General features: G+C 33.7%; 6 protein-coding genes and 2 long non-coding RNA genes across 21 annotated transcripts; 5 read left to right on the top strand and 3 right to left on the bottom strand.

The window, feature by feature from the left end:
• Positions 1-32,504: 32,504 nt before the first annotated feature.
• Positions 32,505-34,157, bottom strand: LOC122538161. 2 transcript variants are annotated; one of them, XR_006308797.1, is made up of 4 exons: positions 34,021-34,157; positions 33,446-33,533; positions 32,985-33,041; positions 32,505-32,590 (listed from the first exon to the last, which is right to left on the bottom strand). It is a non-coding gene; the product is annotated as an uncharacterized LOC122538161 (long non-coding RNA). The 2 variants fall into 2 exon arrangements; XR_006308796.1 differs by lacking the exon at positions 32,505-32,590 and having other exon boundaries at positions 32,840-33,041; positions 34,021-34,142.
• Positions 34,158-34,400: 243 nt separating this feature from the next.
• On the top strand, positions 34,401-37,400 carry LOC122538160 (nibrin). 3 transcript variants are annotated; one of them, XM_043671987.1, is made up of 9 exons: positions 34,401-34,679; positions 34,747-34,880; positions 34,965-35,119; positions 35,203-35,368; positions 35,460-35,715; positions 35,804-35,947; positions 36,030-37,024; positions 37,125-37,226; positions 37,307-37,400. In XM_043671987.1, exons 1-9 carry the CDS (start codon positions 34,655-34,657, stop codon positions 37,385-37,387), a joined length of 2,058 nt encoding a protein of 685 aa, XP_043527922.1. In that variant the 5' UTR covers positions 34,401-34,654; the 3' UTR covers positions 37,388-37,400. The 3 variants fall into 3 exon arrangements, with proteins under 3 accessions (XP_043527922.1, XP_043527923.1, XP_043527924.1); XM_043671988.1 differs by lacking the exons at positions 34,401-34,679; positions 34,747-34,880 and having other exon boundaries at positions 34,985-35,124; XM_043671989.1 differs by lacking the exons at positions 34,401-34,679; positions 34,747-34,880 and having other exon boundaries at positions 34,986-35,119; positions 35,253-35,368.
• A 1,053-nt stretch (positions 37,401-38,453) lies between these two features.
• LOC122538166 lies at positions 38,454-41,684 on the top strand. Of its 2 annotated transcripts, XR_006308798.1 has the most exons (5): positions 38,454-38,976; positions 39,043-39,172; positions 39,280-39,611; positions 39,730-39,999; positions 40,360-41,684. XR_006308798.1 is itself a non-coding variant. In XM_043672005.1 (4 exons), the coding sequence occupies exons 1-4, from the start codon at positions 38,779-38,781 to the stop codon at positions 39,829-39,831; spliced, it is 762 nt and encodes a 253-aa protein (XP_043527940.1). In that variant the 5' UTR covers positions 38,454-38,778; the 3' UTR covers positions 39,832-41,684. The 2 variants fall into 2 exon arrangements, 1 of the variants encoding a protein (XP_043527940.1); XM_043672005.1 differs by having other exon boundaries at positions 39,730-41,684.
• LOC122538164 (fatty acyl-CoA reductase wat) lies at positions 41,342-47,420 on the bottom strand. Of its 4 annotated transcripts, none has more exons than XM_043671997.1 (9): positions 47,279-47,420; positions 44,816-45,162; positions 44,141-44,389; positions 43,816-43,961; positions 43,605-43,714; positions 43,178-43,373; positions 42,740-42,997; positions 42,291-42,548; positions 41,342-42,215 (listed from the first exon to the last, which is right to left on the bottom strand). In XM_043671997.1, exons 2-9 carry the CDS (start codon positions 45,134-45,136, stop codon positions 42,104-42,106), a joined length of 1,650 nt encoding a protein of 549 aa, XP_043527932.1. In that variant the 5' UTR covers positions 45,137-45,162; positions 47,279-47,420; the 3' UTR covers positions 41,342-42,103. The 4 variants fall into 4 exon arrangements, with proteins under 4 accessions (XP_043527932.1, XP_043527933.1, XP_043527935.1 ...); XM_043671998.1 differs by lacking the exon at positions 47,279-47,420 and adding an exon at positions 47,027-47,127; XM_043672000.1 differs by lacking the exon at positions 47,279-47,420 and adding an exon at positions 46,660-46,679.
• A 1,703-nt stretch (positions 47,421-49,123) lies between these two features.
• Positions 49,124-53,149, bottom strand: LOC122538162 (5'-3' exonuclease PLD3-like). Of its 2 annotated transcripts, XM_043671990.1 has the most exons (11): positions 53,026-53,149; positions 52,386-52,628; positions 52,058-52,290; positions 51,599-51,947; positions 51,409-51,543; positions 51,096-51,287; positions 50,890-51,018; positions 50,585-50,724; positions 50,290-50,455; positions 50,044-50,185; positions 49,124-49,961 (listed from the first exon to the last, which is right to left on the bottom strand). In XM_043671990.1, the coding sequence occupies exons 1-11, from the start codon at positions 53,140-53,142 to the stop codon at positions 49,765-49,767; spliced, it is 2,043 nt and encodes a 680-aa protein (XP_043527925.1). In that variant the 5' UTR covers positions 53,143-53,149; the 3' UTR covers positions 49,124-49,764. The 2 variants fall into 2 exon arrangements, with proteins under 2 accessions (XP_043527925.1, XP_043527926.1); XM_043671991.1 differs by lacking the exon at positions 53,026-53,149 and having other exon boundaries at positions 52,372-52,489.
• LOC122538167 lies at positions 49,577-54,980 on the top strand. The gene is made up of 3 exons (XR_006308799.1): positions 49,577-49,714; positions 52,048-53,988; positions 54,763-54,980. It is a non-coding gene; the product is annotated as an uncharacterized LOC122538167 (long non-coding RNA).
• A 772-nt stretch (positions 54,981-55,752) lies between these two features.
• Positions 55,753-63,534, top strand: LOC122538163. 4 transcript variants are annotated; one of them, XM_043671992.1, is made up of 13 exons: positions 55,753-56,652; positions 57,525-57,628; positions 57,885-58,017; positions 58,116-58,183; positions 58,263-58,520; positions 58,630-58,732; positions 58,808-58,938; positions 59,029-59,278; positions 59,354-59,421; positions 59,507-59,581; positions 59,670-60,035; positions 60,113-60,373; positions 60,546-63,534. In XM_043671992.1, exons 1-13 carry the CDS (start codon positions 56,585-56,587, stop codon positions 60,659-60,661), a joined length of 2,001 nt encoding a protein of 666 aa, XP_043527927.1. In that variant the 5' UTR covers positions 55,753-56,584; the 3' UTR covers positions 60,662-63,534. The 4 variants fall into 4 exon arrangements, with proteins under 4 accessions (XP_043527927.1, XP_043527930.1, XP_043527929.1 ...); XM_043671995.1 differs by lacking the exon at positions 55,753-56,652 and adding an exon at positions 56,703-56,779; XM_043671994.1 differs by lacking the exon at positions 55,753-56,652 and adding an exon at positions 56,850-57,166.
• A 3,557-nt stretch (positions 63,535-67,091) lies between these two features.
• LOC122538165 lies at positions 67,092-70,980 on the top strand. 3 transcript variants are annotated; one of them, XM_043672001.1, is made up of 5 exons: positions 67,092-67,361; positions 67,645-68,025; positions 68,115-68,548; positions 68,674-68,975; positions 69,283-70,980. In XM_043672001.1, exons 2-5 carry the CDS (start codon positions 67,954-67,956, stop codon positions 69,396-69,398), a joined length of 924 nt encoding a protein of 307 aa, XP_043527936.1. In that variant the 5' UTR covers positions 67,092-67,361; positions 67,645-67,953; the 3' UTR covers positions 69,399-70,980. The 3 variants fall into 3 exon arrangements, with proteins under 3 accessions (XP_043527936.1, XP_043527937.1, XP_043527939.1); XM_043672002.1 differs by lacking the exon at positions 69,283-70,980 and having other exon boundaries at positions 68,674-69,152; XM_043672004.1 differs by lacking the exon at positions 67,092-67,361 and having other exon boundaries at positions 67,640-68,025.
• Positions 70,981-71,403: the final 423 nt, after the last annotated feature.

Below are 71,403 nucleotides of genomic sequence, written 5' to 3'. Positions count from 1 at the left end.
CGATTGGCAAGCCAGTAGAACGGCGGATACTACGTAATTCGTAGAAATTCGCAGAAATTCGTAGAAATGAGTCGCCACCATACGAGTCGTCGAAATCGTCGTCGAAATTGTGTTTCAATCAACAGGAGCACACAGTTTGGGAGAGAAAGTTTGAAAGTAAAGAAAGAAGGTACTCACCAAAGAGGACCGCGTGTAGTCGCGTCACGTTGGAAAAAAGAAAGTAATCGCGACAACAGGGGAAATTTGTGTAAGCGTGAGACGCGCGTGAGACAGCCACTCGAAGGACTCTCGAGTCACAAGCGAGAGTGTAAAGAGAGAAAAAAAGGGAAACAGAAAGTTGGGATTCTCAACGACGACGAAAAGTGTGCGCGTGATTGCGTGTCGGGGCGCGGACTGAACGACTGGGAGAGCACGGTCGCCTCTGGTTGTCCCACCCCATGCTCTCCTCAAACCATCCCCACTCTACATCCCGCCATGAAGCTCCAAAGCTCCCCACGATCCCACACCCTCGACACTTCCAGTACCGTTCGTCGTCAGCGCCAACGCCCTTGCGCACTGGCCACATCTACTCTAAGCGTAGTCGCCCCGAGTCGCGTCGAGTCGCGTCGAGTCGAGTCGAGTCGAGTCGAGTCGAGTCGAGTCGACTCGCTTCGCGTCGTGTCGTGTCGTGTCGTGTCGTGTCGTGTCGTTCCTTTGCCGCTCGACACTTTCTATTCTCCTCTACTCTCCTCTTTCACTTTCCCCTTTTTAATTACTACACCCCTCTACCGCCCTCCCCCCTCCCCCCTCCCCCACCACTGTCGATACGAAAAATGCATTACTTCGAGACCGATAATTGACCGTTAAACAACGTGATGCAGTCCGAACCGATGCAGTCGTCCGCCTAAAACTCCAGACAGACAGCTTTTCTTGTATTAGTTTCTCTTTCACTTCTCGTTTTATCGTGCCGCTGCACCTAAGAACTTGCGAGGGATCTTGAGCGAAAAACTCAAAGTTTTTCACTTTTAACCAAAGTATTTCCAAAATATTTCGCTAAAAACGTTACTATTCTGATCGAAATAATAAAAATTTTTTTTTTTTTTTTTTTTATTAATTCAGGAAACGAATTTTGTATTTGTATACTTGACGTATCAATGCGTTGAAACTAGATTAATTTAAATAACGAATTCATCATTTGTTAAGCAAATGAAATTACATTGATACGCGATTTGTAGAAATTTTTTCTATCAAACAATATAATAACAATATAAGATATAACGATATAATAAGATCCGCGCTTACAGCAACGTTTAATTTGACACTAGCTAGACAAACTTGCAGATATATACAGCAGCTTGCTTGCTTTTTTCCTCGCGCATCTCGTCCTTTACCTCGGATTACCTCGGAACCTCCGTCATACCCTGTCACTTTCGTTCTTCGGTTTACCTCTCGCGAATTTGACAAATTCACGAGCCGTCGTGAAATTTTATACGTTCAAGCTGCATGCAGACTTTTTGGTCTTTCTTTTCCCTCCGCTTTTCCTCCAAAAGTAAAAACAAAATTCTCTTTTGTAGAAATTGCACAGACGAATTCACGAATGGATCGAACCATTTACGAAAAATAATCTCCATCGCCAACATTCTGTCTACATTGTCTACATTTTTAAACTTTTGCGACTATAATTCTATGCACTTTCACAAAAATCATTACAATTCAACCGCGATTCTACAACTTTGCCGAATCAAGCTAGTTGGACGTGTAAGAATGTTCTCCCAAGAATGGAATCTGATCGAGCCTCGAGATTACTTGAAAGGTCCTGTTGGACCAATGCATCTTGGAGGGTAAGCCGAGATTCTCGTTCTCTCACGCTGGAATTGCCCGCGGTTAAAGTGTTATCAGCTACCGGTGATTCAAAGTTAGCCAAGTGTCGAAGATGAACGGAGAAAATAATGGCGTGCAACGGAGGTAGGATAGGCTGAAATCCTTTCGAGGTTGTTTGAGATTGAGCAACTACAGCAAGAACAGCGGAACAACCGATAAAGTCGCGATGAAAGCAAAATCATTTTGATAATCGTGATTCCGAGAAATGATGAACCCAATGTCAAGATAATATCGTACATATATCGAACGATTAAGCCATCAATAATTTGTAAAACACGTAAGAATTTGTTGTTCAGAATTTTTTAGAATTCTTTAAAATTTAAATTTCATGTAAATCTCTATCGTGACTGTTAGACTATTACATGGAATTTTGAATGTTATGTCAAGCGAGGAAGAAGCGGACGTTCCAAATATTGGGTAAATACGATTGAACGTTTTTTTGGATTAGGATTTCACAATTTGCTTAAAATGTGAATACGAACGGTTGACGATAATAAATAAATGGATGATGCGCGCATGATTGTATCGTAATATCAAAAACGTATTTATTTATACATTGAAATATAAATATAAATGCACATGTTAATGATTGCAACCGTATTTTCTCCATTGTATCGTATCCATTATTTATTGTACGTCATAATGATAAAATCCCACGTTGTACGTTACAAAATCTCCTTCAGATACACAACGTTTAAATATCGAAATCAAAGAAAAGAATAAGAATAACCTGTGTGAATAATGTTTACATCGAATCTGAGATTTTTATCGCCGTGTTTATTAGCAGCGAAATAGGTAGAGGATTGCAGTTGGCTGCAATGCATTCTCCTATCCACTCCGAAACTAACATTAAGCCAGCTTATAGATACAATTGAAGGATTTACAATGGCAATGGGAGTACTAGAAATTCATTCATAGCACTCTCAATATTCGCGAGATGATTATTAGTCGGAATTATTAGATGCTAATCGACGTTAATCGCCTTTGCCATTTAAACTAACAATCGGAAGAAACATGTTCTTTTTATAATCGTTATTATTCAAATAGATTCACATACTCATCAGCACTATTTTTCTTAACGAAAATGATAGACACCTAATATTTGTCTAAACGTTCCTTTCAAAGTGAAATTAAACGATCGAATATTTTAACAAGGTACACGTGTACACACACGTATCAGCACAAGCGTGACGGTGAAATTTTCAGGAGCACATATTTTCTATCTAATCAGGAAATTAGGAGTTACATGTACGCTATATTCTTTCGAAATGTTCAAAGTATCGAAAATGTATAGATATCTCAAACAATGATACATGTATTTGTAGCATGTATGGAAGGTACTAACGTGGATTTTGTGATATTGGAAATTCAAAGAAAAAAACGCCACATATCATGCAAGTATCTATATATATATATATATATATAAATGATGTTGTCATAAGTTTTCACATAAAGAGATCCAAATGTACGATGTAAAAGTGCATCTTAATCATTTTTCTCTGGCAAGCAGATTTGTGTATACCTTATTTTGTTGCTTTCAAATTTCGAATAAAAATAATGAGTATCATCTAGTAATTGAAATCTATCTAGCATAATTGGAAAGTTTGATATTTCTGTATCGTTTTACACTCAAATTGAAAATAACATACTTTCAGCAAGGTTGATCCTACAGTACTAGAAAGAATACGAGACATTGTTAGAAATATATACACTGTCACAAGCTATGTTTAACATCTCCTACATTTCAAACACTTTTAAACAAATTTAAACAAACAAGAAATTCCTTATTATTGGGAATTGGGAATACTTCTACATTTATCATTAAGGATTTTATCATTAAGGACATTACATATGTACATATGGTAGATATGGGAAGCGCAATTTTCGAAAGTCCCAACTAATCGCCCAACTCTTCTACGAATATGCAAATACCCTCTGATCTGGTCCCTATTGCCGCACTTATGGCACTTGGACCTATTGGTCCAAAGCCTTATTAATGAGACTATCAATTAATCGCAAATCTTGGACCAAATGTAATTACCCTCCCCTCCTTTTTGCTTGAATTATCTTACCTTTCCTCGGCCTGTCCTTCAAATACAACGTCACACGTCAACGTGATTGAACAAATTACGCTAAAAATCAAGATATACGTAATCGTATGTATACAAATCAAATTAGTTTGGCAAATACGAAATCATTCTTCAATATCAATTTACTTCGCTTTATTTCACGAATCATTTCCATCCACTAAATCGACGTGAATGGATATCCATCAATCGCTTCGTTCTCACTTTTCGACGCGCAAGAAAAGGACTGAAACTGATACTAATGGTCATACGTTGAAAGAAAAATGATAAGGTACACATGTGTACTATAAATATGATGATAATAAGATGAACAATAGGTCGGCCACCTCGCGAAAATGTATTTGAAAAACAAAGGCTGATGACTGGCTAGACGTATTGATTTGCTATTCTCAGACTGCGTGACCATGCAAGTATTTATCTTTAGCACTAAAGTGCCTGTTCTTCGAGGTGCCGTTACCTCTATCTGCTCCATCTGCTCTATATCCTCTGGCTTGGCTGATACGCACAGGTCGGCAAAGTGCACTCGTCAAACTGGCACGCGTGTCACTTCGACGTAACGTCGCGTTCCGCGTTCCGTCGTTTCATTTTATATCGTACAATATTCACGCGACGCGAATAGGCACCGACGCGACGTGTGATCATCGTACCGTTTTAATTTACAAACAAAACGAAATGAACCTTTCATCGTCCATAGTTTGCCGATGTTCATCGATACCATCGATAGTTCATCGTTCGAATTTTATTTGTGAAATCAAGTGACCATTTCTAGCTGATTCGCAAATGTTGTAATCCGTTGTACGATCTAATTTGTCGATGAAATCAGCACTTGATGAAAATTCGGTACGTACGCGGTACGTATTAAGAGGTACTCGCAACAATGTGTCTGACAAGAAAGATTTATCCCAAAACCTATAAATCCTCAACTTATAAACGGTAGCTTTACAAAAGCATTCAAATTTCATGTTAAAAGCGCAAAAGTGCTGCACGTGCTTGCCCTCTATCTATATTCTCGTAGAATTATAACGCGAATCCATGTACAGTGGCTTTACATCTTTAATGCGCAGAAATGTTTGCATGCAAGCAAAAATGCGACATGTTCGCGCGAACTCGATAAATCTTTTCGCAAAATAGTGTTGCACGTGTTGCGTACCTTGACAACAAAGAAAAAAACATCGAAATTTATTATACCTACTTCTTATCCATCTTTCTCATTGTAAAATGTACAATTTTCTGACAAAGCATACAATGTACAATTACATACGTAGCAATTACAATTGCTACGTGTTCAAATTTGTAAACTCAATACAATCGATTTAGCACAGAGTATAATTATTGCAACGAAACGAAAAGCTTAATCAATCCCCAAATAATGGAAATAATCTAGAGATTCGAATTATCCTTGAATTATTACCGCTGCAAATGCGATAATAATTCGAGCACGGTACAAATAATAAATATAACATTATTTAACCCGTCACAACTATAATTTGGTGTAATAATAAACAAAGTAATTACGCCAATTGTTGATGTTTTCGTCAACTGATTTCAAATTTTAATTAACTAGTTGAATTTATCGATTAATTTCATTTTTATCGATATACGTATCATGCTAACGCGTAACAACGTGATTGGCATAAAGATATATTTAATTTTTAATATCACGTTGTTTTAAATTACTCGTTAGTTCGATTACTTGTTGATTCACTCATTGATAACTCACGCGCGCTTAATATTCAATACCATTCACGATGATAAAATCGAATAATCTTTATAAAATCTTTTTATAATCGAATGCCCAAATATTGTACATAGATGATAGCAAGATGATCGAAAGAAGACTTTTAAAGTCCAATGAAACTACAATTTATGATTCCCAAATTGATACCTTCGCCCGATTATAACGCCCGTAACGAACCATCACCGTCCTTTGATTAGTCAAAGAGAGTTTCTCATCGTAAGTTCGATACTTCATATAACCACGTGGCCAGAAAATTCAATTATCATATCACGACCAATTGTAAGTTTGATACGGGCTTCCCAAAGCTACGGGCTTCGAATAATGATACACTCCTCAAAAACTCAATCGCAATAGCATTAGATACTTTCACATGTACATAGTTATTTGCTTACAATTCGCTATTGATATTTATCTTTCATTAGCGAATAATCGATTGATGAATTATCGATCGATCGTCTTTCACAATAGATGAAAATGATAACAAGGATTAAACGTCGTTTCTAGCACAAATTAACCGATTAACAGATTAATAAGAATTTTTTTTCCTAACGGAATATCTTCGGTATTATATTCAGAAGTTAAATCTTCGACCGAAGACTGTCTGTAAGAATAGCGCTTTTTCGAACGAAGCAAGAGTTAGATGCTCTTAGATAACCAACCAAGTGTTCCAATGAAACTTTCACGAGGAATCGAATAAGAACATTTTAACAGCAAATTCTTTCAATCGTATCTGGGTCAAACAACGAAGAATTTCTGACGTGATGCTCCCTCCTCAGCATAGAATCCGTCAGAATTGTATTTATCCTGTATTTCGAACAAAATGAAAGTATTTTAATTAAATCGTTCGTGTCCAAGCACACTTGACAATTATACGTACGTATAAAGTACGTATAATTTTTTATATAATTTGATCGATCTCTAGTCCCTAATTTGTTATTGTTAAGTGTTATTGTTAAAATTAAAAAAATATTTTCTACATAGACAAAATGTTTTTTCGTTTAACCTTACTTGTTAGCATTTTATCTACATATGAACTGACCGAATCACACACGTATAATAACATATAATATAATAATGCAAATTTCCATACATCCTGCAATTATTTTTATTAAAATTATACTTGCGCATGAAAAACCAACAAAATTAAAATTTTACAAATCTAACGTGATGCATTTATATCAAAAACTATTTCACAAAATAACAGAATACATTTAATTATATATATATATCAACAAGTTTTCTCTTCTATTCGTACTTTGCATTAGAATAGCTTTACAATTTGATCTAATTCAATCAATGGTATCATGTTGAATTCGCGATTAATACAGGAAGCTAAAACGCAGCGTAACAAAAAAGTAAATGAGCAAAGAGAGATCTAATGAGAGTTTTAAGGGATGTAGCACTTACTTTCAAAGCAAAGTAACATCAAACGGACCGAACAGAGTGATTTATCAAGTTGAACAGAACATAAACCCGAGGGAATAAAGTAAGTACTACATACATATTTGTGATTTTCGGATTTATTGCCGCCCTGCCCCTTTCATAAGCGATAATAAGACAAGGAGAAATATATTGCAAGGCAATAGAAATACATTACTATAAACTGCATAAATTATCTAACTGAATATTAATTATCTGAAACCACTGATTCAACGACCATTTTTAATTGCAATTATGCAAATGGATTATGTAAATCCCTTATCCTCTTATAAAGTTATCAATTATATAAACTTTTGTTTATTGCCTTTTTTCAAGGAATAATAAATATTAATCAAATTACGGTTCAGCAGCAACAGCGTTTCATGCTATGATCGATATAGTGTTTACTTGCGTGCTAACGAATATTATTCATAAATAATAAACTCACAAATTGACAATTTATAAAATTGACAAAATGACAAATAACAAATTCAAATTTTAAATAGGAAAACGGTCAAACAGATCTCTGTTGTTGCATTTATTTCCCTTGCGGTTCTTGGACTTTGGACGCCGTAGCATTCTGCATATAAAAAAACGTTTAAGATCATTAATTTTCGAGCGAGACGTGGCCATAATCTATCGTCGTTAGGTTCGCTTCAATGATAAAGACATTCGATATACTACTATTAAATGACATTTTACTAACGATAAGAACTTTCATTTGTTGTTAAAGCATTCGTCCAAGCATTGAGAACGTAAATACGTACATAATGTACGTAAGAGTATGCAAAATCCTCGAGTATTCAGAGTTAGATTAAAGACAATAACGATTCCATTCGTAGAGTCAAAGATATCGCTACATTTCGTTTACGTCATTTACGTCGTTACTCTATGAATCTAGAATTAAATATTTCCATTTATTATTTTCAATCGCAGCCGTGTCTGACATATTGAACGTTATGCTACTGTATGCTATTACCCAAATGGTAGGAGAAGCTCCAAATCGATACGATTTTCATATTTTAATTCAACATTTCCGTTGGTACAGCACAATCGATGCAGCCTTAAATATTAGCAGATCTGTCACAGCGATAACTCAACACTCACACACAACGTCGTGCGATTGGAGTACGATCAGCGTATACGATAAATAATGGTTTTCATTTCTCCATTATTACATCTTAATCCATTTTCGCCGAATTCTGCGACGACACGTGATCAACTCCCGACCGATCGAACTCCGTTTGGCCCAGATTGTGGACAATTAATCTCGTTTTCACGTTGCTCGATAATAACTACGTTTTTGTCATCAGGATACGTATTTATATACGTATAATCTACGTACCTGCACATACGCGTATTTACGGTGAAAAAGTCATTTACCGACAGATTTACTGAAATATAAATTCAGAATTTTTTTTTACATGATTGGCTAAAATGAATATATACGTGTATGTATCTACATTTCAGTACATTATATCGGTACATTAAATTTTTCCATTTATATTTTGTTACGATTCAATTTTTATATCAAATTTTGAAATATTTACAGAGAGAGAGAGAGAGAGAGAGAGAGATTGATTTCTTTAAACGATTAATTTAATTTTACGATCAACAATAATATTGAAATGATGTGCAATAGTAGATTTTTATTACTATTATACCAATTGTAAAAGATATTTGAGGTTGCTGTCCCATGCGATTTCGACGTCAATTTTAACCGTAGAACAAAACTTTTCGATTCTTTTTACAACATACGTATGTACATACATTTGTTGAAACTTGAAACACGATTCTGTCATTCACTTACTTTTGAAAGATGACAATGAATATAGTAGAAAATGGTCAATTCTGAATTTGACTGGCAGCAAAATTTGACTTTCTAGCAAGACATGATTCTCCGTATTTTAAGAAATCAGAAATGCATAATTATAGATATAATCCTGAAGATGGTGGGAAAGTTTCATTAAATTATTGTATATATCATAAAATTTCATCGTTGTATTATTGCAAGACCTCTAGTATTTTCTAGCTGTTTCTTTCCAGCGCGGCGCGGCAGTTCGATTTGCTCATTAGAGCAAACTCCTTACTCCTTCAGGTCATACAAGATAAAACGAACAAGTCGTGCCTCTCTCTGCCGAGAAAGAAGAATATCTGAAAGATGAGCCTAACCTAACCAAGTGGTTACGGAGCTTTAATGAAATGACGCGAATACCAAACGAACGAACGGCATTCAGAAAAAGTCTTGGAATTAAATTCCAACCTCTTATCCCGAGTCGAGATTATCATCGAAGAAAGGTAAACAAAAATACGTGCAACTCGAACCATATTATCACCCTTCATTTGATTTCAATGCATCACAAGCACAGATAAAGATATTCTTGCGATTTCTTATATAAATATGTACATATGTACATATGTATTGTGGGAGTGAGAAAGTCTCATTTTTCTTGAAACTTCTCCCTGTACAGGCAATTGGCGCCTTGAGACTGTTTGTTGTATCAAGTATGTTCCAGCAAGTCTCAAGACATAAAATATAAGAATATGATTTTGTGTGTGTGTGTGTGTGTGAGTAGGCGAGGACAAAGTTTCGATAAGATTTCGGGTAGAGAGAATCGAGTCGTGATAGAGTGCAGATTTAGAGAGTAACGAATTCTAGAAAGAGTGGTGAGTCGCGAAAGCGTACAGAGTACTTGAGAGTACTTGTAACGAGAACTCAACATCTCTCTGTTACCAGCGTATTCGAATTTACTTGAAGTATTCCTTAATTCCTAAATTCGTAAACTTTATATTTATTTGAAACCACTTGGTTTGAATTTTGGCGTGTCTTTTCCTAGATACTACTCACGTACGTACCTACGTAATAGTAATACGTGGGAGAAAGAAAAATCCTATGGAAAAGGATTTCTTTTAAAAGAAAGTAATAAAAACGAGTGTTAAGGGTTAAGTAAAAGTGCACGAACAGAAAGAAAAACTAATGCTTTGTACACATATAAATATAAAGCACCATGACGATGACGATGACGATGACGATGACGATGACGATGACGTTGAATATTTTGCGAAAGCGTAGCCTTTTTCTCAAAGATGACGGTTCTAACGCGGTGCGCTAAAAAGCTCTCGACTGGTGTACCTCACCGACTAACGCGCTCGTTGAAGTGTGCTCCGGGCCGCGTGCCTTTGATGCAAAAGACGTTGGAAACTGGTTTCCGGACTGGTGACGGATTTCCAGCTCTTTTTTACCGTTTACCGTATTATTCGCCGAAATACGTACATTTCTCCGACAGAAAAGGATCCTTTTCTCTGGTGTATCCTCTTCATGCTCGACTGGACGTATGTACTAGTCCAACCCCGTTCAGACTCCAATCCCGTTGTTGTCCGTCGCGATTCGTATGCTATCCAGATTTTCCAAAACATCGGTAGCGAATCACTCATGAAAAATAGGGGACAGCTCTCTTCCTAAAAGAGGATCATTCCCATTTGGATTCAGCCCATTATCATACGGACCTGTACTTGTAGATAGTACAACCTACACAGCTATGCACAGCATATATGTTGAAGCATTATCTCAAGCGCCGAAACCTGCTCAAATCTCTTCTCCAACCTTCTCTTTATTTCGACACGATCGTGGCACACGATTCTTTCTTTCTTTCTTTCTTCCTTCCTTTCTTTTTTTCTTTCTTTCTTTAACGTAAGAACACGATACGACTGTAGGTACAATTACCTACCGATACAGCGATATATTTCTTATCGTCTTATCAAACGGTTCGATTTTTGATAAATCTTTAAAAGAATTACGCTTTATTTTCGTTTTATTATTATTATTATCATTATCCAGCGTGTAATACATAGATGTATATGCGTATACATGTACATGTGACTTGTAGCCTGAGAAGAGAAAATGATCAATACGTACATTTTGGGCGATATAATTGCGAGGTTGCAAATTTCCTTTGGGTTTTGACGCACGTATTCCATATTGCTTGCCAGATATTATAATTTGACCCTATTTCGCTACATACCCTATGTAGGTATGTACTAGATTATACAGCATGTGATTAAATGATTATTTTCTTGGCAATTTCGAGGTTCCCGAAGACGAGTAATATCACATCAAATTGAATATACATACCTACATACGTATACACGGTCGTAGTAACAGCGAGACCATCATATTGCATATTCGTTTACTTATTTACAATTAGCGTCTCTACAAAGAAACGTTTAATTATTAATATTTAATAGTAAGCTTCTCTCTCTCTCTCTCTCTCTCTCTCTCTCTCTCTCTCTCTCTCTCTCTCTCTAGAAACAATAAGTGCATAAATATGCACAGTTTGTTACAATTATTATAAAACGTCACATGACTGTATTGTCATATTCGCAAAAATATTTATACAAAGAGAAGATTTTTAAAAAACGTTTAGTAGTCTCGTAAATATAAATCAAATTAACAAACAAAAACTATTGCACGTCTCTACGAGTAAAATTACGAATAAAAATTCATAAAACTAAAGTACGGTATTTTATTCATAAAATAAAGTATTAGGCAAACGACGAAGTTGTGATCGATACAAATTTATTCGACTTTGTTTGACAGTGATTCACGAAGACGACGATTAATAGCAGTTTAGCCAAAAGCGAAGAAAGTTATTTCATTTCCACTATGAGAACGACGCTCGCTGATCAAAGATGAACAAAGATCTTAATAAAAAAGCAATGTGTCCCGACACTCTGCCGTCATGTCCAGTTGAATATTTTGACATATCGTCATCGTTAAGGTAAAATCTATAAACAGCGTAGTTAACCAACTAATGGATGACCTACTTCTCAATAACGCGAGAGCGAGCAAGTAATTGGAAACGGTAAAAAAAACCTTTTATCGACTTCACGAACGGTGGAAGATGCGAAAAACTACAACGATAAAAATGCTTCTTCTTATCCGAGCATGTATAGTGTCGATCTATGCACACGTACCTAGATACACGTGCATGTACATATGTAGATACATCATTCGCGTGTAAACCGCGTCTTTCTTACCGTGACGCGTAATTTCCAAGTGTCTGCAGCATTAGTGGAAATAGTAGCAATTCACTTTTTTAACCTTCAAATAACGATATCATGTAAAGAATGTTTCCATTACTTTTTGTATAATTACTTTTTGACAATCTCATGACTTTGCCATACAGGTATTCTGTCTAATTGAACAAATTATTAAGACTGACAGATTATTAAATTTTCTTCCTTAAACGCGGATTCTTGATTCGTTTCTCTTTTCTTTTACTCTCTTTCTCTTTCTCTCTCTCTCTCTCTCTCTCTCTCTTCTCTTCTCTTCTCTTCTCTTCACTTTCTTTTCTTTCCTTTTTTTTTTCTTTTTAGGTAACCAAAATTCACAAGAGGATTTCTTTGAAATTGACTACATTAAAGTTTTACATCGTAATCGGTTTTTGGTAGAAATTCAAAGCGAGGCACGATCAATGAAGATTCTGACAATGAGTGGCATAAACGTGCCAAAGAATCGGGATACAGAGAACATCAGATATCTGCTTTGGACAGGCAGCAGAATCCTTCGTCTCCTTAACTACTATCCGTACTAATTGACTACTTGTTTTCTCGAATCTTGGCTTGTACTGTCTGCCTGAAATGACGGCTTGAAATACGCACCGCTGAAAATATATCTAAGAATTTAATATACAGGGTGTTTCGTAACTTGTGGGACCCACTTCGGGAGCTTATTGTTCGCCTAAAAATAATGAAAAAAAGTCATATAAATATATGTCCTATCTGTCTTCGTTTATGAGATATAATGAATTTTCTGTTTTTAATTACTTTTACAAAAGATGCTCAAAATGACCACTTTGCATTTGAAGACAAGCCTGCACGCGTCTTGTCATTCATCTGGTTACTCTCTCTATCGTTCCTGGTGTTTCTCGAATTTTTCGGAAGCCTTGCTCTATTCTATTTCGTAGTATTTCAGCATTTTCAATCGATGTTGCATATACAATAGATTTTAAATGTCCCCACAAGTGAAAATCTAATGGATTCAAATCCGGTGCAGGCCATGCAAATAGGACCTCCACGACCAATGCATTTATTTGCAAAGTGTTGATTTAAAAATTGCCTAGCCACCCGGCTAAAACGCGGCCGGAGCTCCATCATGCATAAACCCATATACGAAGTCTAATGTCGACTGGAACTTCCTCTGATATTTCGTGTAAACGCGTGCTCAAAAAATCAACGTACTTTCTGCCTGTTAGTTTCCCATTAAGAAAAAAAAGGTCCAATTAAAAATTTATCAATTATTCCTGCCCATACGTTTAAACTAAACTGGTGTTGAATGCACAGCAACATGTGGGCTTTCTTCATCCCAATTGTGATTATCATGAAAATTGAATATACCATCCCTGATAAAACTAGCTTACTAGAGTTTGCTCTGTTTATAAAATTCATTATATCTCATAAACGAGGACAGAGAGGACATATATTTATATGACTTTATTTCATTATTTTTAGGCGTACAATCAGCTGCCGAAGTGGGTCCCACAAGTTACGAAACACCCTGTATAGTATGTATATAAGTAAAAGTGCTCGTTGTTCATTGTTCGTCGTATATCTCATTTTATCTATTGTATATTGGATGTACAGACAAATACGTATGCATTTTCTATACGGTATGCATATGTTGTCGACAAAATTGAAATCATCCCGTCAACCACCGAGTATGCAGCCTCTCCAAGCCACGCGCATATCTAAATTGAATTCTCAACTGGTGTCTCTGGAATGTATAATAAAATTCCTAGAATTAATCATTTATCCCACACGACCGAGAACTATGAAACCTTTGAAACTGATCACATAAAACTGCTATAAATATACAAGATGCTTTTGAATAGCATTTGTCAATACACTGACAACAGTATCTACATAGTATTTCAATATTCTCCTCGCTCTCCACTTGTTAATCATCGTCTCTGATTATAGATCATAGAGCGTAGAGGAAACTTTTTCACGTTATCATTACAAAATCATTGATATACCTGTGTATTTTAACAATAAATTCAAAATAAAAATTTATATTATACATACGTCGCGCTAGACCGCAACAAACTCATCAGAGTCAAACGGACGTTAGATTTCTCTGTTTAAAACGTGATAGATTCGTCTTATCGTTCAAATTAATTAATCGTTATATTCTACAACAAATGTTTAAATTGATAATGTATTTACTTTTTTGCTCTAGCACGTGCAATTACTATTTCAACATCAAATCTTCTTTTAAAGTATCGTAAATAAGAATCATGACATTTCTGTCAATACTATGCTATTTCCCTTATTGTCATATTTCCGATATGTCGCAATTCTTTAACGGAAGATGTACACTTATATATACGTATATAAAACGTGACTCGGCAGAAGAGGTTCTCATACATGCTGACACCAATAGTTCCTCGTGTCGGTTTCATATAGCTTTCGTCTTCTTGCAGCAAATGTCTTTTCCACCGACGTTTCAAAAACAAATTTTTCAAATTCGTCGATTATTTAGAAAAAGCCGAGAGAGAGAGAGAGAGAGAGAGAGAGAGAGAGAGAGAGAGAGAGAGAGAGAGAGATAGTTGTTGCATAATGAGACGACAACTGTGATAGTTATTACGATATTATAAAGATTTTCACTTGAATTATTTGAATGTTTTCAGAGTTGCTCCATGATACCATAAAATAAATAACTACCACGCGTGACAAACGATTACTTTCATTCGTACATTCGTTATCAATTTCCCTTGATTTAAGGATATAAAAATATGGCAAGTGGCCTAGAGTTTGGAGGACTAAACGGCACAATGGGAGTCAAGTTCGAGGAAAATGACGAAATTATTTCGAGGTTCCTTCCACAGTCGTTCACTTTTCTGCACATGTACCTGCACAAAGTGTCTGACCCCGTTTTTGTGACAGTCGTGAAGATTAATACTCTACCGGTGCTATTAATATCGTTAAATCCAAAAGGAGAAGCTTGTGAGACAACTTTAACTTGGTAATTTATCGGGTGGACTCGGTCACGATCCTCGTTTCTTCCCTTCGTTTCCATATTATCGAACGAGACAGAAAATGAGAAGGAAAGCACGAAAACTCGAAATTGGGGAGAAAATTGTCCAAACTTGGCCACTTGGAGAAAAAGGAAGAGAACAAGCGGAGGGAATTTTAGTTTTCTTGCAAGTAAGCACGTACACATACATACATACATACATACATACATACATACGTATGTATGTATATAGTACTTGTACTGACAATAAGAAGGATAAACGAAGAATAAACAAGTAAGGAAACCACAGAAACGACTGACAATTGTTTACGATACTCGTTTGTTCAAGGCGCTTGGATACATTCGTATAATGTACGTATATGCATGTACAATATTAAAGTCAAAGAAATTAGCTCTGCATAAACCGACGAAACCAAAATACTTTTAACGACCGAAAATTATCTACGTATTTAAAGATAGTTACCTATAGTTCATCTGCTACTTGTTAATTAGTCAACCTACTAGGTTGAGTAATAAAGAAAAGAATCGAGTTTTAAAGAAACTCATTCATCAGCCTGTCAATAATTGTAAATATTTTCAATTTTTCACATCGGAAAACCTATTTTAAGCGAGGCAATAATGTACCCGTGGCAAAAAAAAACTTTTTTCATATTCAGACATGTAACAGTTGAAGAACGTTGGCTTTATAACACGTACGTGATTGTTTGGCGCTACTATTTTCGCGATTAACTTGAAAAAAAATCTCTCTTTGACACGTACGATGAACAGAAAAAGTCGCCAAAGTTCTGATTGAAATTGAAAAGTTTAAATTCAAGATCTCCTCCTGTCCTTCGATTATTTCAATTGACACGTGACAAACTCGAGGCTGTCAGATTTCGAAAAGCAGTAAACGAGCCGTCGTCTGCGCGTTCGTTTCCCCAATTTAAACAGACGTATAAAATAAAATGAAATAAAATTCTACTGCATTGCTGCGTATTCTTGGTTGCGTATTCTATGCAGCAAATCAGTACAGGACGTACCTATACGTACCTATGTGTGTATGCAAAAGATCCTCATTGATATTTCCCTACGTGCACTCTCAGCCTCCGGACTCTTCAAAATCACCTTGACGAAAATTCGAATATTTTGCCATACATTGAATTACATATATTTTTCAGAGTTTGGCATTTCACGTACCGTCAAATTGCAAGAGCCACCACATTTGAAATTTCTTTCAATTCGCACCTTCATTTTCATACATTCTTATACTTTTCACTACTCGCATGATAAATTTAATGTTGCACCGTTTCCAAGCTGTCGTTAAATCATTATCGTTCGATCGATGACAGTTTGCATTAAACAGTTTTTTAATTTAGTTTGTATTTTACAAACAATTTTTAATTGCAAATAAATCTCCGGCCTGACAGCAGGCGTATAAATGGCTTTTAAATTAACATGAATCGCGTACAAACGTGTATCGTTCACTGACAAAACAAAAGATAGTCTACGGTAAGAGGGAAATAGAGAAAATGAACTTGAAAAATGTGACATTACACACACGGATAAATACACACATATTATATAATACGGAGCCGAGAAGTCACACGTGACATTCGTTATCCGTATTGTTTCCGACTCATATAACCAGAGATAAACGATTTTCACAGCAAAACGTCTGACGTTTTTCGTGAAGATTTGGACTGTCAAGAAGATTTATCGTCGCACGTCGTTCTTCGCGCAACACACACTGACTAATATATTTCCAACGAATTTTTTACACGGATCTTACCTTTTTCTAGGTAAGGCCGAAGAGATGTTCGAGTAAAAAAGATGGTTCAAATGAACACAAAGTATTACACATATAAAGCAGGTTAAAAAGGGAGTAGGGAGCAAATTACTACAATCACTATCGAAGAGAATTAAACCAATATACACATGAAAAGATACTCTACCGAGGAATTATGCAAAGTTGGATTTGAGAAAATTGGAAATCAAGGTAATTATTGAAAAATCTGGAACAAAATATTATCGGAAAGCTCGAATCTTTCGTGACTTTTAGCGAAAATTGCATTAAGAAAATTTTTATTAAGAAAATTAGGCTTGTTTCATAACCACTGATTGTATTATGGATATAATGCTATCTACAATGCATATAATTATGCGAAATTGCATGATATATGTACATAAAGACACGTAAACATACATATACATAAGGACATAAAGATCATAAAGATATATATACATAAAAATAAAAATAATAAAAATTTGAAAGATTAAACGGAGACTGACAAAGTTCTAATCATTCTATTTCGGCACGAAATATTTATATTAAAATATAAATATAAATATTTTAAAAATGTTAGTTATAGCATTCACCGTTATTTCAGAAGATTATTCGATTATTCGAGTATTCAACATTATTGAAATAATTTATTAAAATTAATCAATTATTCAAATAATCGTTTTAAATGAATAAAAACGATGAGTAAAGAATAACACGATTAAATAATCTGTTTAAGGAAAAGTTCGAATATTGGTTGATGCGTTGACTCGTAATAAAAATACAGGCTATGTATATGAAAAAAATGGAAAAAAAATTCTATACTGTCAGACAAGTTTCAGTTTATTGGATACGAATTAATTACGAAACTTTTATTTCTACGTTCGTTAAATAAGTTAGGTAGGAGCCTTAACTAAAATTCAGTTAAACGTTGGGAACCAATGAAACCACAAATTCTCAAATTTAATTTTTGCGACAAAGTTGCACTGGAAATTGGCGACTTTAAATCGTGGCTTTGACTGTCAGTTAAACCGACAGTTATTTTTTTCAAAAATAAGAGATAATCTTTCATAACAAATTTTATACAATTTCTTAAGGAAATATCAAGTACATCGAAATAAATAAAGTTACACAGGCCTAATGGATTAAAAAAAAAAAAAAATGAAAATGGAAATGGAAATGCGAGTGACTCGAGTTACATAAAATTCAAGTCATAAAATCAAAAGTCATTTCGAAGTGAGAAATAACAGAATGTTTAAGTAAGCAATATTAACAAATGTCCAGAATTATACCAATCGCAATTGTATAAAGCTGAACGTTACACTACTACTTCAAACAATTTGATTATTTAAGTTTAAAAGTTGAATACCGAGTGTGAAGCATGCGACAAATTAAGAATGTATTCGCCTTTGAACATACATACATACATACATACATACAAATGTACATATATGTACATTTTGATAAATTTATTCAATATATTGTAATTGTACGTTACATACCCTTTGAATGTGTGATTGTCCGTACAATATTCCAGTTCGAACTAAATCAACTCAAAAGATTAACGTTCATGTACGTAATGTACGTAATGACATGTAAATTAATAATTTATAAATTTACAAGAGCGACTACAATCGTGGTATAATTGTACGAATCAATGTTAAATTGACACTATACTTGAATATCATTCCCTAGAATATCTATTTCTGTTATTTCTCACCTACTAATATTTCTTAACCAAAAGTTTACTACTATCTTTATTTGTGTAATGAAATAAACATGCAACAGATGTTGAGAAGACACAAAAAGGAATTTTCTATATCGTTACAATATATCTTCAACTGTGCCAACAAAAACACAAGGTAAATGATAGAATTGAAGCCAGAGAGGATCAAAGAAAAGTATTTTTCAAATGTTGATTCTAGGAGAATGGTGGAAAAAAAATATATCACAGACTGTAGAATTACACGGATAGTCGAGCAAAAAGAGCAGCTTATCAAAAAATCAAAACCTGTTTCGCATATTCGTGTGCTGAGTATAACGATAAACGATTGAAAATATCCCGAATGCTTGTTTAAAAACTTTCTTAAAAAAGTCTCTGGAGGTTTTTAATTTCGTCGAAGCAGGAGAAGGAGGAAAGGAAAAGAAGAAGAGTCTCGTTGTTATCCTTTATCGTTTAACACCTCACCACGCTTCCTCCTTCGACAGAGTGGTAAAGGAATATCGACAGAGTGGTAGATCCATATAGACACTATACCGTTCAGACACGCCGGGGAAACAGGGGAAACGAAGCTCCCTTTGGAGTAGTATGGCCATAAACATCGAACCGAAATCATTCATAGGCAATGAAACGGGCTAATAAGGAGGAAAGATGATAGCTGGAATGGTAGAAAGTTATAAAGTATAAAAGGAAGGAACAAAGAAGATGATAAAGCAGCAACGTTAGCGTCAGCAACTGTGCCGTAGCCAAACGAGGGATGTAAGAGGTTTACTGTTGCTAGGCAACCTGTTGCCACGGGCACCCGCCACGCTACCATCAGAGGATTCACGATCAGTAGGATACGATCTTGCGTAGAGGACGAATGAAGTGAAAGAAGGATAAGAGACAAGATAAGAGACTAGTTGCCCGAATCGTTTCGTATCTGTATCTGTAATCTCTTTAGACATCTTCTGTCTAAAATTCCAACACTTTTCATTTGCGTTGTAAAAGCGTTTTACGAATGTTTTTAATGTTGTTATCAATATCGCGTACATATGCACTAGCAGTTTGTTTCATTTTATTCGACATACTTCGATTACACGTTACAGTCTGAAAATGTTTTGTTCGTTGGTATAACATTACCAACAATAATTAAATCCTGGGCGTAACGAGTACATAATTTAATTAAATTCTTTCAACAATTCTTTATCCCTTTATCCATTTACTTAATTTTTGCAATCTATGGAATCATGAGATATTACCCCATGCATGAATTATTTATCCACCAAATTCAACTATTGTACTCTTATCATATTATACATAACAGTTGCTTCTTACATATAATAAACTACAACACACAGTGTCAACACACGACTCATATCACGAATCATATAATAATAGCATATAAAATAACAAACTATCGATATTTCTAATTTTATATTTAATTTCATCACACGTAATTATATGTACACACATTTAGGAATTAAATTTAACTTGACACACATTTAAGTTATTAAATCGATTGAACGCATGCTTTAATTTCCAATCACCGCTACGTACGTACGGTCTGCGAGACACGGCTCAGTAGTATAACTGAACGTCACGTCAGGCATAGAAGATTGTAAGCGTCATCAGCTTATTGAATTCATCACCTTGCAATAATAAAGAAATGCAAACTAAAGTAGCATTTTAAATAACATTATAAGAAGAAAAATTGTATTAAAAATCGTCTGTTCAATTCTTGTATTCGCTACAAGATAATAACAAATCGTACGTTAATTATACAAACATCTATCGATGTTGGTATGGAAAACTTTCACTTGTAATTTATCAATTCGATCGATAAATAAATCCACGGCTTGCGAAACATTTTTTTCAGTTAAAAAAAAAAAAAATTTCTCAGTTTCTCAGAAAATTTTTGAAATTTAAAAAAGTAGAAGAGTAATGATAAAACATGGATATTTATTATATATGTATCGTACATTTGGTGTATAAATGCATGTATAATATGTGTGTCAAGATTAATTATTCCCATCGCTATTGCCAATCAAGGGTAATGGAATGTGAGTAAGTAAAGGTGTAAGTTTTCGATATCAAACGGAACATATATACATACATGTACATGTATCGTACATACAAGTATATATACACACTCAGATACGCACGTGCAACACACGTATGTATAAAAACGGAAAAGACGAGAAATTCATAGGGCACATTATATTATTATAGACTTCAAATGAAATTCGAGATACATGAACTCGTACTCGTACTCGTACTCACTCCTGTGAACTCGTTTCAGCAGTTGATTTCGCTTTGAAAGTAATTTGCATTCCAACTAGTCTTACTAAATAAAAAAAGGAAATAAATTTTTCTCGAAGCAACGAATAATTCATAGAGATAAAACGTCACGATATTCAAATTAACTTGACAAACGATAAAAATATTTTTACTCTTCAGTTATTTTGAGTCGTCATTTCGTCCAGTGACGAATAAAACAAACAAACAAACTTCCCAAACAATAAAAATATATTTCTAGAAACGTGTGATGCATGTTTTTTTGCAATTATAATATTACTATAACAAATGATACAATTCGTTTATTAATAAACACCAAAGTCCAAACATAATCGATATGCATAATCTAACCACAAACTTAAACGCAATTAGATTTATATCAAAGTGATAAATTATTTTAATTACTTTATAACTTTATAGAAAGCGTTAAATCACCAACAAAGATAAATTGGGAATACAGGAGGAATAGAGGAGGATATTTTGCAAACAATCAAGGACAGTCAACAATCTCGTCACGTTCGCCTATGGGTTTGGATCTGGTTAACCGATTCGATGGATGCACAGCTAGAAACTCGTTCCATCCGGCACGATACACAGCCTTCCGTTATCCATTACACGGAGACATAGTTACATACGTACAAGCTATCAAAACCAAAATGCAACGTCAAATGTGCAATGTGAAATGTTGCACCTACTAGTTATTCGTCATTATTCGTTTCTTTCAGATTAATATAAGTAGATATCATTTTCAAAACCATACTTGTTGTTTATTAAGTTTTATTTTATTTATGCAGAAGTATAGAATTATTGAAAATTTGACAAGTAAAAGAAAGATATCGTCGGCAGATTCACGAAGAAAAAGCTTTTGCAAAGTTTTTATTTTCCTTTCTTAGTAATCTCGATCGATCACCGCGTCTCGTAGAAGATTGGCGAGTGTTCTAATTCTAACACTTACGAACACAGCGCAAGGTATGTGTATTCTAAACAATTTGTCACGCTTTATTTACATCAGTGTCTGTGTAGAGCATAGATTGCATTAATTATAACATGGAGAAAGCAACGCTTGTACATGCACATGTATTTAAATTAACCAATATTAATCTCTTTTCATAATTACTATAATTACTTATCGCACGTTTGCATTTCGCTAGAATCTTCTTACATTGCAATATTGGCGAATTCCGGCGAGCACAACTTCCATCTCATCTATTGTTCCGCCATTCATTCTCTACCAATCATTTATTCACCGACACATTCGCCTATTTACCTATTCACCTATTTAGCCATTGTCTATAACGTCAATTCAACTGCGCATTCAAAGAAACCTTTTCCCACTAACAAGTATATTATTATTTCATAAGTAACTGCCTATCACAGTTTTTGCACTTTACGCGTCACACGTAAAATGTCACGTATTGGACCTAAGTTAATTAAAAGGAAAAAACAGCGCGTGAAAGAGGAAAAAACGTGTTCTCCGTGTGCCATAAATTCCATTTCCCTGATTTTCACGTATTTCAATACTTGCAGGCAGTTCTTTATAAAGCAGAACTCTGCAAATTAATTCGCTACTGGTGTCTGCTTAACGGAGCGTGGAAAACAATGGTTGATTCCGAACAAACGAATATACTGCGATAATATATGCATATATACATACATACATACATACATACACGTATGCATGCGTGTATGTATACAGAGTATTCATTAATATTAACACCTGTGCACGCATCACACTCAAACGCGCTTATTTCACTCGATCGCAGCAACGTGATATTTTAGGAAAGTACACAAAATATGTCTCACAAAATCTATGAGACTACCTTATCATTACGTTGTCTTATCGTTTTTTGTTATAAAAGAATTTTAAAAAAAGATATTTTATTTGTTCCCACCTTCAGTCACTTGATCATCCCATGTACGGGTAAAGAAATTCTTATTTTCTCGACTTCAATCAATCGAGCAGGTTATAGATCATTATAGATTATTTACTTTTCGTCGATTCTACTTTTCAGCGAGAGTTCTCTCAAAGAGTTAACAGGTTTCTTGAATAAACAGTAAACGCTAAACACCAATCGAAGGAGAGGAAGAGATATATCGGTGGAAATAGGATATTGAAGATCGTTGATCTTTCGTTTCACATTTCGCAATGTACGTATTAAAAGTATTTCTAATAGGAAAACTAAAAAGGAAATGTCGTGCGTGCGTTGCTTCATGGAACGTTGTTTGAAAATAACGTTCACCTTGTTCGAGTGGAAAAAAAATGTCGTGCATGGCACACACGTAATGATGATTACAGACAGTGACAGAGAAGCATATGCAAGATGAAAAACAGGCGAGGAAAAACAATGTTTCATTTGCGCTGCAGATTATTGGGAATAACGTGGCATTTCCCTCGATTTGCCATGGCCCGATTAAACGACGCTCTACGACGTCGTTATCGACATCCGAATTATCGGACATATATACATACACACACATTAATAGGAAGGGTGACTAGGCAAGTAAGACAAATGGCAACAACGTGAAATACTCGTATTTTATGTTGAATAAGTTGAATTTTTTATTCCAATTCCAACACCTGATTTACGAACGATTTACGAACGTTGTTATTTATTTCCAAGTAGCTTCTGCAAACGACATGTATGTATTATAAATAGAGGTATCACCTATTGTACAGTAACGAGTGAAGATTTGGAGATGTGGACATTTTTCCTATGTCAACTAGAAATTTACATATATCGTTGATATAGTAGGAATAGGAAAACGGGGAAAAGAAACTTGTCCCAGAAGATTCTATCGAATTTGAAGTATTTTCTTGAGAAAACACAAAAATAAAACGTCTCTTTATACTGTTTAAAAGGGCATGCACGTGTATACATGATCAGTGTTTTTACCTCTGAGATACACCCTTTTAAGAATAAGAGCAGGAGAAAAAAAGTGACGGGGAAAAAGAATTATTTAGAAGGAAAGTGTGCAAACTGGAAAATCAAACTTACTCGTTTCCAGGTACATTATTTAGCAGCAATGTTCTGATGGAAGTTTGCCTCGTATATTTTTCACAAGAAGGCTATGAAGCTTCATTCTTCGAGAGAGATGGCCGCTGTTTTACTCAAAGCACGTCATCGTCAAATACAGGAAAAGAAACATTGATTTGAATAATTTGTAGAATACAATGTTTAATACCGATGCAACAATAATAATGATAATAGTAAAAATAGTAAAATAGTATCACACATCAAAGAAGTGTAATCAGATAAAAACAAGCAAGTATTAATACATAACTTGTCGTGATGATGTTATAGACAATTTATCTCGATCGAGAGTCTCCGAGACACGAAATAAACATATTAATATAAATTATTGATACGATAGATACTTTTTATTGCTATTCTTCGATAAGTTTTGCTTTCCTATCTTTATTTACTCATTTACATTTTTCAGAAATACATACATATGTGCATATAGATGCATGTAGATACACAAATACTATACATAAAACTAATTGTAAGAACTAACAATAAGACAAAATGTGGGGTGCTTGTACTGGAAATCAAATCCACGATATCTCGTTTCTGCTGGTTGGCTAAGCCAACCAATCTCTAAGCAACTTTGTGAAAGCACACTCTCTCTCTCTCTCTCTCTCTCTCTCTCTCTCTCTCTCTCTCTCTCTTTCTCTCTAAATATGTAAATTAAAATATATATGTTTAGCAAACGTATTCGTAATACACCATTAATTCTTTTATCGTAAAGTAAATATCTATAGAACAGATCAACATTTTGACAACCACTTAGCTGATTTTTAATAAAAGTTTTGAAATTACCTCAAAGATAAAACAAATCTTCATTCAAATCTCGTTTCTTTCGTTATTTATTTTCGTTCGTAAAAAATATAAGTTTGCAACAGACATCTATGGTCTAGTAACACCATTCGTAAAATAAAATGAAAAACAATACTAGGAAATGTCGAGGGAAACGCCAGAAGGATATAATTTTCAAATATTATATTTTTCGTTCTATCAGAAATAGACGTTGCTGTCGTTGTACCTCTGTCCCATAGAGAAAAGAGGAAAATGGAACAAATGAAGCTGGAATTATAAAGCGAGAGTTGCAGATGACTCGTTGCATCTTGTAACAATTGGAAGAGGGGAAACACTTCGCGGAAAGGAATAATAATTGCTGCTGCTGGTACTTCCTGCTATTGGAAGAAACGTTTAATCACAAGTACATCGATGTTTGAATTTCCATTTTATTACTCATTGTATTCCCAAGATGTTTATCAGTTTATCATTCACTGCTATTATATATTCTACATTATTGTTCTTTTCTTTACATACCTAAAGGAAAAGTTAGGATTGATATTAAATTGATTGATATTAATTTTTATATAAAACAAAACTACAACCTGAAGATTCTTCAACTTGAACTGAAACATGGAATATTCTAATCTATGGTATTTTTTACAAAAATAAAAATAAAAGAGGAAATAGACATATGTACGTAGAACCAACGTGATGCACACATAACCAACTAACAACTAGTTTCTACCTCATTGTTTTAAAAATAAAGACACGTTGTTTTTATTAAACAACACATTATTATACTTTGCAAAAGACAATGTCAAGAGTTCCGAACAATAACCTGCCAACTGCTATACTATAGTTCTTTTCACGTTCTCCGATATTCTCATCATTACGAATAAATACTAGATTTCAATTGTGTATCGATGCGACGCGATGCGTCGATTTTCATTCGCTCTCAAATTGCAATTTTCGACATGGAATATTCGAGGAGTAGGAGGGAGGAGGGGGATTGAAAGCGGGGGGAGTGCAAGTAAAAATTTCACAAATTCAACCAAATTTTGAAATTTTCGTTTTTGTAATGCTTTTTGTCTACATAACGGAACAATGACTGAACGGAAGCTACACACGTTCGATCCGTGAGTCTCCGTTCGGTGACGTAATATACAGTGTCCCCTTTGCTTTCATCACCTGCATTCGCATTTCTACCAAAAATATCATGTCATATTGCGTCACATCAGAATGTGCAAAGATATCACAATGAAGAATTCCAATAATTTTTCATACATAAAAAATAAGTCTTAACGTAAATTAAGAACTACAACAACTGCTGTATATTATACAATCGGCAATTAAATTACTTGTAAGTATCGATTATATATAAAACAATTATATATGTATGTATGTATGTATGTATGTATGTATGTATGTATGTATGTATGTATGTACATATACATATAATTTACGTGGTTTATGTCTGCTCATCAAATAAATACAAATGATCAAATGATATAATTGCAGAGATACAACGATTAAGAAAATCTCTGTTGTGATAGTTCGTAATACTACGATGTAATTCTATTTGAACGAAACTTGTAGCATTTAAAACATTAATAAATTAATGCAACGTTTATTGTAACATTCAACGCATGCATGAAAGAACAGCAAACGAAATTTATAAAAATGCAATACTTTGCAACAAAATCATCATCTTTTTACATCTTTTTGTGATTATCGAGTTATTTCCAAACACTGTATCGTATTTTTTAATTATTTTCTTATATTCCATTCGTATAAAATATTGTAAAACCAAGATTTCATTCGTATTCCCTACGACTTGCTACGTTACGTTTAAGCAATGCACCACTGCTATCCACTGTGCAGAACGCTTGTGAACAAACAATGAGTCAAACTATTTTTGAAATTCACAAAGACTAACCGGAATCTTTCAAACGAACCAAAATCAGAAATTGGGCCAGTTAGTTGGTTTACTTTGGTAACGAAGCACTTAAGATTTTAGGTGATATCCATACATTTTAGGTGATACATATACATACTATTGTTTAATTGGAGAGATTGCCGAAACTTTGAAATCGTTAAATCGTCGATACGATTCATCGTCCTATTCATCTTCGCACTAAATAGCGATTTTCATAAGAGGAACTTTTCCAAGTAAAACATGAGACAGAGTAGGCGGATATTCATTAAAAATCACGTCCGTAACAATAATATAAATCAGTAATCACGTCAATAAAAGTATAAAAAGTGTACAAAGTAATGGCACTCGTCGCATAAAGGACTCGTCGGTAACTCGGTCAAATTAACATTCTCCAGCTGACACTGCGTTAATTGCAAAAGTTTTCTTAGGTGATGAAAGTGATAAAGTGTCGACTAAAACTATGACTGTGTAAAGCAGCCTGCATAACAGCCTGAGATGGTTGTCGAGTACGATAAAACTTTTCACCGTTGCGAATAAAAGTAAATGGAGTTTCGGTACCATAGGGGACCGGAGATTAAGAAACATCTCGAGTGAACACTTGGAAATATGAAACACTTGGGACTATAGAGGATAGAGGTCAATGTCAATCTGCTAAAATATGTACTTTTATATAAAAACAATATCTTATTGTTAGTTCAAAATGTTCAAACAGATATTCTAAGATGCAAAAGCAAATTCGGTACACAAACAGAAATAAAAATTTTCAGACAAACGTTATTCATTGAATTTTGTTTTTATCAACTACAAATGTTAAACAAATTGTTAAACAAAAACTTATGCACCAATGCAAGAAAAAAAGTATCAAAAGGAGCATTAAACTTCTTCACAAAATAAACTGCAACTGAAATAAAATAGACTAATAGACGAATAACAATAATGGAGTATTTCGAGTAGCAATGCTTGAAAAAGATCAATATGATTTTCCTCTGTTATGCTTAAAATTCTACGCGTTGAATCTACCAATTTGAATAAAATTAATTGATACAACTACTACATTTTTATTTCTATCCGTTTCGATAAAATAACACTGTCGTTCCGAGTTCCGCAAACACTAATAAGATACACCTTAAGATACCCAGAAATGATATCTATTCAGAAAAGGTCACACAAGGGATCGGAATCTACGCTTTTGCCTAGACAGCTCACGTTAACGATTCGTTAATTGCTACGAATTTTGCCACCTTAGATTTATGATATACCTATCAATAGCTAAAGAAGCTGATATTTTGAAAACGCATGTATTCACCAAATACTACATTCAAGAAGAAAATGCACCATGTGCTTGAAAGAATACAAGTCAATCAGAAAGAAATTCATAAAGCATATTTTTATTGCACGAAGTTTTTGCATACAACATAACAATATTTTAAAGATTATATATATATACTTTACTACATTACTAAATTTTATATATATATATATACATATATATATACATACTTTACTACATTACTAAATTCATTCGTTAATCAAATCAATCTATCGTATACAATTTTAGTAAATTAATATTTTGGTAAACCCACGAAATTTTCAAATTTAATATTTAAACGTTAAGTTCTAAATAATTCGTATTTTATGTTTACGAAATGCCATTTCATTTGCAATAACCTGATATTTCACGCTACCTTAAAATATGATTTCTCGTATTCGCGTACTTGAGAGATTAAATAAATAAGCAATCTGAAAGACTGACGTACGATATCAAATTACAGACTCATATGCAGTTGCTACTGAATATTTAACGATAATTGGGTTTAGTATCCCAATTTAAATGTTTCGAAAATTTGTACACGATCTGTGCCCCTAATGTTCGTTAACTCTCTTTCAGTTAATTAAGCGCACGGTATTTTCGCAAACATACCTATACATATATAGATATACACGGCATTTTGAATAGTTGCTGTCTCAGTTGAAAACACTTTTAATGAGTCGATCAATATTCGTGCATACAACGAAATCAGCTTCGAGCTCTTCAGCTTAAGCCTACTGAAGATCCATTTACATACATGAAGCGTTACTTTCATACTTGTTAACCTCCTTTCTTCGCCAAGAAGATGGACTCTGCGAAGTCGATTCGTCGAGAATCATTACGCAACATGTAAGTACATTAATATTTTTGTCCGTTAATCCGTTAAATATAGAATTGCTCTATATTCATTCTCAATAAAATTTCCATCTATCTTTAGCTCTTTGTTTTCTTCTATAACATCTATAAGATTATTTTCCTACAGATTACAGTATCACTTTAGAAAATAGTGAAAAAAATCAACGGCAATACATGAAAATTGTAATTGCCAAACAAAAAATACTATTCGCGAATAGAAATAAATATACGACATATATACAGTGTTGGCAATATTTCGAACAACTTAAGCACTAGAAATAAAACTGTTGCATTTTTCATAACAAAAAAAAAAAAGGGAAATAAGAATATATTGTCATATATTACTCTCAAACATTACTCTTTAAAAATTTATAGCCAAAAGGCTACGAACAGCCACGATGTATTACAAGTATTTGCAATATGAAAGCAAACACACAAAACTTATGGTTATACCACAACTGTAATGGAAATCGAAATACATACGTACATATTCTTTCGCGATTCTAATTCAAATCGAAATTAACAAATTTCAAATATAATAAAAACCACGATTTACACAATCCAGCCGGTGGACTGGAGCAAATTCAATGAATAAGTGAATTACTGTATAGTAAGTAAGTAAAATATTGATAGAAATATCTTTAAACGATTCCTTCATTGAAGCATATCTTTAAAAATACTGTTTAAAACTATTGCTTTGATTCTGAAATCTACCTGTCGCGAAATATCTTTTCGCACATAAAGGATAAAATAATCGTACCCAATGAATCACGGCATATTGCTCATATTAATTACTGCTTTGTTATTGTCATTAAGGAACGTGATATGCAAGAAAATTTATCCTGATAAAATAGATAAAACAGAAACAAGAAAATTATTGTTCACGAGTATAATAAATATCCGCAGTCATCATATTCATAAAAAATTTTACGTAATACAACCAGTCACCCTTGTCGATTCGGATCGTTCATTCTATGACATGATGAGCGACCAGAGGAACGAAAATGCATGCAACTTACCATTATATATGAAAAATGTTGTCATCAATGTAGTTCCCAGGAAAAGTCAAATCGTCGGCTCCGTGGAAAAAGTAAAGATTCTAAGAAAGAAATCTGTAAGACACATTAATACATTATTACAATCATAACATAGTTCTCAAACATAGTGTCAATTATTTAAAAAATTTAAAAAAATCACGAAACATTAATCACAATTAAATGTGACGTTTTAATCATAATATTCAATTCAATTCAAAAATAAAAGTTTAAACTTGTCAAATTTTTAATTAGATTATATTTTTGTAATTGACAATTATTACCGTAAAATAGACTTAAAAGTGACAAGAAGAATAGAAAGAATTTTTTAATTAATAATAATTAAAGCAAAATGTAAAGAGAGTAGAATTAATTTTAATATAATATGCAAAGATTCTTATATTCTTAGCTTTCTAACATGATAATAAAGTAAAATATTTATTATATTATCAAATATCTATAATACAGAATATTAGAATTCCAAATATATATCATGTTAATCAAATATGGCAGATTTTTTTTTTGTCAGTTAAACACAAATGCACAAATAATATTGCGCAATACATGTAATGCGCAGAACGTATTCAAATATGTTCGTAAAAGCGCCCTTTTCTAAAAAGAATCTTCTTTTATTAAAATAAATCAAATATTACTGTACCTTTGTGAAAAGTTATTTTATCATTAATCGCCATGGCGTCTTTTTGTATTACGTCACATTTTTCCAAATCTCACAATATCCCCCATGTTTCCTTCGTAATCAACTAAAAATCAGAAAAAAAAGATTACTTTCGAATAAATTTTTAAAAGTTATTGGATAAAAAAGAAATGTATGTCAATTAAAAATATGAATAGCAGATAAAAAGAAATGAAAGTATATATACACATTAATAAATATATTACGTGATGTTACACCTTAATGCCATGATTTTCAACAGACTAACTCCTTATTGTCAACTAATTTATTGAAGTAAGGAGGGAGGAGGAGAAAGGAGAAGGGAGCATGCAACAATGGGATTCGACTGATTCATGAGAAAAATAAAGTGTCCTACGAAAATGTTTTCAACAATAGGCATATTATGTGCCATTTATACATGAATATCAACGCGCTTATTTCATTTAATAAAATAGAATTAATTAAATTGACGAACATAGAATATAATTACCTTCTTGACACAGAATACAATTACAACAAAATATAGCATATACATAATTCTTAATGGTTACAATTATTGTAACCATATAAATTACTATGATCATATGACGTAATTTATTAGCCTGTGATTCTACACTCGCAATATATTAATACTTACAAAGCAATGATTTAATTTGAAGCATAGGTTCCGCGATGGACGGGATTTAATACATGTACATACATATACATAACTATGAACTTGCAAATTGCTTTGAAATCATTAGTTCTAAGTAACAAGAGACTGGAGATTAAAGACATATAATAACTCTACTAAATAATGTTCACTATTCTAAATCGTATTGGACAAAAGAAAAGTAAGTTCAAGCACTATTGATTCTTTATCGGGTAACTTCTGGATGATGCTTTCTCTTGCTGTACTCCCCGCGTAAAACTGACGTTTGTAGTATTTACTTACATTATAGTCGCGATAGTCTCGATCGATGTTATAGATCGATCGCAACAAATTACTTATATCGATTATATTTGAATATCGCTGTACACAGGTAGTTGTGTATTTTACCATTTCATTGGCGCTGTAATCTATACTTAACCTAAATGCTAAAATCGTTGACGCGCGTGTTTCATAAGAAATTTTCGTACATGATCTTTTAGAACAAAAAGTAAAACTTTCTTCTTCAATTTCTTATCGTTAAATAACCATCAAATAATCGATTTAACGAAGTGTCCGTAATTGCATTTTCTGAAGTTGAAATTAAATTCTTAATTTTTAATTTCATTAATTTAATGATTTTAAATTATTCAATTTAATATTGGATGGTAATAGAAAAAATAAAAGGAGTGTGTGATTGGATCCAGATAATCTCCAAAAAGATAACAAAACATGAATCAAACTAATACTTTTAGCAATGAACTAAACATGAGTACATACTGTGTTAAATTTTGTAACTATGTACAAAAATTTTAATTTCTTATTCTGAGTATACAATAATTAAACATAAATATATAAAGATAATAATAATAAGATAGATTGTTTAAAATTAAATTTACAATAAATTTAACATGTTCACAGTTTCTTGATTTACACTATATGGACCAGGAAACATTCACCGATTATAGCTCATACACGGCCAAAATCAAAAACCATATGTACTTATTTTTTTTTACATGAGCAACACAAATATCTTTCTAATCTTTTCTTTATTTATTTGTTTGTTATTTTTTAACTTCAGGATAAGCTTCGGGAAATATGTACAATATACTTTTTGTAAATATTATTTAATGTTGTATATAATTATATAAATTGATAACATACATTTTAATTGATAACATACATTACTTTTTGAGTTGTGAGTGTTCACATTTGATCATATTATAAATTCAAAATATAAATATTTCATATTTTTGCAGAATTGAAAAATAATTTAATTATTTTCTTAAAAATATTTGGTATTTTGAGTGAAACACTGCAACAGAAAAAACATTGTGTACATAAAACTGCATTTATAATAGATAAATGTTTCTACTACTTATATATTAAATTTCAGTACAATATACAATCATCAGTTATTTTTTATTCAGAACTCTAGCCAAAGTTTCATCATGATAAATCTACATAAAAACATACATATTGCCTGTTTAGATTAAAATTTGATATTAACAAATTTTTGTAAGATGATAGCATATCATGTTCCTAATAATGTTTATTAAATATTATTATTAATGACATAAGAAATTAAAATTATATAATGTAACAAATTTTAACAATTGTACAATTGTTAACAACAAAATGTTATACAAACATCATAATAATTTAAAATGTAATAAATTTAATAATTTGTTATATTTTACAAATTAATTAAAATTATGAAGTAAATATGTGCAATATTCCAGACATATCACTAATACCTATATGCTAACATTCTACAAAGGTTCATTAACTTTTTGGTATTCATATAAGTAATAATAAAAATATAACTATTTATTATTAGACTAAGACAATTACCTTTTAAACTTTGATTCGTAATTAAAATAATTTCATTTCACAGCAGCTCTTAATGTTCTAAAAGAAAAATATATTACTAATTAAACATATTTACACAAATTTTTGTTTATCTCAATGAAAACATGTCAGGATCTTTGAAGCTTTATCATTATGAAAAGAAATCATTATGTTTTAGAAATTTTACAAAATAAGTTACATAAAAGAAGCTTATGAAATTATAAATCTATTGTTTTAATTCACTATAGAAATAATTACTTCAAAAAATATTAAATATATTGCTTTACTTTGAATATGTATTAAATTCTTATTCCAAAGGAATTGATAATTGATAAGAAATAATATTATGATGTGCACATAATGTACAAAATTAAGTTTTCATTTTAAATATCATTAAGTAACAAAAATTATTTAGAAGAGAAATAGTCGAAGGAATAGTTGAATCAAAATTTTATAATAATTACACATTTTTCCACCATTTGCATTCCAACTTTTAATATGATTAGCTTTATCAATTCCTAATTTTCAATATCTGTTCAACATATTTTCTTCCTAAAAATAAAAATATTTTGTTAATATTATATATAAATACCAACTTAATTGAAATTTTCAAAGTAAAATACTTGAAACACATTAAGTTAGATTAAGATAGATTATGTAGGATTGAAATCTTGTTTGTTATTTAATAGGAAAAACTAAAAAAAAATTAAACCAAACCTTATAATTTGAACCTTTTTTCTTTTTATACATATTTTACATTTGTATATATTACGGATACAAACCTGCATTTTTATAATCATCCTAAATTTTGTATAGTCATTATACTGTAATTAATATTATCACCAAATGAAATTAGGATAATTAAGGATGATTATAACATTACACATATATTTTATTTTATTATATTATATTATATTATATTATATTATATTATATTATATTATATTATATTATATCATATCATATCATATTATATTATATTCTATATAATTATTTATTAGATTCTTAAGGATATGTAATGATATTTATGCAAATTTACCATTTTATTTTGTATTTTACTCATTTTCTTAACCAGCAGTTTTTGATCTTTCTAGGAAAGAGACCATTCACTTCGACATCAGGCAACGGAAAGAAGAGTAAATGGCAAAGTTATCTTACTAAAGAAACTATTCCACTACGTGTGCAAGTTACTAACAATAAGTATATACCTCCATTTTCGATGCATACATTTCTAAGATATGGTTGGTTGTTTCATCAGTCAAGATTGCACATGATTGGTTAATTTGAAATTCTATGTTAGGTTGGTAGTATGAGAAATAATCAAATAGAAGAGTTTTTGAGAATTATAAGTTTATTTTATCTTATACCTTTTTGCAGACAGAAATATATACTTTATATTGTATGAAACATAAAAAAAAAAAAAAAACATTATAGCCAGAAAAAATTTAATTTGTTTAATTTGTCCTTATATTACATCGTATATTTTACATCAAACTGATAAATTGGGATCCAGGATAGTTTCCGTCCTGGAATTTGGATTTTTCTTTCATATCTCACGTCCTAATAGTAAATGTCTCTCTGAATATATGATACTCTATATGTATGTATAAACGCAACTATAAATTGGATGTGTCAACTAAGTGTGTAATCTAATTTGTAATTCTGAGATTACAATGTGGTATTTGATTGGTCTGGAAGGTATTTTATATTTTTATTCAAAATAGCAAAGTAATCATAAATGACAATTATTTCTTTTTAATTTTAGGTCATTATGTATATCTAAAACCAAACTATGAGACAGTATTTGGCAGAAAAAATGGTGACGTTATTTTGTCAAATGATACGTCAATTAGCAAGGAACATGCTTTAATTAGTGTTACACAATTAAGTATTATAACGGTACTTTAAAAGATGAGAAATACATTTAACTGTATTTTACAATAAAATTCTTTGTACAAAATAAGAATTCTTATATTCTTTCAGGGTAATGAACCCACATCTGTATGTAAATTAAAAGATAAGTCAAAATATGGCACTTTTGTTCTTCGTGAGGGGGAAATAATTCAAATAACTGAAACTGAATATAACTTAAAGCATCAAGATAAAATAAGATTTGGTTTACTGCATCATATATTTGTGTAAAGTATTAATTTTTGAAAATTCTTTTTATCTAAAAATGTTTATAAATAAGAATTTTTTGTATAATAAATTTATATATTAGGGTAATTAATATGCCTATAATAACAACAACATCTACTTTACACAATGAAGAGGTAAAAAGACTTCAAAATTTGATGGAAGAAATTGACGGTGTGATTATTTATGACAATGTTTGGAGAAGGGCATCTACTTATTTAACAGTAGGAAAAGCTGTTTTAACACTAAAGGTATTTTTCTTAGAAAGTTTTTTGATTTAGTTCATTTATCTTTAAAATTAAAGTTTTTTAATTTTTTATTATTTATTTGAATGTAAAACAGGTTGCTTGTGCTATGGCATCTGCTTTACCAATAGTAACAATGAAATATTGGGATCAAGTTAAATTTTCAATAAATAATTGTCAACCACTTCCAGACCCAAATAATTTTATTCCACCAATTAACGAAGTATTAATCACTAAAGAAAATATATCACTGTCTCAAAATGAGAAAAGAACGAAACTATTTGAGAATTTGACATTTATACATTTTAGTGCAACTCAATATAAAAAATATAAAAAAGTCATAAAAATTGCAGGTAAAGAACAAAAGATTGAAAATAGTATATATAATTTATCGTAGTAAAATATTATTAAATATTGTTCTTAATAAGGAATATATTTCAGGTGGAAAATCAAAATTCTTTTACAGGGAAAGTTTAACAGCTGCAGAACTTTGTGTCCCAAATATAATTGTGTTACAATATCCAAATAGTGACATGACACAAACCACCTATGAATCCATTCTTTTTTCTGAATACAGCTTAATAAGTGATTATTGCATATTATAGAATAATTTAGATTATCTTTTATTACCCTTATATATTTATTTAGCTGATAATTTGTTTTCCAGAAAATGCATTTGAAGCAAATAATTGTAGAATGATATCAGAAGCTGAGATTCCTCTTGCAATATTACACTGTTCAAGAGAAAAATATTGTAATCCAATGTACAAATTCGCGAAACTCTTAAAGAGACGAAAACCAAAATGTGACTCATCTGAAAATTTAAATCTTGATACACAAAATTTGATGACGAATGTAAACTATAACATTCCGGTAATGGCATCTATGAATATAAAACAACATGTTATTCCTGAAACATTGAATGTCAGTAGTCAAGAACCACTACAAAGGATAGATTTTGTTGCCACACAAGCTAAAGAAAAAGGAAATCATGACAAGTCATGCAATTATGATTGTACAAACATAAAACAACACATTATTCCTGAAACGTTGAATAGTCAAGAATCACAACAAAGGGTAGATTTTGTTGTCACAGAAGTTAAGGAAAAGGGAAATTGTGACAAGTCACGCAATTGTGATTATGCAAACATAAAACATGTTATTCCCGAAACATTAAGTTCTATTAATAGCCAAAAATCAAATATAGATTTTGTTGTGACACAACCTACGAAAAAACAAAAGTACAATAAGTCATATTACATAGAAGAAACTCTTAATGATGTTTCAACAACAGTTGCAAATGTTCAAATTATACAATCTTCTAATGAAAACAACTCTAATGTGTCATTACAAACCGCACAATACTCCAATGATGATAATCAGAATTTACATAAACACAAAAGTACACAAGATAAGAAACAATTACAAAAACTAACAATTTTAAATGATAAAACTGAACTGAAAGTAATTCAACCAAATCAAAATAATATTACAAATTCTAATAAAGATCTCACAGACAATAATTCAGACGATCTAACGAGTAATTTAAGAGCTAACAATAGGGAAAAGCAATCAACAACTTGCTCAATTGATAATTATATAACTCCAGAAAATTTGGAAGAAACAATAGAATCACACTCGAGTACATCTGAAAATCGTACTGTAAGTTCTATCATCAATTTACTACATATATAATTTTTATTTCAAAATTTCAAAGAAGAAGGTTTTACTACAAGTATGCAATTTTTGTTTTTAATTTTAGGAAGAAGGAGAGAAAAAACGGAAGGAAAGAGAAAATGTTTCCACACAGGAAAATAAATTATCAATACTTCGAGTTAATCCTGGTTTTAAAACATTCAAAAAGGTAAATTATAAGATACCTTCGGACAATTGTCTATTAAAGATGAGAAATGAAATATTAATATGTATCTTTCATTAATTTAGGCTACCATTATAATTCCTCAACAGAGGATAAAAATCAATAATATGTATGTGTGGAACAAGCGGGATTCACGAAATATATAATTTATTTACAAGGTGTGTGTATATATGTATATATACATATATATATATATATATATAGCTTAAAATATTCGATTTTTTAGTTTGAGTGTGAATAAATAATTTTATCATTTTGCTGCAACACGACGCTAGTGTATACACCTGAATGAATTGCTTTAATTCTCATTAATTAAAGAGATTTATTTTTTATTTGAGAATAGAATCCTCAATTTTCTTTCCATATTCCACCGAAATTGGGAAAGATGCAAATAAAAATTTAAATACAAATTGTTCCCAATAGATTGAAATATTGTTTTAAATAATTTCTCGTACACCACGTATGAAATTTAAATTAATCGCGTGAATGCTTGAAGTTTTTTTTTATTTCATCATAAAATTCCATCATGAAGTTATTCAATTTATAAAATTAAATTTGTAAAATCTTTATACATGCACTTAATTAACCATAATGTCATGTAGTAAGAAAGTAGGACTTAATTTGAAAGATACAAAGAACAATTAATGGCATTGCAATATGAATAAGGAACTATTGTAATTTGAAATTCTGTACTTGGTTTATAATTATCATGTTTCATATCTTATTTGTAATTTCATAAAAAAATTTAATTCTCATTCGACTATACTACATCGTGTACGAGCCATATAAAATGAAAACTATATGGAATCAGATGTTCCCCCAATACATGGGCTACGAAAAACCGTTGTATTTAGCAAGTTTATTATTATTCTTATTCAATGTTGTAATTAACTATTTCGTAATAAAACAATGCTACTAACTTTGTCGTTTTTAATGATGGTGTTGAATAGAAATCTTACATTCGCCATAGTGTATCACAGAAATCGTAAAAAACTTATCTTTTTTAGAGATTAGAATTTTAGATCTTTTTTTTTTAGGGATTAGAATTTTAAGAATTAGAATTTTATATCTTTTTTAGAGATTAGAATTTTAAAGACATCGCAAGACACGAAGTTTCATATGATATGTCTATTTTGTCTTTAGTTGATATTATAAGTTATAATTTATAATTATATTAAAATCACTTCGGATCTCTTCGACTTTCGTCGTCACACTTCGGTTAAGTTGATTTGAAATTTCGGGCGTCGGCTTCTAATGGACGACAATTGTCGAAACGGTGTGATTTCATGTTTATGTTTATGACTTGATCGACTGAAATTTTCAACAATTATAATACTAAACTATCGTTGAAAAAAATTGATATGTATCATCATAATATCGTAGTGAGAAACAAATGTTATCGTAGGAAACAGTGAAAGTAATATTTATAAACTAACCTTTAATGTTACGGTATAAAACAATTCCAAAATACGTCGTTTCAAGTATTCGTAAGAAATACAATTGACATAGCGATAAAAAAAACTGACATATTTGTAAAATGAATTACGGAAAAAAATCTCCCAGCATGGGTACACCGTCGGTATATTCCCACGTTACTACACGTAGCAGTGCAAATTTAAAATCTTCACGATCAACGCGCAGTGTTAAAACACGTTGGTATCAGAAACCAATTTTATCGCATTCATATTTACTCAATATTCAAAGAGGCGCCATGTTTACAGCTATATTTGCACTGGTAAGCATATATGTAGTTGATCAGTGGTATACAGAATTTATATTGAGACGAAAGGTGTTGTTTCAGTGTTTAGCCACTTTCACCATATGCACATCTATATTTGATCTTTATTGTCTTTATGAAGCTGCACCGGGCTCAACCCATTATGGCTATTACATGATATCATATGAATTTGTTTATGTGGGTAATCGGCATGGTAAGTATATAGATTATTGAAATTTAATTGGTTCTATAAGTTTAGATAAAATAAAAAGGAAACAGAAAAATGCGATAAATCATTATCATATCGATATTTTATTTCAGTACGTAATGCTCTCGTTGTTTTTGCTTTGTTCTCTATGCTTGGAGGAATAATAGTGTTTGCAACATCCTTGATATTGACAGCTGCTTTAAGAAAAGAATATGAGAAGAAGATGGTACCATGGCTCTACAGTTTTGCAGTTTTCATTGTTTTCAGATTTTTTGCTTTTATCTTCTTTAGTATAGTAAATGACATGATATTTGCTTATAACATTACAATGTGCATCTTATGGATGACGTTCATTTGTTCTTCCATTTATGGATGGTTAATAGTGTATTCTTTATATGTAGAATTGTGCGATCTTACGAGATTAGAAGATTTGGCTCACTTAAGAGTAAGTTATCTGAAAGGAGTCTTTTCACTTTGTCATATTCGCTTTTGTTAATCTTTTTTATCATTTGTTCGTTTTTGTCTTTTGTAACTAGACCATTGATTGACAACCTTTATTTCAGATTGGAACTATGCAGTCATTAAATGCATCTACTACACAATCCATCGCTGGTTCTCGTCCAACAACACCACATAGTGCGGTATCTGCACTACCAACGAATTAAAACAGAACAATTTGATATTCTATCAAATTGCAATGACATCGTTCTTGTTTCATTAATACGGATAACAAAAAATTAACGATATATACATGCTGCATTAAACTGAAAAGATTTAGATGAGGAGGTTGAATGTATTACGTAGTGTTACGATATTACACAATGGCGTAAAACGTAAAGTATATAAGTATACTAATCCGTCCAATAATTTTGAAATTCCGTCCAAAATCATAATAAATAACGAGCTTTTAAAAATAGGAACTCGTAAAGAACGTCTTACTGAACTTGTGTTCTTGCTTGGATGTAAGATTAAAAAGTATATAAAAAAAATCTTGCAATCGTTTATTGTCGTATTTCATTTTTATTAATAAAACTTTTTAATAATAAAACTTTGATATTCGTTATTAGTTTGTCTCTTGAACTTGATTATCCATTTACATCGTTAATCATTTTTTATACGAATTATAATTATATGTTAATTATTTTGTGTCAGGAAATCACGTATCTACAAATTTTGATTACTCTTTTTTTTAGAAGTGAAATTATCTCCATCGCAATCAGTTGTCAGTAGATACTCGGGTCAATTCAGTTGCAGTTAGCTTACGAAAGAGTGAGTATGTAAAGTAAATAATTCTTCCAAGCAGATTTAAGAAAAATATACCGATTGGTATGATTAGCTTCAGAAGTATTCCGAATGTAGCCGTCAATATATACATAGCAATTGCAAGACACATTTTTTTTCTATTATAATACCATTAACTAGATGTACGTATGTATTTGTAAAGAACAAAAGAAAAATGAAAAAAGTAACATCGAATATAATTAAAAACGAGATCTCGATAATCGGTCATTAATATGTATGGCAATGTACATATATAGTACATTTTATAATATATTTTTTACATAAATTATCAAAGATGTTGTAGATTTAGCAATTTCTTATCAATGTAATTCTTATGAAAAATAAATCTTTTGTAAAAACGACGTTCATCCAGTGTATGTTCCATTATATGTATACTTCAATGTATCCTTATTTGACTGTGTTTGCTATCACAAATAGTGAATAGATATCAAATCACGAGATCGGTAGAGTATTAAATTAAAATTAAATTAGTAGGATAAAAGGCAAGGGATGGATGTGAAATATGTAACTAATACTAACAGCAACGTACTTTGGAATTTTTCGGTATGACCTTTGGAGCGACGACGACTTGAGAGGGGCAACTAACTGAGGAGGAGTGAATGATGCAAGAAAAAGAAAGTGGATAAACGAGTAATTTAAGAAGAAAAGATTTCAGAAGATAGTGGTAGAGACGGCGGTAAGAGTGAGCTTGTCGAACAATCTAAAATAAAAAGATGAAAGAATCCCAAATTCGGTACGTATGTATTTTCTTATGTTTAAAGAATGAATAATTATACATGTATATTGTATACTTGCACATTATTTATTAATTTACGTATACTATAAAAGACGTCCTCCATTGATATTTGGAAATGAATGAAATACGTTGTGGAATCTTATGCAACAATTGTATATTTATTATCGAGTGACATTAAATACAATGCGATTCGAACCGGCATGACCAGTTGCCGTTACCAAACCGATCACAACTGGCTATCTATACGCGATATCTTGTCATCACAAGAGATAACAGAGCAAGCAAGTCGAATCAATTGTGATTTCCATAAAAAGGAAACTATGTTTTATTACAAATGAAAGCGTAAAGTACAAGATTTGCACACCTTTAAAACACAATTGAAAATTAGGCGGTATTGCCTTAATTTCCCAATAAGCGGAAAATATGTCCTATAAGAACGTTCGTGAAATAAAGGAAAAGAGAAGGAAAGAGAAATGAAAGGAAACGCATTGCATTTTATCATTTACTTACAAATTTCTCAAACGCGAAAATTTCTCAAATGATATATCAGATTGGAGTTACCAAACGGTTTTGCAATGATCTTGAATTGAATAAAAGCGAATACGCGGCACCTGAACGAATTAAATTGTGTAATACTCTTTTTTCAATATGTTTTATTTCTCTTTTCTTCTTCTCCATTCTTCCGAGTTATTCAGAAAGTCAGCAAAGTAGCCTCACTTTCGATCACAAACACGGGGAACAAGATCATCTCGCGATGATGAAGTTGAGACAAAAACGACGCTTGATCCTCAACCAAGTTCAAACAAAGGTACATATATGTATGTGCATCCGACGTATATTATTGCGTGCATTGCCGCGCGCTTCTGATTTCCGCTTGTCATACGCGTAAAATTCATTTGCTACGCAAATTGACGTATACAATTCCGAAAGAGAAGAGACAAAGTTAACCAACATATTCGTAATACAGCATAGCCGAGAATTAGCTTAACCACCTGATGAGTCCAATATAATCTGTAAAACGAACATTCAACATTGGTCACTATGTATGACCGATTTAAAAAACAAGAAAGAAAAAAAACGAGATACCTTTGCCACTTGGCACGTGCTTTTGGAAGAGTATCTAGCGGATCTTTTATCAGATACATACGAATTCCACGTACATACATTCGAAAATAATGATCCCAGTCAATTTCCGTGATGTCGAATGCAAAATTTTCACGGTCTTCCTTTGTCATTTTATTCAATAATCCTTTAACATTGTCATTTGAAAATTTCCATTCCTTGGTAGAAAAATAGTTGAGTACATCCATAAATTTGTGTATCTTTTTATAAATTTTTAACATCCTTTAAGAAAATGCTCGAGTTAAAAAAATGAGGGCAATGTATATTGATGTCAGATGTACATGATGGAGAAGGAAATAAAAAAATCATATCATGGAAAAAAGTGCAGAAAGACAAAGACAGAGAGAGAGAGAGAGTGTGTGTGCGTGCGTGCGTGCGTGCGTGTGCGTGTGCGTGTGTGTAAAATTAATTACCTCGGTTCTTTTCCTAAACAGAGCGTGATAGTGTCGATCAAGAGTGCCGGCAATAAATGTAACAAGTAAACGTACATAAGATGAATTATCTTGTGTTTGTTATTTCGGAAACTATAGTACCATATGGCTCTGCTAGTGGGAAATTGAAGTCCGTATTTTTCAGATAAAACTTTCAATTGATCATACGTTATAGGATTATCTTTCGAAACGTAATTGTAAACGGGTATGTCATTTCCTGTTTCTTTGGTGGTCGCAGATCTGCGCATAAAAAAAAAAAAATGCGCAAAAATAAATAGTAAGGCGCAGATAAACCATGCACGAAAAAAATAGCGAAAGATTAAACAGAAAAAAAAAAAAAGAAAAAGAAAGAAATAAGAAGCAAAAATCGAAAAGAGTCAAACGAATGAGAAAATTTAAGTTTTAACCGATGAATCTTACTTTCGACGATTCGCTATGTCCCAAGCGCAAGCTATCAGAGCATTTACTGTTAAATCACCAGGAACGACATTGGCTTGTATGGATCCATCGCAATGAATCGATCGTAAGACACCGGTACCAGCTCCAGCTGCAACACCTGTTGGTCCGTACAGATTGTCGATCCATCCTCGTATCGGTTCTCGATACGTCGATATCACTGAAAAATGTTATATCCATCCAATCGATATCTACTCCTACTCTCAACGCGTTTCTTCGCTCTCTTGCTTAGTTCTTACTTTCAAATCTATTTCGTATAATTATAATGGAAACCGTGTACATGGAATATGAGGAAGAGAGTGATTGAGTACGTACGAAATATCGGGGATGTCGGTGATCATAAAGCTATAGGGAACGATAAAGCATATTGACACTTGAAAATTTTACTGACCAATGGCAGGACGAAATATTCCAACAGGCAGCTCGCCGGCCTGTTTCACAATGACACTTTCAGCTACTGCTTTCGTGTACGTATACGTGTTCGGCCATGCACCTAACAATCTATCGTAACATAATATAGTTGAGTTGTTGGAACAAGAATAAGCAGAATGGAAATAACTGAACGAAGCGTAATTTGAAGCACAATTGAAAAATTTGCTTACCGCGGGGTAATTTCATCGATTAATTTCTCATCCATATATTCAACGATAGTTATCAACTTCTCTCCATCGATCGGTGCTTCGTAGACCTTCTCTTCGATAAGATCTAACGGACAATTAGCGTATGCCGTCGACACATGGACGAACGACTAAAAGTTGCGTTTATCGTTACAAAATTGCTTGCTAGAATTGCAGTGCTTATATACTGGTACTGCATGTGTAAATATATACATATACTTATATATACATATATTATACACACGTATGCGTACAAGTAAGGAACAAGGGATGCGATTGTATAATTGTATATAAAGAATGTTTTATTTACCTTTAAAGAGGATATTTCCTTGCAGAGATTCATTACCTCTATCGGACTACGAACGTTGATTGGTACGGCAAGTTTCATTTTCTCGTCAAATCTGACTGTTGCCGCAACATGAAAAACGATAGAGACTTCTCGCGTAACCGTTTGTCTATCTACAGAGGACATGCCGAGACCTGGTTGACTGCAATCTCCGGCTACCACAACGATTTGATGCCGAAATTTTGGTTGCGTCTCTTTCAGTTTATCAAAGAGCTAAATAGAAAAGTAAATTAGCAATTGGATACAATGGATGGATCGTCGATGGTAGCTTTTAGATAGAGATCCGTTCAGAAACCGGTACCCTAGGTGCGTTCGCCAATCTAGGTTTGAATGGTTTGATGCGTTAAAGAGTAGATAAGTAGATAAGATAGGGCAAGATAGAAAAAAAGAAAAGAAAAAAAAACGAAAGAGAAAAGAAAAAGGAAAAAAAAAGAAGAGAGTGGCTTGAGAACGACGTGTCGAGGGAAAGCGAGTGATCGTGTCGTGATCGATCCGTAGATCGAGCCGGAAGCAAAAGTGGTGTTAGAGAATCTGGATTCGGGATCTGTTCGATCGAAAAGAGAAAAAGAAAAATTTGACGAGCTCGAAAATAGCAAAGAGCTGGAGAAAAAAATTAAGTATAAAGTGAGAGATGTTTACCGGGTCGTCGAAGATTTCTTCGATACGTTGATGCATATCCTTCCCCTTCTTCGGACGTATCAACAAATAGACGAACGAGATCCCAGGACACTCTCGGAGAAGTTTTTCAATTAAAAGTTTGCCAACGAATCCGGTACCACCAGTGATGAAGATGCTTTGCCCATTGTAGAACTGTTGAATCGGGCTAAGGTTCGACTGTTCTAAAATCGAATCGCAACGATCGCTTCGAGCCAAACGTTCCGTCGGGTTGCCGTTCAATTTGCAATCGTTACCCAAGGCGGTCGCTTCTTGGCCACCAGGTTCCACCAAAACTTCCACCATCGCGTTGTTTCTGTTTGCTGCGTTCGCTACGTGACGTTTCAAAGTTAACAATAAAACGACAACTAAACAAAACGAAACAATCAAAGGGACAAACAAAGCACACTATATTGCGACAATCACACGAATAACTAAATCTAAAATGAATAACGTCCCTGTTTCACACAACTGTTTGTACTCTCACGATAACTAGTCAGAGAAGAGAGAAACTGCGTACATCATCGCGTCATAGAGTGAAAGTTGATCGTGAACTTGGTCGCGGCGTCTTTTACCATGTTCCAAATTCAAATCGAAACGTCTATATCTATCATCGATAGTTTGTGCTGGTCGTCCAACTACGAAAGATTATTCGACACTTGAAGAACTTTGGAACCTACTCGATGCTCTTTAATGATTCTTACGATCCTTAATATTTACTCTGCTGCTGGTTTATATCTTTTTAACAAAAGATACAACTGAAAAGTAACTTTATTTCGCTTGCCTTTCACTCGATTCTTCGAATCGCTAACGAGTTCCTCTTTCTTTCCTTATGAGACCGAAACAGTCGAAATGATGAAAAAATTTACGAAATTTAACTCGTCGAGTTAAAACGTTAGAGCAAGATTACCAAGCGAAAAGTGTGTAACAGTATCGTGAGCGCGGCAATACACGAAGATTCGACATTTATTTATGTATAACGAAATGAAAGTCCTTTTTCTCTTTCTCTACGTTCCTCGCATCTCCCACAGCCGCCCACCGCCCGTTATCGTTTCTGCGTTTTAGAATTCCTAATTCCTACCTTCACAGCATCTTCTGCCGTTTCATTGCCATTGGATAACGTTTCGTTGCTAGTCTCACTAGCTTGGCCACTAGCGTGGAAGTCTTCCTTTTGTCACATATATAGAATCACGTTTGTGACATATCCTCCGAATCGAATACAGCGCAGAGAGTGATGTGTTCCATGCTTCGCAAATTATCGGAATTTATTCGAACGTATTTCATGCGGTTACGTAAGTAAATATTAAGAATACGGATGCTGCGCGAGCAACCTTTACAAAGTAACGGTATCCGTCGTTAAATATTCTATTTGGTATGAAGACTTTCGCAACACAAAACAACTTGGTTGCTTTAAAAAAAATCAAAACGATTTGCCTCACAGATTTAAAAGATTCTTACACGGTCGTCTCGTACAATCAATTCAATCATTGTATTATAATTGCACCTAGTTGCATCTCATACGTGTTCTTTACACGTGTAATATATATGTCTAAACAAACAAACGAACGAACGACATTCGCGCGTTTAAACGATTCTCTCCTGCCATGCTCGACACGAATTTTAACTGGCGGCGAATTCACGGTGAATGTCTGACGAAGAAAGTTGTGGATTGAAATCCAACTCCGGAATCTGACATAGATCCAAGTCGATACTGATTCAAGAAAACTACTTTGTACATTGGTACACCGTACACATCTTACACACATCATGCACACGCGAGTTTCACCCTTTCGCTTCACCCCACTCACCATTCACCGTCTCTATCTTACCTTCTTTCCCTCCTAATATACGAAGGAAAATTTACATTACAACTATATGAAAGTTTGATGTTCAACGACCGTGTGAAATGAAGAGTTCGTCAATCACGTACACATGTACGTACTAATTAAAAATTATTAAAAAGAAGAGAAAAGCTAAACAGAATTTCTTTCTTTACACGCGCGTATTAACGCCGTCGTTTATCCGAATAGGATGTATCGAGAATATTGTTGGATAAATTTCGTTCCAATTATACGAGTCAAACGCAAAAGTATTTTTTAATACGACCAACATCATCCAAGATCATCTAGTACTAAATAAATGTACAGTCCGTATCATTTCGAACTATTGGGATAATCTTTGCACAATTTCACTGACCTTATCCGAAATTCCGTAAAGTCAACGTCTACGCGACACTCTTTTAAGGTATCAAACAAATCATGAACTTAACTAACTTAACTAAAAAAAAAAAAAAAAAAAAAAAAAAAAAAAAAAAAAAAAAAAAAAAAAAAAAAAAAAAAAAAAAAAAAAAAAAACGAACGAACAAACGAACGAAGGACCGAACGAACGAACGAAAGAACGAATGAACGAATGAACGAATGAACGAAGAAACAAACACTAGAGATATACCTTGGAAACTTTCTCCCAGCCCGAATCTACCGATCCTCCTCTTATGCCACCTCGAGTCTTTTGCAAGCGAACACCTCAGAATTGTCACTCGTACCGCCGTCAGTCTTACTTTTCCTTTCTTCTCCTTCTACTCTGCTTCGTTCACTGCCCCTTCTCTTTACCCTTTGAGTCTCTTTCCCCTTCCTTGACCGTTCAATCACACTCGATCCCCAGTCAACCACCTTATTTTCATCATTTCATTATTTCATCTCTCGTTTTTTTCTTTTCTCAGCTTTTTCTTCCAAATTTCCTGCTTCTTTCGTCTTCTTATTAAGCTCTCCCCGATCGTACTTTTCTAAATCGGTTACCCCTATTTATTTCCTTGTCGTATGTGCCCCGTAACCCACCCGTAACATACGAAGATTTTACTTGCGAGATCCGAGCAAAGTAGTTTGTCGGCAATTTGTATAACAGCGTTATGACGTTATATTACATATGTATAATGGCGTTTTATCAACACTGGATAAAACGCTGGAACAACTCGTGTACTTGCATTTAACTTGCTAAAAGTTTGATAAAACGAAAAAAGTGAAGGAAGAAAATCCAAAAGACGGACTTCGATCGAATATTCGAAGCATCCAAGGTGATATCAGGTTCGTGTATCTCGATCAGTTTCAAAATAATTTGACGGTAACCGAACGGACATTCGCAAACTAAACACCTCAATTACGACACATTGGTCAGCAATCTTTGCAAATATGGCAAAATTCATGTATTCGAATTCTGTGCTTGAACAAATAAATAAGCAATATGCTGTTAACGTGTGAAACCATTACATTGTCATGAATCTGCTTTTCAATATACATATCCGTACATCATTGGCATATTTTTTAAAAGTATTATACTCAACTTCATATGACTACTTGACGTGAACTGGATAGCAAAAAACAAGGTCTGCCACAATTCCTTTACGCTTACTAATTTATCGTATAATAATCAGCATTTCTTTTGTCGTATGTGACGTACACTATGGCAATTAAATTTTACATACATATAATATATTCAGTTATAGAAAGAATAATAATTAAGGAATAGAACTAAAAGCAAGTTTAATTACAACTAATGATACCGATAACTGATGATTGATAATTACTGTAATGACAAGTAGTTATACAATCTTATCTAGATATGTATATATGTACGTACGTATGTATGTATATATGCTTATATAAATCTATTTTCTTTCCTTTTTTGTACAAAAATATGAAGAATGGAAGTACAAATAAAAATGTATAATACATAGGAAAGATATAATTTGCGACGTTATGAGACGTGAGACGAAAGATGTAATTTTACAATAATGAACAAAGACAATTGTCATTGATTGTAATAAAATTGTAATAAAATCGCAAATGGTGATATTGTGCGTCTTAAACGAACTTTGTTCCGCATTAGATAAACAAATTAACATGATTAACGCGATGCAAACTAATATATTCCTTAAGCATATAATTCGTCATGCTAATTTGAATCTAGCTGTGAAAAACCACTATTTTTTGTCACGATTATCGAGCTATTCTGGTATATTTCCATGTAAAAATGCATATCATTTAAATTAAACATGTACTTTAGCAGTTTCTTTACAGCTCTTTTTACATCGGTGAATTATATGATATACGTCATATCGACAAAAAAATATAACATTACTAATGCGTATTGTATCGAATTATAATATATGCTACGCGTTCAGGCAAGTTTTTTCTGTGTTTTTCTCTTAAACCAGGAATGTAAATTTCCACAAAGTGTACAATTTTTTTCAAGATTGTATATGGACGGAATATCGGTTTTTTATATTGAAACGATTTCTCTTCATAGAAGACATTCGCAAGGTCACTTGAACCAAGGCACACAAACGTCCATTATGTAAGACTACTCCGATATCTTCAAGATTTCAGATATATTCGTTTCTTGTGGTCAATAAATGTGCACATACATATATACGCGTACGCGCGAGCGCGCACTCCGGAAGGAAGGAGATGTGTGTTAAAAAAAGACAGAATCAGACAGGCAGAGACAAAGAAAGAGAGAGAAGGAATATTACGCGTAGGTGTATGTACGTTTGTGTATGTATATGTATATATATATATATATATCTTTAAAGAAATAATAATAAAGAGATGAAACAACATAAGAGAGAATGGAAGAAGGATGTGTTTGTGCATGTAGTGTACACGGAACAAACAGAACGTCAGCTCGAAGTCGATATTTGCTGAGTGTGAATAATCGTAAGAATGTGCTTCGTAAAAAAAAAAGAAAAGAAAAAAGATGAAGAAGAAGAAGAAGAAGAAGAAGAAGAAGAAGAAGAAGAAGAAGAAGAAGAAGAAGAAAAGAAAGAGTTTAATTTTGTCAGTGACAAGAGACGAGACATTTAAGAAATTCGTCTCGACATATTAAGTGGTAAGGAGTGATTTCGCTGGAAACGAATATTAATAAAATCTTTGATGTTGTCACGTTAATATGTAACGTGATGATCGTAGATAGTAATCATCTTCGATGGTATTTGTCGATCGTTCCACGAATGGCAAACTTCCGTTTAAAGCGTAAGAATATTCGGAATGCCAGTCGCGATGAAAAACATTTTCCAACTGTTGCCTAAGGTTGTCGGAAGTCTGGTCGCTGATAGTCTCGAATATTGTACTTATACCTAACGAAGCAATAGTAAATTTACGTTTGTTCATCGTCAGTCGTAAAGATATGGTAAGAGAAAAAGTAAGAAAAGCAATTACCTGCGGTATTTATAAAATAATCGCCAGACCAGTTGCTTGTTCCTATATACGCTGCTACATCGGTCACCATGTATTTATTGTGATTTACTCTTGAAAACGGTATTCTGTCAAAATCAGGATTCGTAGGAACTATGAATTTTCTCTGGAAACAAAAAGATAGCAGACGTTAAGTGCGACGTTATATAGAAAATGTTCAATTGAAACAGAATTGTACAAAATGAGTCAATGAAGTTATTAAATACTGACCACTTCAATTTTTACACCCGCGTAACTATCCGTTAATTCCGCGAGTGACTTGAGAAAGAAAATCTCTGATTTACTCGTATGCTTCCACATTGATATCAATAGTCGTACATGTATCTTACGTTCGATAGCTGCGGTTCTCAATGCATCATCTATTATCGGCCAATATCTAAAGTCGTATACAAAGTCAAATCACGTTGAATCAATAAATCGAATTGAAATATAGAAACACATAGTACGTTAACCTAAGTAAATTAATACGGACGAATCAATAAGAAAAGGATAAATCGATACATACTTGATTTTAGCTGTATATACAGTTAGTGGAAAATAATCCATTACCGAGATGTAAATAAATTTCTCAGCTTTTTCGATACAATAAAGAATAGCATCAATATCATTGGTCCTTCCTTTTGGCGAAAATGGGGGAGGAGAACTCTGAAAAACAGAATATACAAATTATACGAATTGCTGACATGCTCTCTCTCTCTCTCTCTCTCTCTCTCTCTCTCTCTCTCTCTCTCTCATCCATATATTGATATTTCAAGTGTCATATTAAATTTATATGTTGGAACGCTGTCCTCAGAAAAGCATCAAACTTACCGCGACAAATGTTTTATACTTATTGTTCTTAAATGTAAAATTCATCGGAGTTTTTAAATTAATTCTTGTGTTAAGATAGTCTGGCCAAACGGATGGTATTTTACCATCATCGCCTACTGTCCAGTAAACCTATAAAACATTTTTAAAAATAACTCTAGCTTTTACGTACATTATATGTACAGAATTGTCAGAAACAATCGACTTACATCAAATATCTTAGCAAAATCATTTGCCAAACAACTGCAATTTAAAGCGATTAGACCAAGCTCTTTCACCTGTGAGAGCGACCGCCAGTCCATATTCGCAGAACCAATATATACGTGCATTCTGTCAACGAGCCATAATTTCGTGTGAAGTACCCCCCCTCCCAGTAATCCAGCAAAATTTAAACTTTTAACCTAATCACAATATGAATATAATCGGCGTTTTTTTTTGTTGTTTTTTTTTTTTTTTTTAACCGAATTCAATCATTCGTATTATTATTGAATTATTTCAAAGCGAGCTTTGAAATTATTATACCTTGGCATTTGCTTTTTTTGTCAAGACTTCCGTATCGATGTTTGGACTAACTTGCGACGGTAGGTTTTGCGCTATTTTCAGTAAAATATTCCGATCTCTGCCCGCTTGAAGAAGTAGTTTGAATATCTCTTCACCCTGAAACAATCATGTCGAATTTTATTTACTGAAATAAATAAATTCATTTACATACCTGTTTCGCACTGTCGTCTGGATATACATCTTCTCTTCTCATAGTCCAATAAAACGATGCTATTTCTATTTTTTGCCGTGCTAACGAGATCAATTTAATCCAAGAGTCATAAGTGTTGTCGAGAAAGACGGTATTGTTGGTGTAATTCAGACCGATCGGTAGAGTTTCCACGAAAGATAAATTACAGCCGTTCATGCAACTTGTATCGAAACCAAAATCTGCACCGTTTGACGCGTATTTATCCGCCGTGTGATCTAACAACGGTAATAAAACAACCAATACTATTAAAATTAATATAACCGTAATCGGAATGCAACTTGGCCTGCACCATCCTTGTGCGCCTCCCCATCTGTTTCGATAACACACAATGTTAACATGAATAATTAATTATTTTGTTTCTGGATGATTCTTCTTTGTATTTTATTAGGATAAAAATTTCTAATCAAAAGGAACACTAACTTTCCATTTGTAATTGGATCATCAGTATCATTTTTCAACATGAAACCGGAATAATCCCATAGTTCGAAGTCATCATCGGGAACGGTATTACCGTTGATTGCACTAGCACCACTAGGACCGCCACCACTAGGACCGCTGCCAGAAGCACCACCGACAGAACCGCCATTTCTACTACCACTGCCGATATATTTTGACTTCTCGTTCAATTCTAATCTAGCATTCTCAGAAACTGTCTGTGACAAGTGACGGTAAATTTTTATTTGACAACTATCACAAAAACATTCAAAATGAAACGAAAACGGAGAAATCCTTACGTAATTGTACATACGGATAATTTGTGCTTAATAAGAGGTGTTCTGCTCTTACGATGTGGTAACAAAACGACTACATCTTGATCTTTGCCTTGTTCTTTCCTATACTTTGTATAAGATTTAACTGTGGAAGCAGTGGCTTTATTTGTGGAAGAAGCTGCGTGACGTACCGAATCTTCATCATTGTTTGAACATTTCGAATATGCGATATTCCTTACATTATTATTTCCACCGTATGAAACGTTGTGCGTGTTGTTTACCTTTCGAATCAAATTTCATACGACAAAATTACTATATACATATATTATCGAGCACTCGTATCAACTTGTATTTACTATCGCTCATGAAAGTTTTGAGATTCACTTGCGCACAACAATTGACTGACTGTAGTATTATTGATACGTATAGAAACAGTCGAAATGGTGATTTACATATACAATTTTTTTCGCTCCTCGACATCGATTTCAATTTAAAGAAATAATTTAAAATTAATTGAAATAAATAATTTAAAGTGCCACAGAAATATATATAATATGCAATTTAATGAATATGGAGTACAAACAGAAATGAGAGCGCGATTAAATAAATCAAATTTATTCGAATTTGACACACTCGTAAGTTTGTTACTTAATTGTTACTTAACTGTACTAAACTTACTTGTACTAATATGTGACAAGCTTGAGATGCAATTTGAAAGAGACCATCTTGTAAGTTACGTCCACCGTGTTCGGTATTTTCAGAACGATTGCTCCCTTTCCAAGCGAAGAAAGACATTCCGATGCATCTACTATAATTCAAGAAGAGTATTTTTGTAAGAAGAAACTTGGAAAACTATGCGCGTGAAATATAATTAAAATCTTTCGTGGAAATAAAAGTAAATAAAAGCAAATGAAAAAATAATTAATAACGAGGAATTATTTAATAAAACGAAACGAACAAATAGATTTTACTATACTTGTAACAATCTCGTTTGGTCGTAACAAAAAATACACACTATCTATCTCGTGCTTTCTTCGTTAAAGGTATAAACAGTGAATTGTTATTACCTACTAAGTAAACATTTTCTTGCGGATCGAAACATGCGAAGAAATAAAAACGAATAAAGGAAAGATTTAAGCCGGGATTTAAACAGAAGGTTTGAAATTATTTAAAAGGGAAATTGGCGTGTGTCTGTACGTGTAAAAACAATTCAGTGTCCAATGTGGAAGCACATCAAGTCCAAATTGGATAAAACATACCGTGATGGAAGAAATTTTTGGTAACATTTGCACACGTGCAACGTTCTAAACGTTGCGACCGTCGACCTACCTACCAACGTATTTTACGAAACGACGTGTCGATCGAAAAGTCGTATTTGCTGCGCGATGGACTTGCGCTCAAGAGCTTTCTGTGACCTACATACATACATACTTGGTCATCAAAACTTTCAAAACGGTACTCTTTTACTACATTGCCGCCAACTATTTCTTTATCCGCGTGTCTTCATTAAATTCGATACGCTCATATGCACAATTGATGAATCGCACAATATATGTGCGTTCCCTGTGTGCTATACATGATAATAGCAACATTAGGAAGTTCAGAAATGCTACAAGGAAAAAAAGAATAATAAAAATGCAGGTATGTACATATGTATGTATGTATTCTGCTTCGTCTTAATACCGAGTGTTTTTTAATACACCTTGTGAGTGTATACAAACATGTACAAGACAGCGTTGTGCGTATGTAGAAATCCATTTCATAGAAAGTACTTACATACATACGTATTTCAATATGACTTTTAACTGTTTATTCACTAGAGAATCAAAATTTAAGTAAAAATCTAAAGATCAAGATTGAAAGTCAAATTGTTTGTAGTCACTCTGTGTTCAAATTTCAATTTATTTGAAATTGTTATTATTAATTGTTAATAAATATAAAAAATTTCTTTGAAGTTGTATAAATAAGTTGCAAATTACTGTTTCTTTTTTTTTTTTTTTTTTTTTAAATCAGATTATTATTTTTAATTTTTATTAATTCACGTGAATACACTGTTTTTTTTTTTTTTTTTTTTTTTGTAGTAGGATATGCAAGAACATTGTAAATGGAGTAAATCGAACAAAAACTATTTTAGTATACGCTTCTATATCCTATGTGTAGTTTAACTTTTTTTCTTCCTTTAAAGTCATTACCTTTTAACTTTTATTTTTTCTCGGTATGTTTAAAAAACAGTAGAAATATATGCCTTGGAAATAATATTATATTTTAGGAACATTAAACATATTTCGACTTTTTTTTGTTATCGAAAAATGCAATATGTAGTATCATTTTAAGTTTAAAATTAAAAATACATATATATATAATACATAATTATTATGCTACTCACACAAGTGACTAGATTTTTACCTATTTTAGATAATCTCCGGTACAATTGTATAATTATATAACAATATGCAATAATATACAAATTATACAATTATATATATAAAATTCTTTATCTATCGATACGTAAGTATGTGTTATGTTTGTGTGATTATCGATATTTCACTCGTACATATAATGTCCGACCACCAACAATACTTAAGTATGGCAATGTAAAATCACGTACGTCACGTACATCAGGAGATGTAATATACAAAGTAAATACTATATTATGCTATTATGTTATATATATGCAAAAAATCAAATAAATTAAATATATATTTACGATTCTATCTTATTTTTATAAAAGTATGTATGATCAAAAATTCCTTTTTTCTTCGAAACCCGCTATGGTACATCATTAACACCTACATAAGTATCTTTTGTGAGTCAAATTAATTGAATAAGTTTTATCACTCATGAAAATGTTTTTTTCAGATTACATCTAATCAAGCACACGTGACCAAAGTCAAAAGGAATAGAAAAAAATCGATTAGAACGTTAGAACTCACATAAGCCAAGTGATTGTTTCCCCTATAATTCCATGTAGAAGTTAGTTGTTTCGTCTGCTCTTGTTTCATGTTGGTACTAGTGCCTCCACAAAAGTTCCTAGTTTATCATTGCTAGTAACAAGCGTGTGTTTTAGGTATTTTCAAATTTATACCTAGCGTCTTCTATTTTATTCCTCGTACAGATTCCACAGATTTCCACCAACTGTGATCATTGTTTCATTATCAGAAAATATTCATTCTATGATAGAATTGATAATTGAACGATCGATGCTTTTCATTGATCTTTCCAATTCATTCAAGAAAGAGAGAGCGTGATGAAAGAATCAACAAATGACGTGCTGCTTTGCAACAAAATGTTGAAATGAGAAAGAAACGGAAACGGAAACAACCAAGGAAAAGGGAAACGAAAAGAAAATAGGAAAGGAAAAGGGAAAGATAGAGAGAAAGAGAAAGAAAGTGAGATAGGAAAAGAAGAGGACAAAAAGTATAATAGGGAAACATACGAAAATTTTAATACCGTACACATCGATTTCGATAAACAGGAGGCGAGCAGTCTCTATAAATGCAGCAGTGCATGCTGGGGTTTCACAGTATAGTATGTATTGTATCGTAGTATGCAATAGTTACGGCGGCGCGGCGTTTCGTTTGCTGCTCATAGGCTGCCGCCATTGTTTCTAGAAGTGAGCAAATGAACAAACGAACAAACAGACTTGTAAAAGTTTTAAAATTGAAGCACAGTAGTGAATATCCAATTTCGTTATCAGTGTAAACTATTTAAAAACTGAGAATATTAAAAGCAGCACGTTTCACGTGTTAAATTTTTATTTATTTTCTAACGTATTTGTGTGAAAGCAAAAAATTTCTATGAAAGAGTTTATGTGACGTATTTTCAAGGAGAAAAAGTTAACTTTTGTAATTCGATGATGCTTGTTTAACGACGTGATACATACGATGATAGTGATGGTGCTAATGAAAAGAGTGATGTGTTATTCTTCCACGGTAAAATTGATGAAAAACGCTCTGCTGATAGACAGTCCGATCGTGTTTAACGCGTCCCTTTGATCGCAGATTAATTGAATTAATTATTGTGAGGCGAAATTTTCAACAGTCAGAAAAAATCGAATATTGTGTTTTACAATAATCCCTTGTCTTCATTTTGCTGCTGTAAAAATTGTTGTTTACATGCTGATAGAATCTCGTAATTGTTAATTATTTAATAGATATCTTAAAATTCAAACGATCTGCTCCATGAACCAGTTCGCTTTATATCTAAATACTCGATTTCAATCGCGTGTCATTAGGCGATGCTTTCTGAAATTATTCGTTTTCTTCGAATTGCCTTTGCATTTACCATGCCGGATATACAAACAAGGTTAGTGTTCCCAATGACAACGATGACAATCAGTCAATGACAAGTTGAATCGTCCGAAGATCCGAATTTATTGTGTTCCTTTGTATACTACATATTACGTGACGACGACGTGAAAAAATGAATACGAGTTCGTATTGTTCAGTGTAGATTAACATTATGAACGAAAGAAATTATGAAACCGGAAAATTCATGTTGAGACAAAGAATGGAAATATAGAAATTAGAAGAAACACAAAACACGCTTATTAATTTCGAGAGGCAGTAAATATGAAAGAATAAACGGGAAGGAAATTAGACGTTCAAGGATTGTTACAATGCGCAGATCGGTGTCTCATCGCGTATCTCTAGAACGATAGGGTATAAGGTACAAAGTGAGTGGTGCACACGAGGTTCGCGGCAAAGGGAGAGAACACGTTGAGCGAAACCGATCGGGACACGTGTACTTTGCTAAATAATGCATATTTCTCGGAGGTTTCTTTCGTAGATGCTTTTCGCAGTTCCGCCAAACTCTTTACGTACGTCTTTTTGCTGTCGCTGTATTTGGCTGTATTAATCGTGTAATGAATATTTTCTTTCGTTTATTCCATCATTATGATTTCTCTAATTTCGAAAAACGAACAATACACTCGAATTACTATCAAATTGTACACGTAGTTAATTTTACCAAAAACGATAAAAATAATAAAATGAAACAGATGATAGTAATTTAAAATCGATATCCATTCTCAACACTTTATCGTATTTTAATCTTGGAGAAGTAACTAAAATAAAAATAATAGAAAACGGTTACACTAAGAACGGTTACGTTATTTTCGTTATAACGTTTACATGATACAAAAAATTAATTACATTTAATTGTTTCGCTTATTTCAGAATGCGAGAATTTTCCTTATTATACGAGGAAAGACGTCTTCACCGCTCGACAACGATGTTAATACTATTGTTGTTATTCCTGGTTGATATACGTCTTGCAAATGGTGAATATAAATGACAACTTGTATACCATAATATATAAGTTGTAGTTGCTTACAATGAATCGAATTGATCCTTTTCGTTAAGTTAACATGTAATAACTGAAGCACATCAACAATTAAATAAATATTTTCGGATTCGATTTGTTTCTGTAAACTTTTATTTTAGTATTACATAAATAGCTCGTATACTATCTATCTGTTAAACAAAAAAGGAACGAGGAATATTTATCTATCTGTTAATATTGTAAAATCACTGTAGGTTCTTGCGAGTTCCCAGTTGCATGGACTGGAGAGTGGTATCAATATGGAAAACTATCATCGATTACCGTAAACGCAACGGTTTTGGGTGAAAGAACATGTGTCGAGCGATCAGAGCATTCGTACATTGTCTAGTAAGTATTTGAAGACGCTTGTAGTTTTTAAAATATAGTAAGATGAGATAGTTAATTTTGAGCTTAAAGGTATATTAATCCTTGCAATGGCATTTCAGTGGTGACAGTTGTTATTATTGTATAATTGTCAATGATCGACATGAGAATGTGATTCAATTTCGTGAAGGTTAGTCTCTCTATTTCGTTTTTTATTCATCGTCCTATATCTTGAAATTTAAAAGCTGAAGCTTTGTTTTTGTCATCAGGATGGTGTTCTTCGGAACAGATCAGCTTGGACGAAATGTGCTCAAACATCAAGTCCGATGATACTTTATATTCCATGTTTCGTGTAAATTCCAAGCCAATACCATGTCCTTTTAGTGGATCGTCATTTACATTTACCTATGACAAGGGTTTCGGTGAATGCGCAACGCCTATTAGTCTTGGAGAAAAATGTACCGACGAAAGTAAATTACTGCTGAAATATCAGGCTTGCCCGGATATCGAACGGAGCGAGAGTAACAGTAAGATTAAGCGAACACTGTCGTTATTATCGATTTCTTTCTCGAATAAATGTTGTTTTCGTGTATATATTATACAATTTCGTTACGTATCTCCTCTTTCATATTTTAGCTGAAGAATTGCAATGTCTTGCTGTATGGAATGATGGTCGTAACAAGTATCTTGTTGGAACATTAAAAGGAAGGAGTATCTCAAGTTCCGAAAAAATGTATAGGTATGAATGCTTACCGATAGATTAGATATTAAATTTATGCTGACTGTTGATTTTCTACCTATCCTTTTTGAGCAGATGCTTCTTATACGAAGAGAAAACACATCATCAGGGGAAGGTGGCCTATTTACTTGCTCAATCGGGCGAACCAACTTGTAATGGCCTAACTACAGTTTCCGAGGGATCGCCAACTATAAAGCTTACAAAAGGTATACAAAATTTATCGACTAATTTTATTTGTCAATATACGTTTCGCTTGAAAATATGAGGTTATAAAAATATTGAGTTTGTATTTGCAGTTGATAAAGAACACAATAGATGCAAATATCCTTCATGGATCACTGAACATCATGACTGGCGTTCTCTGGATGGTACTAAAGTTTATCATTTCACGAATAAAAATGCAACGCTTAAGGTTAAAGTACAAAACGCCGATGAGGATACATTTCACGAAGAAAAAATTGTTTGTCATAATCTAGAGAAATTACATCCTTCGGAGAATACACAAGGATATAAAGTAAAATTAATCGCCCATGTTACTAGCGGATGGTAAGTAATAACCATACAATACTACAGAGTATATGGAAATAGTTATGACGTGTTAAAAGTATTTTATTCTTGCAGTGATATTGGCTATGTTTGCATGATATTTCACAAAAGAGATCATCATATTATAGAATTACAGCAATCAGGTAAGTATGTATAACTTGACGTTTTGGTCTTTAAATGCCCCGACTGTTTTCTTTTTTCATCATTTCGAACATGAAACATTCATAGATGAAAAGGCTATAATGCCAGATGAAGCATGTTCCCTTGCAGATACATCTACAATGGCGTATACCACTCTAATAAGTAAGTGACTCTCCACATTGATAATTTTAATCGTACAATTAGTACAACGTATATACATTATTATGTAATTCGTTTCCTTACTCTACAGGCTCTTCATTACGTCAGAGAAAATGTCCCAATCCTGGACGATATGCTGTCTTAGGATTTGCTCCGTTCAGTGTATCTAGCACTCCATTTCGTCGACAACGTCGTAATGAAAGACGCCCTTCTAGAATCACCAAAAGAAGGACTTGGCACGAAGATGTACCTCAAAAGGAATCATACGAGCAACAACGACAACATCAACAACAATATCATCACCATCTCCATCACCATCAATACGGAGGAGAACATTATCAACAACAAGAAGAACAGCAAAGGGAGGATTGTAAAAGAACCAGTGTTCAAATAGGCTGTGCTTCGTGGGATCAGAGTGAAATTGTTATTGGAAAAACATGCGATACGGAAGAAACGAGTAAGCACCAGGTTTATTTGCAATATTTTCTACCTATGGATCTTCTATATCTTCTATTTTTGTTATTGCTGTTGCAGCATATTATTGTCATGGTAGTTGGGAAGAAAAAGATACTTGGTACACAATAGTGTCGCTAAAAACCAATGAAGCTTCTTCAAATTTTGGACAGACCTTTTGTTTTTCTATGCAATTTGGTCGTAATGCAGAAAAGACATCTGTAACGGGAAGAACAATTAAAACCAAAGTCTCGGAACAAGGATTTTGGTTAACTAAATTGGATCGTGTCTGCCGAAGAGGCCATATCCAAGATGAACGATTCTATACGCTCGTTAGTGAAGGTATTTTAATGAAAAAAACACGCGTTTATCATTTCTTACTTTCCCCTCTTTATTTTTGTATTTCCTGATTAATTACATTACACTAAAGTATCAGATATTTATCAAGTTATTTAAATAACGGGTTGTATGACCTATAATTGTTGTAATAATCGCTTTATTATTATTATTTCAGGAGTTTGCGAAGACGTAGAAAAGGCATATTCCAGTTTAGCACCACTTCTTTCCAAATCTATAATTTTATTTGCTGCAATCATGGGAAATTGTGCCGCAATATTTTTGTTAAGATGATATGCCACTTCCACGTGAAAAACTTGTAATACTTCTAACGGAATTTTCTTTTTTTTCTTCTCGTTCTATTCTTTCTTTTATGAACGTCGATGTAAGCCGAGCGGAGAGAGCGGCCAACCTAACCCCTTCGATTTTATTCGAGTATTCGTTTCCGTAAGAATCGAGACCAAGAGTGAACGGTTTAATTTAAATCAACTTGATTGGCCAACGCTGACGATTTACTGTCATCATTTTTTTCCAGACTTAGTTGGTAACTTTTTTACTTTATTCTTTTCATGAACGTCCAGACACGATAGTTCGTACTGCTACTATGTAAGTTTCTCTGCTTTTTTTTTTTTTTTCTTTTCTATTGTGCGTTAGTCAACATTTTATAATCTTATTGACGTTTGATTCAGGCCCACATAGGTAAGGATGTACTTAGATTCTAGATTTTAAGTCTTACACCCGTCCGTTTCATACAATGGTCGAGATTTTTACCCAATGACATCTATTTATATCCTGTAAATCTGTATATTTGCACTTGTATTTTTTATATAATTATACGTTGATGTGGACGAGCAAAAGATTTGCTCACGTATTGAAAAATCATGCATTTATTTTCAATTTAAGAACACGAGAACAACGATACCTCGATCGTTTTTACGAAACCGAGATTTATAAAGCACGCAGTATATTGTCAGTCGACGAACTATCGTACACCCGCAGCTTTTTTGTAAATATACAAGCAGGGTATAACGAGTGAAGACCATGTTCGATTAATCGCGAACGAAATCAATGTAACTCTGTAACTGCGAATTTGATTAATTTAATGCGTAACAATTAATTACGATAAGGAGAAATACTTTTTACCTCTTAAGCAGCTACATTTTGTATATAATAATTTAAGCACTGTATAAAGACTGTTTTTAAAAGGTATAGAATTTTCCACTTACACAGGTACATTTAATTATCGAGCGTCAAGTTGAAAATAACTTTTACCGCGTTCCTTTCGTTTTCGTCTATTACGACGACTATATTATCGACGAAAGGGAAAGGATCGCAGTGGAAGAATGACGTTCGATGAACACATTTTGAAATCCACGAAACAGTGTCCTGTAGCAAGTGGTTAATGGCGCATCGTGGACATCGATGCAATTGCGATCAAAATTCGTTAGAAAAATGAACTGGAGTTACATATTGTTTTCTCCTTTGATAACACAAATGCATTGTGCCTAATCGAAATATAATTTTGGTTAATAATTTCGTTACTATAAAATTGTGTTTATCGATTACTCTCGTCGTATCCACGATCATTTGTTATACTCCATATACAAACAGACAGGAAACATATACAAACAAAAAGGAAATTGAATTGAACTGAATTTCGAGAGTAATCACGCGCATGTATCAACAAGGTACATATGTACATTGCGTGTGTTCATATAAACATGCGCGCACACACACACACACACACAACAAACAAACAACCGGAATTGTTCCGATACATTCGTATAATTAGAATATTCGAGTACGACGATGCGCTAGTTCTAATCCGTAAGATAGATAAATTTTTAATATCAAGATAAATTCTTATTTTTATACGCATAAATCTATCGTTCCCAGCTCGATTCTCGAGCTTCACTCCACTATTTTTCAATTTACTTTTCCATTTAAAAATTTTCTATCCTACTTATTTACTCTGGTATAAACCCACAGTTGTTTGTTTGTACTTGATCAAGTTCCTGATACGTTCCGTACTAGTTTGATGGGAGCACATTCTTTGCCGTGCGCCTCGTCCAACATTAAATGTTAATTCGATCTATTTTACGATCGCATCTCAACGTATCTCAATGATAGTTATTGACTCGATCGTACTCTTTATTACTTATGCATTTAAATAATAATAGACGAAAGAGAATTATTGTTGTTATTGTTGTTGTTGTGGGATGAGTATTGATATCTTGTACGAAAGTTTCACCAATCGATATTTATCACATTGAAATTCAGATATAATTTTTACTCATACCGCAATTTAATCGTAATATTTCTATGCCTTCTACGTGAAAAATTTAACGTAAATACAGATGTGCTGTAATTCGAAATATGATGAAAAAGAAAGAAGGAAAATGATGCGAGTGATTGAAACGATAACAATTCTTTACAAAGGATTATTAACATACGCTGTATGTATGCGCGTGTGCTTTTTTACGTCGTGTATGTTGGTTGAATGTATTTACAAGTTTGAATGTAGGAATGTAAAAAAAAAAAAAAAAACGAAAAAGAAAAGAAATGAAAATTAACAATAAGTACGTATGCTTAAGGTAATATTGTAATATTTTATTTACTAATGTAATGTCACCGCAACAACGACGATGACGATGATGACGACGACGACGACGAAAACGAGGACAAGAATAGCGGACAAAGATACAAATATGTTAATTAAGTAAACTTACGCATTGCTCGCATCATAAGCGCCGAGATGGTAAAACGAGCATGTTTTATTGGATCGATTATATGACGATATGTTGATGTAAAAACAGATAAACGCAATTGCGACAGTATTTCAAAGCGATATCGAGACGTTTGTACGGTTGTTTCCTTTTGAGCGAAGAAATCAATGACGGAAAAAAAACAAGGTTGAAAATGAAACAACAGATCATCGATATGACGATTTGAAACTGTCTATTCTCGATCAAAAGAAGTAAACAAGTAAAGAAAAATGAAGACTAGAGATTACGATGGTATTTCGTAATCTGAAAATGAGTATCGACGCTTTCGTTTCATGGAAATTGCCGATCAAAGCCCTGATCCAGAACTAATCACAAGCTACACTATGTGTAATGTTTATTATTATATTTTGAATATGAGAAAATACACGTACATGTACAGAAGTTACCTATATATAGTTATAGAAAGATGCATGCATATGTGATACATTTATACGAACCTGTATAAATGTATGTGCCTTCTATATTTTATAGTACTCCAAAAAATACGTAATTAGGAATAGGAACAAATATGATAGAAAATAAGTAAATTATAAAATGCAAGTATTTTATGGAACGTTGTTTCGTAGATAGGTTGCTTTACGGCATACTTTTCATAGCGTTGGCAATGTCGAATCGTAAGAACGACAAAAAAATGTTCCGATGCATTTTCACCATTTTCTTTTTTATCTCGGATCATTGCCCCTTGACTTTTTCAATTTTATTTGTTTTTATCAAGTTTGATTTGTACGGTCGTTATTTATTAATGTCGAAATGCATGTGCGAAATTTCGTAATAAAACGTACGAACAAAATGTACACGGATACAGTACACATGGAAGCTTCGGATCGATAGTCGTGCTTGGTGTTTTGACAAAGCGGTCGATCAACTCGCGTGCGCTTCGGGTCAACTTGAAGGCGTGTGTGTAAATCGCGTTAAATCGTTCAACATAGAGACCGCGCGAGTACCTATCCATCGATTTGCAGATTGCTAACGCGCGCAATCTCTCTGTTTTCCTTTCTCTCTTCTCCTCCTTCAACAATTTTCTTTTTCTCTCATTGTTTTATTAGAAAAAACAGGATACATATTTCGTTTGGCGTTAGTGATAATTATTGTTTATTCGATAACTCGGAAGCACATGTCTCGTGCGAAGAAAGCGCAAAAGATGGAAATTTGAAAAGTAGAGCGATGGAAAGTAAAATGTGGGGCAAAGGTGACTGAGGTGAACGGCACTAGCTCGTAATACGTAATAGGAAACGGTCGTGCATCTGCGCAGAGATGTTGTAGAGATTTACGAGGTTCAATAATTTGTCAGGAATATGGCAACATTTTGTTTGATGAAACTTGCTCGATGTTGCAAGGTTATGCAGTCGGATTGACATTAGTGAATAAAACGTTTGGATTTACTTCATCTTCTCGATGCTTTTGATGGAATATTCAATATATGTGCGATACAGAGTTAGAAGTAATTCGATTGTTTATTACAATTCATTCGCTTTATTGTTTTTCCCGTTATCCTCTGGCACAAAGTGTGTAAGTAAATGCTCTTATTTTCGATCAGTTCGTCGAGGAGGTTTATCGTTTTCTAGCCGACTCGAATGAAATCAAATTGAATCGTTGAATCAAGAATCTTCCTCTGTCGTTTTTCAATGTACAACGGTATACGGTGATATCAAGTTTCGTAATGCATGGTTGATCATATAATACCAACCTTTCTTTCTCTCCTTTATTCCTCCATTTTTTTCTTTGTGTCGTTTCTTTCGTGCCTGTCAGTTCTTTCAAGCGTAATTCATCCCGTAAATACAATTTAACTATTTGTTTGAAAAGGAACGATTGTCGTCGTGGAGTTTAACTTGGAGTGTGACATCGTTAAAGGTATAAATTTTTTTAAATGGTTTTGAAATACGAACGAATGCATTCTCTCGATTGATTTAGTACGATTATTTACGTTTGGCATTATAAAAGAAAATATCGTGTATAAATAAAAGAACATAATCTAGGAGATAATAGAGAGTTGATACAAAAAAAAGAACAAAAGAGTGGATAATATACAGAATGAATATGATTAAAAAAAGAAAGGGATATATGGTGAAATGGAAGAAAAAGATGATAAATAGAAAGGGAAATGGGAAGAGAAAGAAATTAATAGTAGGGAGTAGTAGGGAAGATGGTGCAGATCGGGTGCGACGGTGCTGCTGGTTTAGCAGTTTCACCCTTCGTAGTAAAAGCGCAAGCGCCAAGTGTCCTTTCCTGAAGCACGGCACTATACGCCAGTAATCCGTGGAATGCCAAGGTAGAAGGTGTTATTTTTTGAAAGGGACGCAGCAGGTATTGGTGCAAATCATCCTTGTTATTCTTGATTAGGTGTATGATAGACGTATTCGTATATAGGTGTAATAAAGAAATAACGTTGCTGTTGTTTTGTTGGATCCATTAGCTGTAAGTTATCTTTTATACATTCGATTCGTATTTCTTGCTTTTTTCGCACTTTCTTTTACACGCAGTATGTTTTCGTTTTTATTTTCATAGTTAATTATCAAGCCGTTTGCTTCTTTAACTTTACCCAGTTATTATATCATTATCTTCCTTTGCTCGTCTACACACACACACACACACACACATGTGCAATTTTGTTGTGACTCGATCATGTGTAATAAGAAATTGATTTTTAATGCAATGTTTCCGTCATGATTTTGATCAAGTTTTCGTTAAATTCCACGTTTCATACGCATTTGCAATATACGTACACGAGATGCAATACTCGCGTTGAGATGCAATACGATTACGCATGATCCTATGAAGCAGAGTGAACCGTTCCAACGACGGACAGTTAAATTAGCGATAGGCGAATGAAAGGAAATTTTGGATCATGAACGGACTGTGTTACATCGTATATGAAAAATTGCGAATATACAGACATATGTATGTAGAGACTGTAAAAATGGCATTGTAATCGACGCGACGTGTATATATCTTGCCGGAAATCTAACAATTAAATTGCAATCGACGATACGACGTGCTTACATATTCTCCTTCCTCGGTTGTCTCAAATGATCATCGATAGTCGACGCGTCTAATTTACTCATTGTCAGTCGTCATTTACTTTTCTCTTTATCATTGACAAACGTTGTGAGGTTTAGTTACCCTCTCCCATTGATTAGTGATTGGCAATGGTTGCGATCGATAAAATAGTAAAAATAAAATGATAAATTTCGTGTAATTTCGTTATCCGAAAACACCGTTTATCTACGCGTATTCGAATATGTACACACACGTTGTATCGTAAAACAAAGTAAACCAAAGATGTAAGGTAATTGAATCAAAAGTTCGATCGAAAAGGATGTTCTCATTTGCCAGGCAATCTCTTTCATGCCTCTTTTTTTTCTTACACATATTTTTCTCATACATCGATCGATTTGACATTGCATCGTTGGTCGATCACCGATGCTATTCTGAAAGAGATTTGGAAGATTGATCGTATTGTTTCGCGTTACAGAGACAGCTCCAAATCGTTTAAGAATCAATGGTTGATCGAAGAAAGGAAATTACCATTGAAAGCAAAAACAGAAACGAAGATCGTTTAAGAATCAGTGGTTGATCGAAGAAAGGAAATTACAGTCGAGAGCAAAAACAGAAACGAAGATCGAGGATGAAAATGCATTCAAACATCCAGTTTGTGTGGCTCAACCATTTATACGGAATATAATATTGAAGCGAAACTCGGTTTAATCGATTATACCATTTTTGCATTTTTTCGAGGGTCTTAAAAGAAAAAGCAAACGAAGTTTTCTCACAATAAGAGTTTGCAAACCCTGTATCGAGACCCGAATTCGAATATTCTTCTCAATCGGTACTTAATTCGACTTGCCGGGCGAATAGAATAGAAAAGAATAGAAGAAAAAAAAGGGTAGGAAAGAAAAAGCGAGGAAAAAAGTAGGAGACAAAGGAAACAAAAGTGCAAAAAAGTGGGACGAAAACGGACAGACGAATAAAAGGAAAAAAGAAGTGATCGAGGGAAAGTAATTGAAAAAAAAAAGGATTGTTGGCGGAAAGGCGCGCGCGCACGCGCGCGAGAGAGAGAGAGAGAGAGTGGCACTGCAAGGACCAAATAAAAGAGCCTCGTGACGGAGGGGCTTCGTACGGCCCTGGCGCGACTGCGGCATTGCACCCCCACAGGGGGTTCTCTGCCAAATACACCGAATCCACCTTCCACCCCAGAACATAGAAACCACGTGAGTATCGAAAGTTGAAATAGCGAAGAACGTGAAAAATAATGTGTCTGATGTGTTTGACGAACGAGTAGATGTGCATGGATAAAATGATCGCGCATTCGTGTGTGCGTGTGTTCTGCATGCGTATGTGAAAGAAAGTGAGAGAGAGAGAGAGAGAGAGAGAGAGAGAGAGAGAGAGAGAGAGAGAGAGAGAGAGAGAGAGAGAGAGAGAGAGGCGGGGGGAATGTGGAGAAAATTGCAAGAGCGATCATCAGTTAGCGTGGTGAATGTTCGATAAAAACAGGGATGTCTGGTGGATGGTCGCGGATCGAGCCGTAAAAATGGTAGTTCGAGGGGTAACGGTGGGACCGATTCAACAACGGCCGAGTCTCAGCCGCAGTCGCAGTCGCAGTCGCAGTCGCAGTCGCAGCCGCAGTCGCAGTCGCAATCACAGACGTCGCGTATTTCTAATGCCACCGCACATCGTCACAATGGAACAGAGAATTCGCGCGAAACCGATTTGTTGTCTCACGCTGCTTCAGCGTTACGGAGATTGCACTTTAAATCTGCAGGCGGAAGTCGAAGTTGCCGTACCGTTCCAAAAGTAGTCGTCATGGGTTCGAGCACCGCTTCTGAAACAACGATCAACACTAGCACTGACAGTGCTAACACGATGCTTACGATGGTAACGACATTACAGAGGATTACACGCGCGCACAAAGGTGCGAAAAAACGTAAAATTTGATGCGAAAAAATGAGTATATTTGGTCGTAGGTGACGACAACGGACGGTGAACAACCAGATGACAGCTTCGATTTGATGGACATCCCGTCGGAGATGTCGCCACCGGCTGCTACGTCGTCGACCGGTCAGTCATCGGAACCGATTCTACCAGCTGTAGTTTCCTCACCATCGTCAGTCCCGCCACCTTCATCCTCTTCGTTGATCGACTATTCGACCTCAGACGAGAAGGGAAAACTTAAAACGGGTTCCTCATTATCCACTGACGCGACATTGAGATCGGAACTTTCAATCGGCTGTTTGGATATTCGGGCATCCAGCGTTTCGAATCTTCTGGACGAGACTGATGCTCCTCCGGTCGACGCGACGCCTATTATCATCCATGGCGCCGTCAATGACGCTGGCAAGGTTTCCGTCTCCGGAAGAACTCCTCCTCTTCCAGATCTTCGAGCGACTGATTTTTTCAGGTGTTTAACACTATTTTTTTATTTATTCTTGTTTCTTTCGCTCGAGCTAGAGTTATCGTTTGTTGCTCGACTGTTGAGTTCCGTTTCACTTGTTCTCTTCTAATCGTACGTACGTACATGTGCAGCACACCCGTGAGAGGTTCGGTGGATGCTGGTCAGCCGGAGACGAACGATGTAAATTCGACGCTAACCTTAATTGTGGGAAGAGCCCGTGGCGAAGAAGGAAATCGAGAAAATCGAGAAAATCGAGTAGCAAACAACATTGATGAGAAGAAATACGGAGATGGAAAGCCAAATGTGAACGTTACGACGAATCCTTTGGACATATCGTTGATAGGCGCTCGCACCGACAGAAGCAACAACGGGCAGTCTTCCGACGGTCCTGGTAGAACTAGTGCCACGAACAAACCTCGAGGGAAACCCGCTGGTAAGTCGAAATTATCGAGTTCGACGATAATTTTAATCCGTTGTTGTTTCATATTTTTGATCAATCTCGCGTTTCGTCGATGTATCTAACGATAAGTAGGTGGATGATTTATGCCTATTCGTTTATGTCGTTTGTGAATATGGATTGTTGTAAAATGCGATAAGAAATTATTTTCAAATAGAAGTAGAAAGTTCAAAATCGAAAAACGAAAAACGAAAAACGAAAAACGAAAAAGCGGACGGAACATCTAGAGACAGGTTTCAAAGTTGTTCTCGTTATGAATATCAATTGTGTTGTTTTCTTTCAGAATCGCATCCCCTCGTTTCAACCATTCATTCATGGGTCAGGCTCTTTTTCCCGTTTTGCGCAATAGGTATAAAGTTGATTGTGCTCGAGTTGTGCTTCGAGACTCTTTATTTTTGATATTGAGTGATCACCGAACCGACTATACGCGTACATATATATTAAATATGTGAACCTGTAAACTCGTTAAAAAATCGAGTACCTGTCGGTTGTTTTTTTTGTCCAAATCGACATTAACGGTCGGTGGTCGCTCAGATTTGCGCTGATCTTGTCCACCAAACGAATTTCGTTTTCACTCGTTTTCGTATACCGTGTTGCAGCATATTCTTGTATATGCACTCGGAGATCCGAATACGAACAATACCAGCAACTTCATTTTTTTCCTCTTTTTATTACTTTTTTTTTTTTTATTCGCTACATCTCTTCGACATTTCTATTTCTTGTTTACCTTTCAAATCCTTTGTTTTTTCTTTTTCACGCTTTCTCGTTCTCTCTTTCTTTCTCCTACTCCTCGCCCTTCTCTCTCTCTCTCTCTCTCTCTCTCCTCGATCAGAAATGATTGAAACGAGCATGTACGTGTATAATATATTCGATAAAGGTGTTTGCGTGCATTCGATATTTCGACGCGTATGGTACCGCTTTGGTTGGTACGGTAACGCTTGGTCGTGGCACACTTTTCGTAAAGGCTAGAGGAACAACTTGATTTCATAGAGAATCGCGAAAATCGACATTGATCTAACAGACGAAACGGAATACTGCGATGGCGAACGTACAAAGGAATGTCTCGAGGAGAGGAGAATCGTTGCTCATTAATATCACACACAGTTTCGTTGCAACGCTCTGCATTTTTTCGAAGCTTGAGAAGATGTAGTATGCTACCGATATCCAAAAGCGCATGTTTTATCGACTTTGCCGGTTAGCTACAATAATTATAAATAGGTGATAACGCCTCGATCGTTATACTGCAAGTTTCATCGAATTGCCGCCCTTGATCTCGAAAAAGCTGCATTCACGTATTTTCTTTCTGGTCGAGATACTTTCTTTTCACCTTTACCGAAAAATCGTCTACGTATTCTTCGTTTTTCTTTCGCGCTATTCGCATTATTCGCAAACTATTCTAGACTTGTAAATTTCTACTTTCTTTTTTCTCGCGCTTTCTCCCATTTTCATCTCACCTTTGATCTTTCGACTTCTGGTGAACAACCTGTTTCGAATTCATTAATCGATTAATCAATATCTTCAACGAATCACGCGCGAGTGCGTTCGTCTATGTGTATGTGTTGTGTGTAGTAAGTACTTACTTACTCACTTAGTTACTTCTGTCTATCAATTTGTCCATTCATTTGTCTGCGTGCCTGTAAAACAATCTGTCGGTGTCTAAAAATATGCGAGTTTCTGAAATATTAACGACGAAACGAAGAGAAAAATCAACGCAGGCAAAGGCAAAAGAAACCGGGGAAATATTGCTTGTATATTCGTGTACATTACAATAGTTGAGAAACATTCTTCGATATAACTTTAAAAATCGTTTATATATCCATTGCGAATTGCGGGCGGCAATTCTGCTTGCACGCGTATGTATCCCACGCGTAAGCTTAACACCTTAACAAAAAAAAAAAAAAAAAAAAAAAAAAAAAAAAGACTCTCCCGGCATCGCACGTTTTTCGGTCGTCGCGAATAATCCCATTTGCGTCAAATCATCGTAAAAATACAGCGATGAAAATAAAACTAGACGAGGAAATAGATGAAATAGTGAGGACCAACGAACGGAAACGGAAACGAGGAAAGGCAAAACTGAAGGTTGATGATGAAGGCGTAGGAGAAAGAGAAGATGGAGGCGAAAGTAGAAATGAATGAAGAATATATAGAGAGAAGTAAGAAGTAGGAAAAGAAGGAGGAAGAAGCGGAAAGAAAGGAGATGAAAGAAAAGACAGAGAGCGTGGAACTTTAAAAAAAAGCAAGATGAATTCCGTGTTCGTTCGTGTAATCGGCTCCTCTCGATCAATGAATCGCGTATGAAAATACGCGAAAGTGAGAAGAGGGAAAGACAAGAATGAAGACGGGGGGCGCGGGCAGAATTGGGACGGGAATATCAGCGTTCTGAATCAGCCGCGAAAAGGCGATG

Source organism: Frieseomelitta varia, unplaced genomic scaffold (genome assembly GCF_011392965.1).
Source record: "Frieseomelitta varia isolate USP_RPSP 00005682 unplaced genomic scaffold, Fvar_1.2 scaffold_966, whole genome shotgun sequence".
Lineage (NCBI taxonomy): Eukaryota > Metazoa > Arthropoda > Insecta > Hymenoptera > Apidae > Frieseomelitta > Frieseomelitta varia.
The sequence above is the reverse complement of the archived record's forward strand: the minus strand, read 5'-3'. Positions and strand labels throughout refer to the sequence as shown.

Coding starts and splice junctions, on each gene's coding strand:
- LOC122538160 (XM_043671987.1), top strand. CDS start 34,655: ATGTGGTATTTGATTGGTCTGGAAG. Junction 35,369..35,459: donor AAGCTGTTTTAACACTAAAG/GTATTTTTCTTA, acceptor AATGTAAAACAG/GTTGCTTGTGCTATGGCATC. Junction 35,948..36,029: donor TTCTGAATACAGCTTAATAA/GTGATTATTGCA, acceptor TTTGTTTTCCAG/AAAATGCATTTGAAGCAAAT.
- LOC122538166 (XM_043672005.1), top strand. CDS start 38,779: ATGAATTACGGAAAAAAATCTCCCAGCATGGGTACACCGTCGGTATAT. Junction 39,173..39,279: donor TTATGTGGGTAATCGGCATG/GTAAGTATATAG, acceptor ATTTTATTTCAG/TACGTAATGCTCTCGTTGTT. Junction 39,612..39,729: donor AAGATTTGGCTCACTTAAGA/GTAAGTTATCTG, acceptor CCTTTATTTCAG/ATTGGAACTATGCAGTCATT.
- LOC122538164 (XM_043671997.1), bottom strand. CDS start 45,136: ATGGTGGAAGTTTTGGTGGAACCTGGTGGCCAAGAAGCGACCGCCTTG. Junction 44,390..44,815: donor AAGAAATCTTCGACGACCCG/GTAAACATCTCT, acceptor TTTTCTATTTAG/CTCTTTGATAAACTGAAAGA. Junction 43,374..43,604: donor AATATTTCGTCCTGCCATTG/GTCAGTAAAATT, acceptor AACATTTTTCAG/TGATATCGACGTATCGAGAA.
- LOC122538162 (XM_043671990.1), bottom strand. CDS start 53,142: ATGTCTTTCTTCGCTTGGAAAGGGAGCAATCGTTCTGAAAATACCGAA. Junction 51,288..51,408: donor CAAAAAAAGCAAATGCCAAG/GTATAATAATTT, acceptor TATTGTGATTAG/GTTAAAAGTTTAAATTTTGC. Junction 51,019..51,095: donor ATTTTGCTAAGATATTTGAT/GTAAGTCGATTG, acceptor AATGTTTTATAG/GTTTACTGGACAGTAGGCGA.
- LOC122538163 (XM_043671992.1), top strand. CDS start 56,585: ATGCTTTCTGAAATTATTCGTTTTCTTCGAATTGCCTTTGCATTTACC. Junction 57,629..57,884: donor TGATATACGTCTTGCAAATG/GTGAATATAAAT, acceptor AAATCACTGTAG/GTTCTTGCGAGTTCCCAGTT. Junction 59,422..59,506: donor TATAGAATTACAGCAATCAG/GTAAGTATGTAT, acceptor AAACATTCATAG/ATGAAAAGGCTATAATGCCA.
- LOC122538165 (XM_043672001.1), top strand. CDS start 67,954: ATGGGTTCGAGCACCGCTTCTGAAACAACGATCAACACTAGCACTGAC. Junction 68,026..68,114: donor CTAACACGATGCTTACGATG/GTAACGACATTA, acceptor ATTTGGTCGTAG/GTGACGACAACGGACGGTGA. Junction 68,976..69,282: donor ACCTCGAGGGAAACCCGCTG/GTAAGTCGAAAT, acceptor GTTTTCTTTCAG/AATCGCATCCCCTCGTTTCA.